Here is a 68,124-nt window from a genome sequence, read left to right on the forward strand (position 1 = left end):
TACTACTAAACTAGTAGCGAGTCAGTCCACTTTTTTTGCTCCACATACAGGAAACGATCACTCTCATATTGTACACTTAAATAAATGGTTTTGTTTTCATGAGTCTGTTAAAATGTGTTTATTAAAATACTTTTACTATTCTGACCTCATTAAATGTATAATATTTAATATTAAGCATGAGCTCTTTGTTATACTGTTATATATCCATTCTTCTGAAGAAAACACCGGGTCGATCTCAGACATTTGACATATGTTTGCACGTGCAGTTTAATTATTTAGTTTTCCTTGCGAGTGTGACGTGTAGGCTGAAGGGTATGAGCCACCATGTTTCATCAGACGCACTGAGAAAGATCACATTGCATACAGAAAACACTTCTCTGGAGCTATTTCAAACTGTTCATTACAATGTGTTATAACCATCCAATTTCCTGTTTGGACCAGACATTATCGTCTTAACCACGCATGAACAGCAATAGTATATTTAAACAAACATCTCGAAACTCCCTTTGACACAAAGCGGTCAACACGCTCCAACTGATGTATTTTGGTCTACTTGGCCTTCAGTGAAGTAAACTTAAACTGCCTGAATTCAGATTGTTTTTCGGTAGCCTGGCCGTCGGTTTACAAAATGAGAAGGATGGCAGAAATGCTTTCTCTTTGTTGGCTCATGTCAAGTGTTTGTGTATACATAGCATGCGTCTGCTAAATGTGTATACAATATAAAAATACACGAATGGCTAGTTTAATCTTATAATATCTTTTGAGCCTTTTTGTGATGAATATGTGGAGCAAAGCCCCAGAGTTTCTCTGCAGGTTCCTGGATACTTCTCATTGTTTCTTCATACACGACGTGGTTCCATTCGTGGCTTCCTGTGCACTTTCACTTCAAGATTTCCTCACATCGCAACGAGTTGACCAACAACAAGCAGTGGACATTATTTCGCAGTCCGCAGCTCTAACAAACCAAAACCCAGGCTGACTTTAGACTAAATCGCTTTGTGTACATGTTTCGGATTTGTGTGTTTAGTATTTGATTCATGCAAAGTTCACTTCAAAGCGTTGGCTATAAATAAACTATTTGCTTATACCAAATAGTTGGCTTCCTGTTTTACATTCTTTGTAACGTTTTACAGCGTTCAGATTATACACGTTGCAATGATGAACAGAAAGTAATATACCTTATTCCTTAAGTTTCATCGTTGCGTGTGTAATGTCGCACACGCTCCACAGAAAGCATACATCGTAGAGACCATTCAAGTACAGGCAATAATTAATCATATGTGGGGAAATGTGCATACAGTATAGCTCAAGGTGATTTGAGGAACACAATGACTTTCCGTTTTAATGATTATACTTGAATAATGTTAAGGATCTGCAGTGCGGGTGCAAGTTCACCTTTCAGAATTGATTAAAAACTGCTACTTGCCTTTTTACATGCTAATACTATTGTGTGTCTTTATAAATTGTTTTGTTTCACAATAAATGATTCTGAATGTTGTCCAAATACTTTCTCATTAGAGGATATAGTGGTGTGTGTGTGTGTGTGTGTGAAGCTCACAAACATCCAGAGTGCGTGTCGTCGGCGTTCCGACACATTTTTTATTTGTGAACATTTTGAAAACTGCGTGGCGTTAGATGCTCTAATGCTCATTAAGTAGCGTGGACATATTGCCCTGTAACGCAAGACTCAAGGTTTAGGAAGATACCCTTGAAGATTATTTTGATGCAGATTGACATTTTCAGAAGATTTACTTTCCACCCACAGTTTGCCTAAAGCTTCCGGTTGTAAATTATGTGACCTTCAAGAATCACATTATTGTCTTAATGGCCCAGCTTCATCCATTCCCAATGACTTATCACATTTTACATACAAGTTCAGCCTCAAACACCTTTCTGTTTTCAAACTCATTTCTAGAAATACATCCTCATCAATAGTTCCACAAAGATCCGTTTCCTCAAAGCATTATGTTCACAATATACTTCTCGGTATGTGTGTTGGCTTCGGCTTGGCCTGCACAGTCCGAAATGCACAAAGTTTGAAGCGCTTTATTCTGTGACTGAAGAAGTGAGATGATTAATGATGAACGTGTGTGTCTTTTGTTTTGCTGTCTGGACGGAGGAGCGACCGCCTCTTAACTTGAACTTGGACTTCCAACAAGACCTGTCTGAGTATTTATTTCCTCTGCTTTCTGGCCGGTTTACCAACCAGACAGCAACACAATGTATATATAAGAATAAAGTCCTGCAGGACTTATTGACCATTAAAACTATTCTAAACGCATTCAGATATGACAGGCTGGCCCACAATATGGCGAGACATGACTTCATAATGTTTGAATAATATTCTCATGAATACACGTATCTTAATGTAACTCCTGTCACAAAGTGGAATAAAACATTGTCTATTGTCCACGCTCATTTAGTGACTGTGCGTCACAGATGCATATCATCTCATGGCACCGTGCGTTTACAACTCTATCTTTAAAACATTCTAAACTGGTAGTCTGTGTACATTGTAATTACATGTAAACGCCCTTGCAGAAGCTTATCTATTTATATGATTGCGTTTATTATACAGCTTCTTTTTTTTTTTTAAATCTCCAAATGTTGAGGTTTAAATGCTCTACAATACACCGTCGTCCTATTATTGACTTAACGGGGTTTTGTTTTCACAAAAAGTGTGAAAACTACACATTGCGTTGCAAAAATGACGAGTAAAGATATCTTCCCCTCACATTGGTCAAATCTTGCGCACTGAACCACGAACATTTTAAATAAAGTGCTTTAAAGCCTCTGTGTAGTATTTTGTAAACCCATGTGCTCTGTCCTCTGGGCGCGGCTCACACGGCCTGCTGTATTGTGTTACGCCACAGCCATCTTCAGTCGACTTGCTCTGGGTGAGGTGAAACGAGTCAAATCCCAGGTAAGTTAGCCCTACACTGTGGTATATGGTCTTTTCACGCTTGACTTTCCATCAGCCCCCACAACAAATTGAGTATTGTATATTATCAGTGGTAAATAAAAAGATGAATTTACCTCGTAGTGATTATCATACAGAAACCATCCACCGACATGAACAGAAATGTAATGGATTTCATAAAAGCCCTTAAGGCCTCTTAGACTGCACTGCACGTCTGCGTCAAGTCCGTGTCACATTAAAGAAGGTGTTGGTCTGTGAAGTGACTGTAAGGGGGGTTACTCCCCCCACGTCTCTGTATGGACTAAACTCAACACCAGTGTGTCTCCCAGTCACTGTACGTCGTTTCACAAATACTTTAAGCTAATTTCCAATGACACCAGTTCATACTGTTGTCATATATCTTTGTGTATTTGGCTTTTACTTGAAGGCTACCGCTCCGTATAGTTTATGTCGATGCAAGTCATGTTGCATGCGTGTCAGACCTGCATTTTAAAATGCTCTCATGCATATGCAGCAAGGTCCTGTGAGAAATCCGTCCAGGAATGTGCGAGCTGAAATATTCCCTCTATTTACGCATGTTAACGGTTGTTCGTGCACGTGTCTCTTATTGTTTAGCCAGTCTATTACGTTTGTCACGCACTGCACTGACCTAGTTTAGTATTTTCTTGACAGTTGCAAGTCTTCCGGTGCTCGGACTCCTGGCACAGAAGTCCAGGGGTCCTGGCTCGTACGATTATGAACGTTTCTGATCGTAAATGAAAGCCAGGCTGAATTGTGATGCTGTTTTAGTTTTGTAGGAGCCTTTTCATACACAGTGGTCTGCTCTGCTCACCTTGCAGCCCGCTAAACAATCACACACTTTATCACACTAACGCATGCGTCAATGGATATGCACAGCGGTAACATAAAGCACTATGATTTGCTAAAAAGATGCGAACATTCGCCATTTTATTGTAAACTGATGGATTAACATAACCGTTAATGCAAAATGCTTGTAAGGCGCCAGACCAGGAGCTCGTGAGACACAACGTGCAACTTCTAGTTCCAAATGAGAATCAGTCTTTATTTACTATGAGATGTGTCTTTGAACTACAGTCCATTTGTTTTGTCCATTCAGATAGTTCAGACACTAAATGTGTCCAACGTGTATTCCAATGAGTTTGACATCTTCAAATCATCATTTTGAAAATGCACTCGGACTATTGGCCTTTAGCCTATAGTGCGGATCTGTTTGTATATTTAGGTGGACCTTATCCACTGTTTAGAGAATTCACCAGTTGGTTAACTTTGAGTATTTAAAATGCCTTTTTAATTTGTTTTTTTTAATCTCAAAGCTACTCCTGAAGCTGGTTGAAAAGTCGTAAACATAAACGCAACCTGATTTCAGCATGCATGGCGCAGACATGCAAGCTTTCAACACATTCTTGGATCTTCAAAGACTTCATTTTTTTTATCCCCAGGGATTTGCAGCATTCTCAAGACCGGTGAGATAATATTTAACTGGTAATAATATTGCTTTCTTTTTTATCTTTGAACCTATTGATACATATATGAAAGAAACATAAAGTGGTTTTGATGGAGGGACTGCACTGCAAACATGTGGCCAAATAGGTTTCCCTGAAATCAAGACCAAAGAAAACGGACAATTGATAATTTCACTTGTTTCCATCAGAAGTTATGTGATTGAGGGATGTATACCATACGATTTAAAAATAAGTGGGATGATGGAGCACTATAACATTATTGTACTGCAGTATCACAATAATGTCCCACACAAACGGTATGTAAGTATATTCTGCGTAGATGTGATCCATTGGCTCAGTCATGTGCACGTGCAGTCAGTTTCTGGGAGCGGAAACTGCAGGTATAGGCGTTGGTGTGGGGATGGATGCGCTCCCCTCCCCCACACACATCCGCATCAGTCGGACGGGGACTGTCTGGAAGGACATGATGTCTGGTTGTCAAGATATTTACAGCAGCACATTATGGCTGGTTGTCAAGATATTGATAGTCGTTTCAATTAACAATTCCAGAAAATAAGTGAAACTGCAGCAAGGAAGAATACCTGGCAGGATGTTTTAATAATATTTCATATTTTTCAAAGTGGCAAAGATTTTGTGAAAAGAGGCGGTATTTGAAGCGAAGTTCCACTATAACTTGTGTACAGAGTAAAAACCAGACACCACCTTGGAGTTTTAAACACTTACAAATGCACTAAAACTGACAGGTTTTTATTTTGCATTAATGGCAAATTCTATGTTTTTTCAATGATGCATAATTACAGTTTTAGCATTTTAGCTTACGGTATTGGAATTTAGTTTAATTTGGAGAATTCGGTTGAATAATACTGACGGCCACACGACTATACCATATTTGTCCTTATGCCCAATGGAATTGTTATACAATCTGACTAAATTTAAATTTAAATCAAGCTAATTAATTCGGTTTTAATACCAATTTAAGATTTAAAGACACAGGCCATATTCTCCGTCGCATACAGTTTAGGGGAGATTAGGGGCGAGAAATATAAACTTTCACATGAATTGTCTGTCTTGAATAGTGCTAACGTATTTAGCCACCAATGTGCACATTATTTTAAGTATCATATTGATATGTAGCTTAGGAGCTACCATTACATTTAAAACAGCCCTGCAATGGTAAAAGTTATGTTCGTCCTTTAAGAATCCACCTGTCTACAACCTGCCCACTGTTGTAGAAAGATATAAAACACAAGTTGGTAGTTAAAGTATGATATCTGATAGAATACATTGTAAATATCTGTTTTGCATGTTGTATATTAGACACGCTAAAGTATCCTCGCTGGCATGTGGTTTAGGATTGGGCCGCTGTGTCTTCCTGCAATGCACGTTTTGTGTGGTGTAGATACGCCATGCGGTGTAATATTTTAATATTAAGGTAATCATTTATTTGCTGAAAATATATCTGTGTAATATTGGTTACTTCTTTCAAAAGCTAAACATACTTTATAAAGGATGTAGTTGTCCCAAGATATATGTAAACTTTTATACTTCAAGCTCTTTTCAATTTTAATGATTAATTATGAGGATATCAAATACTTTTGTTCGTCTTTCAGCCTCAGTTTTGCAGAACAACGGATGCAGGCTTGGTGTGGGAATCTGGGTTATTGCAACATAAAGTAACTTCATCAATTTGTATTTTTTTCTTCTGAAATAAACAGCTTCAGCTGTCCCCGAGAATGTGCTCCTGTTTGACTAACGCTGCAACAACCGAGGATCCCACGGAGGAAAATATTTACTATAGCCCACAAATATGTGTAATGTCGAATTTAGGCTGAGAGAAAACAACATGAACCTATCTTAAAGTAACATGCACGTCATTCATAAACTAAAGAGGACGTACTTTTTTGAAGTCTGAGCTTTCATGGAAAAGTTAGTTTGGAAGGAGCCGGTTTCCTGCAGTGCAAAAGCTGTCAAATTCCTGATCCTTGAAAAAACTAAACAAAACAACCACGAGGGATTATTTGGAGCTCTCTCTCTCTCTCGCTCTCTTCACACACAGCAGATATTTTCGAGTAAGGGTCTCTAAATAACAACTAGTTTGCATGCATACTCTAGTGTGAAGTTCATTCTTGCCTGTCTAGACTCTGATTACGACCCTGTTTGTCTGCGTTTTTTTACCTTGACCTTGGACTTCCGTGCAGCTGCCGTTCGGATGAGCCCTTCCTTCGTAGTTGTAATTTCCTTGAGACAAAAGAACTATAGTCTCTGTCTGAGGAAGGACAGAGGTCTATAGCTTCCTCACTATACAGATACTCAATAGTGGCCTGATTATCCCCAAGGCAATTTAGCAGTGCAAAAATGTTGATAAGCTTTAGGCCCCCTTCCAAGGGCAGATTGTAGCTTGCTTTGAGTGACTCATGGGTTAGGCATCACAAAAAAGTATTTTATGGACACTTGGTGGGCCTATCCCATCGGTAATATTTGAGCCTTAAAATTACAGTCACATTTTAAATATTTACCCAGTTGTATTTTAAAGAATCGAAGAAGAATATATCATAATCTCAACTGTTGTGATTACGTGGCCTGGTGACAAGAATAACACAATTACGTTTTGGATTTAGAAGAAAGCGTGAGCCTGTGACCGGTTCTTTAAATCGAATAAAATAGTTGCGGAAGAATTCCAGGGGGAAAATAGGGCCGCATTTCTTTGGTGGCTTGTTGAATAATGTCTGTATACAAAGTCCTGAAAGCGGCCCATTGTTGTTGTTTCTACCTGGAAGTGTCAGCATCCACTTGTGTATATGTATGTGTTATGAATAAATAGTATAACAGAAACATCACACGGAGTCGTTGATTGGTAATGTAAGTGGTCACGTTATGGCTGAACAATATTGTAGGTCTGATGGAGTACTCTGCGACAGAACATATATATTTACCCCAAACATACACTGAACCAGGTGTGGCTATAGACGCTAAAGGCGGCTATCATTCAATGTGGTTCACTTCTGTAAGTATATCTTCAAAAGAAACACACTAAGTATATGAAAGGTCATTTGCAATGACGGCATCTTACCTGGCATAGCGTTCACTTGGTCCTGTGGCTGTTAATGCCGAGGTGCAATGGCACTCATTAACACATTCAATACTATAACTTCTAGTTCTACTAAACACAAAACAAGCGCACCCTGAAGACACCAAATATATATTTAAACCGGACTGATTCATAAAAAATAAACACGTCATCTGCTATATTTAGGCTCCAATACAAACCTCTCAAATTTAACATTAATAGTATACACAATTAGTATACCCTGCTGCAACATGTCCACGACTACACTCCCAGATTCTCATCTCAGCATGTTGTGAGGTGAGCCAGTTGAATGCGGCTTTAACGGAAATGTGTGTTGAAAGGAGTCTTGATGAAGACACATTTGATCTGATAGCTCTGTGTTTGCTTATGCATACTACTTTGTAACAATAGACATTACATTTTCTGCAGATGAGATTGAATAGTGTTCTATTTATTATTAGAACATGTAATAATGTAAACATCAACCGGAACATAGTGTTCACCAAGTGTGTGCACCAAAACGCCAGGAAGCAAGTTGAAAGATTATGTACAAGTATTTAATCAAAAGTGCCTTTATTTTATATTTTGACATGTATCATATGCTATCTGTCTTTAAATCGGCCAAATTTCACAGGTTATTTCCATTTGCCCGATTCTTGAAAGTATCAAAACTCCCCTTTAAGGCTGTGGCTCTCAGTGATTTAAACCAATGGCATGACTCGGTATTATGCAGGAAAAAACGGTGACATGTGAAGCGGTGGGTCTTTAAAGGGCTGCTCTGCCCGACTCTCAAGCCCGATCTCGTAGGACTTGTTAGCATATCACGTGCCCGATTCTTAATGAAGTGGACACACGAGAGTCTCGTGTGCGCATGCGCGTGGTGTAAAATGTACTTGGAAATGAGGTGTCCGTCCTGGAGTAGTCGACTTTTAAAAAGCATCGGCAGCCCCTGATATGACGACTTCGCTGGTTCTGCATCCACGCTGGGCGGACACCTTGATGTACGTTTATGAAAAAAGCCCGAATGAAAACAACCAGAATAAAAGCCAAACAATGGAGGGACTGAGCGGTAATTGCCCTGCGACCCACTGCCGGGACCTGATGTCGCACCCCGCGCTGGGACGACATTCTGGCACCATAGCGACCCACCAGGGCTCCGTCTACTCGGATATTTCCTCTCCCGACACCGGCCGGCAGTGTCCCGCTCCTCAAACATCGTCCAGTGCATCTTTGAGCTACGGTTATCCTTTTGGAAACCCATATTACGGCTGCAGATTATCTCATTCGCACAACGTGAACTTGCAGCAGAAGCCTTGCTCGTACCATCCCGCAGAGAAATATGCCGAGCCCAGCACTGCGCTGCCCGCGGAGGAACTGTCTACCAGGGCGAAAGAGTTTGCCTTCTACCCGAGTTTCGCCAGTTCATATCAGGCTGTCCCTGGATATCTGGACATGTCTGTGGTGCCCAGTATCAGTGCCCATCCCGAACCGAGGCACGACGCCTTGATCCCCATGGAAGGCTACCAGCACTGGGCTCTCTCCAATGGCTGGGATGGGCAGGTGTACTGCTCCAAAGATCAAACGCAGTCCACTCACCTCTGGAAATCACCTTTTCCAGGTATGTGGAAATTAATAGTTTTTTTTTTTAATGTTTTCTCCGGGTTTTAATTCATAGTTCAGCGGCTTGTATATGCTTTTAATACATGTGTAATTACACTAAGAAAGGTATTTTCATATAGTTCACATGTGTTTGTGTTAAAGAGCTATTATCAGTTTACCAAGAAGTCCAGGGCAACTAAATGTGCTGAATAAACATAACTGTCAAGCTTATGTCAGCTATCGTATACATCCTGGGCTCTGTTAGTATAGCCAGTCATTCTTCAGTTTAACATGAAGCAAATCATCATGAATTTTCCTATGTATGCGTACAAATCTGAATTGTGAGTTCAATGATATTTTCATTTGCATGGGGCCCTTTACTGGTTACTATACATTAAGAAACGGAACATTTGCTTTCGACAGCTATTTTTGTTCCCCCGCAGGAAGTCATGTGATGAATATAGTTTCAGTTACGAATAGGACGGAGCACAAGTTCACACCTTTGCTCCCGGTTTGACAACATAGTGACTTAGCTACTGTGTTTGGATGGTCCCAATTCAGCTTAGCTCCCTACGATGTGTCCACATCTCCTGCATATATAGGATTAATTTCACCAACGTTTGAGTGGCATACAGAACTCAGCATTTTACAAATGATTCACAACCACTGATCTGTTGACATTACATAATCCAGGCTCGCCTTTTACTTTACTTATTGTCATACATGCAAGATATCTGATAATGGACACATGCAGGGGCCCGGCCAATATGCAGTTTACAGTGTGTTTACTGGCTGCTTCTTTTACCACAAGGGGTTATTATATGCGAACGACCTCAGACCTCGACTGGATGTCTCACACGAAATTTCCTCCTTTTATATTGAAAATACCAAAGGATTAAACCATGCAAGCACGGGCACGTAGTCAAATGCGCACGCACACATGGACAAAAACACAAGAGCTCGTTGTCGTTGTCTTTCTGTCTCGCTCCGAACATACACACATACAGTATACACTCTCACAGTCATGCAACACTAGTTTGATTTAAATAATGTAAAAGTGAACTCCACTCAGATATCCTCAATTTACTTTTGGCAATATTTAAGGATATTGACGAAATCTAGAACTACCATCTCTATCTTATACACTGTGTAGAAATATCCACAACCCCTAACTATAACATGGCATGGGTGTAATAAGCTTCATGTCTCACAGCTTGCCACTATTTCTCAAGGTAATGTCATACTTGCCCTGTCATGTTTCTCATTGGCTGTCTTGCACTCAGGTCTTGACGAAAAGGTGTAATCCCAGATCTTATTTTACCTGAACAAGTCAGGTAGCCACTGTCAAAAAGTTGAGTGAAGCTTTTAAAAAGGAGCTGGAAAATGTCTTATTTTCAAGTTTTATTAATTAATAAACCTAAATTACGTGCATCATGTGTAACGTTGTGATTGCAAAACTGAACGTTTTCAATTACTATCTCTTTATCTCCAGATGAGGATTTCTTTGAGTTGCGAGATTGTGATATCTATTTTGTAACCAGGCTCTGACCGACGTATTGCCATATTGAGACTTATTTTACTTTATAGGCCTACTTACACACTCTGACCCAGAAGTGCATTTAAACGTATACGAGAGAGTTATCCAAGATACTAAAAAGGTGTGTTGCGTATAGTTGTATAGATACTCAATCACAAGATTAAGTATCAACATGTAGTCTGATTGGAAATTATGGATCACTTATTGAAAACAAAGCACAATTGTAGTAGCAGGTAGTAACTATCCATTTACTGAAACCAAGGATGACCCAACACTGTGTTGCGTTCCTACATGTCAGGTGTTGTAGCTACACCTGAGACCCCCCCCCCCCCCCCCCCCCCCCCCCCCCCCGCGCGCTCCCCACAGGACCTGATTGCGGTGTTTTTGCGCATATAGCCTAATATTTTTCTGACATCTCTTTTTCCTACAGATGTTGTGCCATTGCAGCCTGAGGTAAGCAGTTACCGACGTGGGCGCAAAAAACGTGTCCCTTACACAAAGCTGCAGCTGAAGGAGCTGGAGAAAGAGTATGCAGCCAGCAAGTTCATCACCAAAGACAAGAGAAGGCGCATCTCGGCCGGTACCAACCTCTCAGAGCGTCAAGTCACCATCTGGTTCCAAAACCGGCGAGTGAAGGAGAAGAAATTTGTCTGTAAATCGAAGAGCAGTCATATGCACACCACTTGATGAGAGCAGCGACCTCCTTGAAACTGCAACTCATAACTTCCAAAACATCCTGCCATGTATTTACCTCTTGCATTGAAAATCGTGGCGGAAGAACATTTTGTCTGTTGGTGTTTTTTTTTGCTCCTTCATCCCCATCGACCATACCACCACATCCCCTGTTTTCAAGTTGGAGACAATGCTCTAAAAACTGTGAAAATATTGAAAATTCACTTCACATTTGTTTTATGATTGTACATATATAAATATATAATATTTAAAACGGTATCTGTATTTCAAAGACAAGTTGTGTGTCTGTCTTTTTTCTTTTCTTTTCTGTTGTTCAAGCCAAATCGCAAAAGGACCGATGTGAAAATGACATTTCAATGACTTCTACAACGGGCAGATCAAAACAGAGGACACTTGTTTGATGCCATTTTAGAAAGATAATCGCCACATGGACATGATTTGTGGCTAATGACACGTTGACCTTGAGACTTCTTCAACAAAAATCTCACAAAGAGGACTTTCGAAAGAAAGAAAATGTTTGTTTTTAAAAAATTCCTTCTGAATAACAAAAGCTATATTCCTGTGTGGGAAATGTTCTCTTACGACAGGGGTAAACCAAGGCTCCTATAGGTTGTTAATCTGTATAGTGCAATGCATTTTTATTTAATTCATATTATCTAGTATGGCGGAACTGTAAGGTGGAATATCCCAAGACCTGTATGTTTTCCTTTGTCAGTGAAGGATTCTGTCATGCAACTGGAATGATTGTAAACCATTAAAATTCAGTGAGTATTACACATAAAGGCACACTCGTTTTATTTTATTTTTGTCTTTGTTAGCATTGCAGCTGATCACACGCCTTGTACGAAGCCTGTTATTTCTACTTTCGTGCAGTATGTGAACTGTATTGTGGTGTTGAATTACGTACATGGTAACGTGTTTCATAAATAAATGATTATGAAAATGCCGACATATTTTAGTCAAGTATACTTGCAGTATTTCCTTCCGTTTCAACTTGGTGTTATCAAACAGCAGAAGCTCTACCCGCTGTGAACCCATAGCGGCAGCAGCGGATGGGCGCGTGACGATTTGATGTTCCAGAGTGCTTGATTAAGACTTATTGGACATCCTGGAGTCTTGTTAGTGGCACGAGGAGATAATACAGCAATTGTTGTTTGGTACGCATCAAGACGCGTTTTTTCAGTTGTATCGGTTGAGAAAAAAACACATTTTGGGGTGAGAGGAACCAGATATTTCCAAATCAACCAACCGCATTTCTGATCAAACTGAATATTCAAGATGTTTTACTTATTGGCAGAAGTGCGATTTCAGAATCTTAGCAAACAGGCCGAACCCCTCGAAACAGCGATGTCTTCAGCACCTTTCACAGAAATGCACTGGGTGATCCCAGCATATTATTTTCAGACCTTTTCATATTCCACAGGTACACATAGTATACCTGTGGAATATGTATATCAAGTATACCTATACTTGCTGGCCTAATAATAAAGGAACATTATTACCTGCACCCTGGAGTTAAAAAGCACGTTTCCTGCCCTGTGACCGTCCGGTGTCCAAAACTGGTGTTACACTTTTAAGCTATATGAAGAATACATGCGTAAATTAAAACCTGCAAACCATTTGCTCGTGTAAATGTACTTTTACAGCACATGCAAAACGATTTGCGAGGAAGTATATTTTATTTTGACCTGCTAGAACGCACTGTTTCAGTATCAAAAGGTGAGTTTAGCAACTAACTGAAGGATGCATTGATACATTTGAACTCCCTATTTAATCTTAACACGTATTATAGATACTTATACACGGACGCGTAGTGCTATCAGTCCGAAGTTGCATTGCAGATCTATAGTTTTATTTATGGATTATATATATATTTATAGATTGTGTATGTATGAATGCGGAACGTTTTCATGTGCGGCCTGAGCATGTTGATACAAAATAATAAGTTAAGCTACTTCAGAAATGAAAGTTTACAATATGTCAAAAAATTACATGATTGACAAAATGATTGGTCTGAGAATAATAAACGTTCACGGAGGTTTACTTTAAGGTACTTTATTGTAGTCTATTTCAAATCTATAATTTCAGTGTTGAATCTAAATAAACATAATGGCAGACTGGTTCATGTTAGACATAAATGCCAATAAATACCTCTGTTTGTTTTTTTTGTCGTCAACATAATTCACCTCTGATCCCTAAATAGTTTAATGTTTGTCTAATGTTGAAGCTATTGACGAAAACATGATGTCAACATGCTAGGGTTTTCATCATTTAGTTTATCAATATAGGCGTGTCCTTAGCTGGCATGGTCACTTTTTCCAGTGCTTCAGGTATTTTGAGTTTGTTGATTACAATCCAAGCCGTCAGACTTCAACTTTTTTTTTTTTTTTGCTTCCTGAGTTTTCAAACCTTGTGGAAAGTTCTGGGTCTCCTTATTTACCCTTGACCATGACTATGCAGTCACTTTGACCTTGACATCGCAGCAGATTGTGAATAATAAATAGGGGGCTGGACACCAATGCTGGCGGTTTGTTTGTAGGCAAACAAGGTGTTATACCCCTGTCTAGACAGCCGGGCTTAATGGCATGCCATAAATACATAAAAAAGGGGAAGTGTAGCGATATCTTCTGACCTGCATTTCTGACCATCACTCGGAGCTTTGCATTAACATTTGGGCTCTGTTCCTCTGCGTTTTGCAAATGTCCTATTGCTCTGCTGCAAGCACTCTGGTACCACCAATGGTTTCATGCAGTCTTCACGAGGTGTGTATTATTGACCACGAAGGACAGGTATTTTGACGTCTCACACCAACACCAGTAATCCGCAGCAAGCAGCCATACTGTCTACACAGCGGGAGGAAACGATAATACGACGTCGCCCACGCTATACGATTAAAGGTATGGCCGTTTTCTTCCTACTAGAATAGGCGGACTTTGTATTATAATAGTTTAGCACACAACAAACATTGAACAGTCAAAACTAACTTCCACAGACATAATGCATATACGATTTGTACTTTTTCAAATTATTATTTTCTTCAAAGTAAAGTGCATGATGAAGTTCAGAGAAAAATAGGCCTTATATGCATACATTTTAACTCTGTATTTAACAACATTATAGCCGTTATTATAATTATGTCCAAATTATAGCAATGTATTTACACGTCTCAAACTAAATAATTTAACAAAACTTGCAGAATATGCTAATTATTTGTAGGTGCAATTCAAACGGCACATTTTTTTTATGTACATGAATATCTCATTTTAATTACAATTTTACTTTTAGACAATCCATGTCACAATGAAGAAATGCAGAACTACCCATATTGGTCTATTTAAAATAGTTTGTTATACAATTGCAGAAGAAAATCTGCAACTATGTTCTCTTAGCCAAACACTGCAATATATAGTTTGTTTTTTGTACTTAAAATAATGAAGTAGCATACACGCCCGAGATTAACACTACACAACAAAACCCAGGTTAAACTCACGAAACCAGACATAATCCTTTCATATAATAATTAAGTAAACACAACTAATTTTAGCACCCTCATCCAATTGGTTTTACCTTTAAAACATCAAATGTATTGGAAAAGTGGCTTTAATTTTGGTTGTGTGTGTGCGTGTGTGTGTGTGTGTGTGCGTGTGTGTCCGAGACGTCAAGGCTGCAGGCCGCTTTCAACAGGACACATGAGACAGGGGGCTGATAACCTCTGGTGGTGACCAGAGGAAAATATCAGGAAGTGCTGCAACAGTCTCTAATTCACCGATATTTAAATTCAGTTCATTTTTTATTATTGTTTTGTCATTACTCATTTGGTTTAGTGTTTGGCTCTGTGCTTCTTCTTTTTTTACAATATTTATGACATTTTGATGCAAAAAGTGCAAGAAGTTACAGCAGCAGCCACGCTTGTTTTAATCATTGTACGCTGTTACCTTTAGGTATTGTTTAATTTTACATTTATACAATTAATGCCTTGCTTTGTGTTTTGATGGCTCTACAGTTTGAATATATCCGATAATGTGGAAATCCCATATCGAAGAAGTATAAAAAAAGAAAGCAGAACCAGGATTTTGACCTTCAGTTTTCTTTTATTTATGTAGGCCTTTTTCTTTTCCTTCGATGTCTTCGCTGGGATAAATGTCAATAATAATATATTTTACAAATTACAAATTTGTCTTGTTTGACAGTCACATACATATGTGTTGAAGCGTTTGAAAATGATATCCCTTCTGAAATATGCTGTGTTTGGTTTAAAAATTCATAATTTGTTGATCATCAATACACAGTCGATGAACATTTGATCTACCTGATTACAGATCACAGCACGCACACACACACACACACACACTCACACACACACACACACACACACACGCATACAAACACTCCCAGACACACGCACACACACACACGTACACACACACACACACACACACACACTCACACACACACACACACACACACACACACACACACACACACACACAGTGAAGTAAACACTAACATTTAAAATTAATTGAACGGAAAGTCTAATAAAACTATATGAAATGGAATATTTGAGCAAATACCTTGCACATTATAACAAATAACAAAATGACCGTGAAGTTCAAACATGACGCAATGGCTTTATTATAAATGTTTTTTTGTTTAATTTGCATTTCTGTACATAGGAAGTATGCATACTGAATTACTACGTATTACATTTTATTTAAGATTTTGAAAACTAATTAAAAACATATATCATTTATTATCCTTAACAAATATGTTAAAGTAATCTAATTCATATTTGTTCCTAAGCTATATCATAGAGTATGGCAGCCACATGAAATACCGTCTGTTGTAAACAAACGCAAAAGATCAGCCAGACCTTTCAACTTACACGTTACACTTTGAGGGTTCTTAAGGCTTCCCTTGGTGGTTTGTTTTCCTTAAAGGAAGCTTTAAAAGGGCTGCAAGGCTATAACTGTGGCAACCTGCCTGCAGAGAATCAAAGAGGGAAAAGGGGAAGAAAAGCCCTTTGTTCAGGCTATTGCCCTGTCTGGACAGGACCCGTGGATCAGGAGGGTCATTTCAATATCGAGCAGACAGTGTACTAGGCAGTGACCTTGACAGTCCAATGTTTGGTTCTTCTTTAACAGCTCATTTTCCTAAATGAAAGCAGTAGGCCTAGCTCACGCTCACGTATGACATCACCGCTAGCTGAGCTAAAGATGCACTGAATAGATGATCAGTTGTTTGAATGTGAAATTCGGATTTGTGGGAGCACTGGATCGGAGGCGTGGAGAGACGAGGAGGCGCAACACATGGCCTCTTTCTCCGAGGTAAAGTGGCGATTTAAGCCTATATACGTTACTCACTTATACTGGATGGCCGTCCGGGCCATTTTGTTGTAAACATCACACTGTATTGCGTTTGGTTGCTGTTATAATAACACGCGAAGTGATCGCACGACTCAACATTGCTTCCACCGAGGCACAAGATATGAAATTGGATTGGTGTAGTGCTGCATTGCGAGACTCACTAACTAGATGCAAGACTAGGTGCAATGAGTTCAAGGGACAGAAAGAAACCGCAAAGGATCCCTGTGAGCTTCTCCAGTTCAAACATTTGATATTTGTCTTTCTATTTAAGGCTGGGAGGCCTGGTTCCTTTGGGTTAGATAGGAGACCCAGTCACAGGTGATGGATACAGCGATCAAATATCGGCTGACTCGCAAATCGTTTCCAAACCAATGTTTAAATGTATGCTCTCACATAACACTTCATTGGCATATTTGTAGCACGCAACCAGCGCCAGTCAGCACGCACGTGCAGGCTGATGCAAGCCTGCACACTTGTGTTAACCCAAAAGTCATTATATGTATTATTAATTCATAACATCTGGTAAAATGTTGTTTTTTACTAGTTGGACTCTTATCCATCATTTTGAAGGCGAATGATGGGTTGCTTTTTAAACTAGAGGATCATCTTGGAATACATTCACATTATGTTTATGACTCGGGCTGTCAGTCCTCACTTCAAGCTGTCACATCCTAAAATGCGGTTTATTCTATTTTATTGATTCAAATGGATACTTTAATTCTTTTAAATGGAGCATTTGAGTTCAATATCAAGTTCAACCCACCGTGACTGTGTCGTGAACTTGAGTGGATTGACGGCGAGGTATGCCTGCTTCGAGCTTGGTTATATTACGTGTCATTGATGAGTCAAACTTGTTGTCTCTGACGTAGTCAGTCTATTTTTTTTATTGCCATAATTGAGATGTAAGAAACTCCCCAGGATGAAAACTTTTGAGATCCATAAATTGATTGGAAGGGCATGCCCTTCCTTAAATCTAGTCGAGAGGAGGAACGGTGGTGAATGACGGATTTATCTTTCAGTAGATGAGGAGTCTGTAGACCCTGGAGAGGAATGCAAAAGGCAGGGGTCAGTCATGAGAATACCTCTGATAGTTGGGCGGTGTGATGAACAAAGACCATATTATAAAGTATTGTGCCAGCTGAAGACTGCAATCATTTGCACATCATGGGGAAGTTTTCTGCAGAAAACGTGTCGTGTGATGGAGTCTGTGAAATGTTTTTTGTTAGTAAAAATAGGCCTTTTTTTTGTCAGAACAGAGGCAAAACTATAATGCTATTATTTATCCTATATTTGTTCAGTATCTGCAGAGCTGCATCCACAAATCAACTAATTAGTGAGATATAAAGAGTCTCTGCTGATTGAATCAGTTGAGTGCCCTCTGATATCTTGTAAAATTCATATTAAAGAATTGTGAGAGGTATAACAATCCCACCAGAGTTTGTCTGTGAACGTTTATTGGAGGTATCTGTTAAAGTTGTTCATGTGAGGTGTACTAGGGGATATTATGTGAAATATACCCTCTTAAAGTAACCTTGTAGAATATCGTTCTATTTTACACGGCCAGTGGCTTCAACCTGCTGACCCCGTTACTGTAAATATGAGTAGAGTGCGGCAATGAGCATCAGTCTTTTCTTAAAACAAGCTTGTAAAATTGGGACATCACCGCTTTATATGACGTGGAATTCAACCCTCATTTGCTAGAAAACAAGATGTCATATGCACCCTATCCTTCAAGAAAAATTGTTTTCATAAGAAATAGCATTTAAAAAACCTTTGCCATCTTATAAAGATATTAAACGAGGCCACGGACAGTTCCATGAGTGTAAAAGGAGAAGCAGACTGTGCTCCTTTTGGACTCAGCGGGACTCAATTGAAGAAAAACAAGATTCTTAATAAATAATAAAATATTTTTATTGTGTTTTTAAAAAGCATATACACCTCTGTAATACAGAAGTTAATGTTTTGTTTTGTCTGAGATGGACCGAGTGGGTGGTACCATGTGTAGCAGAAGTTAGCCTGGACACGTGGTTTGGATATGACCAATCAGGCGACCCTCCAGGTTTAACTACGTTAAATGTCAGATTGCAATAAACTAGAAGCTGTTGGTCGGGCCCGCGGAAATGGGCGAGCATAATCTCCTTAATCCAGGGTTTGTGGGACCTTTGGTAAACATCCACACAGGAGACACATTTTATTTTCCGAATTTTAGAGCCTCAGGGGGACAACTGGCGGGGCTACCGTCGCTCTCCTACCCGAGAAGGGACAATGTTTGCTCCCTTCCGTGGAATCCTTCGGAGCCGTGCAATGGATACTCTCAATCCTACTTTAGCAGCCCGGTGTCTATTAACCCTTCTTTCAGTCGCTCGTGTGAAATTAGCAGACCAGAAGAGGGTAAATGTTATTATAGCAACGGGAACAGGGAGACCTGTTCAGGTGGCAGCAGCCTCAAACGAGAGGATAGGGCGAGAGACACATTATCATTAACTGAGCACGGGATGCACAGTGGGATTGGCAGCACAGCCGCCTTCTCCAAATATGATTATGGGATCGAACAGCTCACGCAAGACCCGCCATCCTGTCAGTCAATGGAGTCCGACTCCAGCTCCTCTCTGCTCAACGAGGGCAGCAAGCCTCCATCCAGCGACACACAGACCCTGGTGTCACCGGGCAGCCATTCAAGCAACATAGCCATAGGCGGAGGTGGGTGCTATTTTTTTCTCTCAATTTAACAATTATTTGAAACGCACGTTCACATTATTTATATGAGACTTGCACATAGCGTGCACATGCGGTATTACACCGTAGTTAGAGCTCGTTATCTTGATGCACAACTTGCAGTTTAGATTAGCCTGCAGGATAGTTGCGTGGTGTGCAAACGCCGCTAGGGGTTGCCCTAAAATGCCTCACGCGCCATGTGGTTGTGTACAGTTACAGATAACCTCACCAAGCTATAATGCCCACCAGCTTTGGAATAAATGATCAGCCCCTTCATTGCGTGTCCTCCACCCAAAACTGTGATCCAGGCACAGTAATGGTAATTGTATTGTTGCACATTGTATATATTTAAACAAATTAGCGTAGTGATTTAAAGAGGATAGACGCTTTGGATGATTGCATTGAAAAGAGAGAGTTTTCTTTTTAATGACTCGTAAACAGAATTAATATCTGTCGCTGTGTACTCAAGAGTCATTTAATATGCTCTGAAACTCGCAAATAAGTAGGGGTATTTTCAAGCACGGCTTAATTATCACGTTAATGCTACTTTAACTGCAACAATAAAACTGGCTGTGACATAAGCCGCTGTACATTGGTGGTCTCTAGGGAGGATTGTAAAATACTAAATTAAAACGTACGATCCAAAATTGCACAACATTGTGCAGGTTCTGGTGGTTCTGAAATTGTGTTTGAGATCAGATATGTCCCGGGACAGACCAAAACAAATCCAGTGTGGCTGTGTGGAGGAAATGAAGGCTCAGGGGCGCCAGTTCTCTGAATCCTAATATTCATCTGCAAAACAAAGTAATCCTCTAGATTACTTAAACGTTTGGTATATACATCTATGGGTATTACTTTATTATAATGTAATTTGACTTTGTGTGATTGCTTTCCAGCTTACTGCTCAAATGAAAGCAAAATGCACTTATCCCTCTGTATGCACAGTAGGGCAATTACTCAAGCTCCCCTTGGACAACCGACGCCCCTATAGGCTCCTCATAACCTTGGAGGTGACCGTGATTTTGCAACTGTGTTGACTAATCCGGTGTTGCCCCCCCACCCCCTCCTCCTCCCTCTCCTCCAGGTGCCCCGTGGTACCCGATGCACACTCGGACCAGAAAGAAGCGTAAACCGTATTCCAAACTTCAGCTGGCTGAGCTGGAAGGTGAATTTATGCTGAATGAGTTCATCACCAGGCAGCGGCGGAGGGAGCTCTCCGACCGTCTGAACCTCAGCGACCAACAAGTGAAGATCTGGTTCCAGAACCGCAGGATGAAGAAGAAGAGACTCATGCTGAGGGAGCAAGCCATGGCCTACTTTTAGAGATGCAGCAGAAGGTGAATCGATAGGCAATAAAAGCCAATCCTTCGCTCCCGTAGGTCATATTTCAATGCATGCACTCATCTATCCCTCTTTTACATTGCAGGGCGATTATCATATTTTCTGATATTATTTTAGTTTCTCAAAGGTGCCGGCAACACAAGCCCAAAACATGTCATTCAAACCTTCACGTATATAATTGCACCACAAACAGCGAGGATGTGTTGTTCTGTGTTGTCATACCTATTTTAGTTTTTCTGATTTGAGATATGCCTTCGTGGCAATAGCTGACACAAAATGACGTCATCTTTTTTTGTTCCACTTTGAGTCAGGGAAATTGACGAGAAAGCGGGGCCACATGGTAAAATAAAATACTAATAATAAATAGGTAGAAAGCTCGTCTTGTCGCATGTGCTCAATACTTTCTCTGGCGGTGGGGACTGATGAAGAAGAATCCCCCTCCCGGTTGCTCAATACTTCCACAGTCTTAATTGGTCGGGGCAGAGGAGCAGCATCTTTATCTCCTTCCCATAGTTTCGCCACGCTTTGTGGCACGTTCACGGTCACGGGCAGGAAGTCTGGGTGTCTGCATAAGGAGATGAGGAATACAATATTCCTCCTTATCCATTTCCCAACCGCAACCTTATCCATAGTGATGTCTTTATGACTGCGCAATGAAAAACATAGGATTGTCATAACTTCGTTCATGTGCTAACATATTTCCTAAAGTATTTTTTCTTACTTGTATTACATTTCAACATATCTTAACAACAGGCACATCATACTGCATGGGTTGCATTTCTTTAGTTGAGTGAGATCACCGTTTGAATAGAGTTTTAAACAGCTATTAATTAAGTTAAAGTCCAGATTGTGCCCGCGTGCATTCAACTATGAACTTGCCAGAATCTGTATTGGAAATATTCGCCAGAACAACATTTTTAGGCCAACTTGGTTAAACAAGGGAACTGCCTACAGTTTTGACAGAGGATGGGGGGTTCGTTTTAGGCCTGTAAATTAATTTCTCAAACTTGACAATAAATAAATAAGTAGAAACTTAGATATGTTAATCATCGGCTTATGTGTGCGCTCCTATAATTCAGGGCGAATAAAGTGCATCATGTCATGTAAAACGAGTAAGCTAGCAGTGAAATGTATTTGCAGCATGTTATTGATGTAAAATAGCTAAAAGTCATGTTCTGCGGGCCATTTCTTCTGCAGGGGACTTTTTTAATACATGTTTTTCTGAACAAATCAAAAGTGAATACAACCTTGAACATTTTGACACACACGTCTATAAAGAATGTATTATTATTATTAATATTATTATTAGACTATTAGGATGGAAAGACTGAAGGCTTATTAGGCCTACTAAATGTACTTGCTCTTTGCAACATGCTCAATGTTGTCCCTTTCCATACCTTGTACTCGTGTATAACTTTGTAAAATGAAATGACATGTTACTTTTTGCATCCAGCTTGAGGATCCCTTATCGCTATGTAATAGTGCGTTATGTTATTGCTCGTCTTGTACTATATCGCATTCCATATAGCCTATTTGTGGTTGTAAGAGTTGGAAATGTGGGCCTATTATATCATACTGCCATTAATGGACATAATAAATGGTATGCAATACGTTTTACCATACGTGACATTTAAATAAACTATGTTTCAGTGTGATAGTTGTTTGTTATCGTTCTTTTATTTTGTCCCTTATGGCATTCCCTCCTTTGCGCTTGTAAGAATTGCTACGTTGTCTTGTAAAAGTAATACTGATATGAATGTATGCGTACGGTCTTCAATAAACATAATATTGAAACTTTATTGGTGTAACCTCACTCTGTCATTAGGTTGCCTCTCTGAATGTTCTGCTTTAAAATCTGCTCTTCTGAGTGCTAACTGGTGGGATTATTTTAATAGACGTGACCTGTAACACAGTTTAAAAAGTGCATGTGTCCAGCGCAGTGAAATGAACATTAATGTGACATTTGGAAGTATTTGAGAGGGTGTTTTGTTGTCACGCAGCTGTACATGCTGTGGACTTTAATCAATGCGAGCCCACACAGGTGGGCATTGTTTTATTATGACCGCTCAGATATACAAAGGTATACGGCTATCGGTAGCTATAATAGATGTCCATGCCAAATGGCGGCCAGGTGCATACATTATGCTAAACCACCATCTCGCATTGAATTATATTTATATTTTCTTCCTGCAACAACTATATTAGTTTTAATAAATAAGCACCAAATACAAATATATATATTTCCCCTTGAGGTTCGACCTAAAGAGTGTCACTGGTATGCTTCAAGCCTATAACGACGCAGACAACCCCGCTGCAGCTCAGTAAAGCAGCGTTACACCCCAGTATTACACAGTCAAGCCTCTTGGACTGGCTGTGCATCATGCATCTTCTGGTTTACAATCGGGTTTTAAACACGTTATAATTTCATATCAAAACCTATATGGGCATCGAAAACATGCGCACAGGTCCAAAGGGCTCTCACAAACTGATACACTTATATTTGAAACCATCAACGCTCTCCCTTCTGGCATGACGTGTAACGCGATGCAGGGTCGTGCATTGTTTTCCTATCAGAGTGGAGCTATAGCATTAATGCTTCTGTTGTTGTGCTGTCTCGATGTTGAGATCACATTTAGCCTTTTCAGTGAAGTGTGAACGGCCTTTCTGAGTTAGTAGGTCCATGATCACAACATGAATGCACACAGGACGGGAGCTAATTACCGCTTGGTGCTGTACTGGCGTGAACATTTATCAATTATGATATATTTAAGCTATGGTGCAACTACCAAAGTATTCTTTGCTTTGAGCTGATTTAGTTTCACTAACTCTTTCATCACAAAAGCTGCTCTATGAGTAGAGAAGCCTCTGGTATGTTCCCCGTTTACCTTGCTTCAAACCTGCACCTTTTCCAAACACCTTATTGTGTATTCATCAGCTCAGTGCATAATATAGCCGTGTGCTTAGTGTTCATTTAAAGAATGAATATATACTGTAATATCCTCCATGAGAGGAATGGGCCGTTTGGACAAACTGCGATCCGATTGTGCACAATGCGTCAGTTTGCAGGTATATGAAAAATAATTATAAATTGCTGCTTGCATCTTTACATATTATGAATAATAATATGCTAAATATATAAAACGAGACTTGATAGAACTATTGAAATATATAACATCCACTAGTTTTATGTATTGGAAAAACTCATCTCAATGTACATTTACGCATCTAAGCTCGTTTGAAGAATCATATCAAATGAATGGCCATCTAGAAGTTAAACATGGATATCAGAGTAAATACGAGCATATTATGCGATGGATTACTTATCTCCTTATAATTCTAAAAATACAGGCAGAATGTTTTGATATGCACCATTTACGAACCGACTATAAGACCCAGTGGCCGTGTTTGTTTGAATCAAAGGAACACACATTAGTTGTGAAGTAGTATCAGGCTGATGCATAAACAGCAAATGCACCAAGTATTTGCTGTGATATGATAATAACCAAGACTGTGAAATAATACAGACATTGTGTGTATTGAATTTCATCACCCAGAGGACATCATTCATAACAACTCCAATGTGTGTAGCTAATCAAACGCGCTGTTGCCCATTAAAGGAGATAACCCAGTGTCTTATGTGTGTTGCATTGTTAAATGGGTTAGAAAAAGAATAATTAATGCAAAATGCACCATCACGCTCCTGTGCGTCCTGCTTTATTTGTAAAATAAATATTTGAGGTCAGTTATGTAAAAAACATTGTTCGTACTCTTGAAATGTATACATCAACATTTGTAATAACTTAATATTGCGCAACTATTTATTTATAGGGCTATTGGCCTTTGTGCTATAGAAAATGTCCAAAACAATCGAGATGGAAAAGGGTTAAGGATACATATTCACCATAATCCATAATGTTAACGTTCAGTTAACTGAGGGAAGTGTACGCTTCAAGTCAAAGCAGTGAACGTGTCCATGATTTGTACAAATGTGTTGTGTTCATCGAGACCAGGCAACATTGAGCACAGCGTGATTCGTGTTTGCCAAGATTAAATGATGCAAACGGTTGTTTGTGCTTTTACAGGCTAGTTGGGTGATTCCTGTAAAACGGTGGGATTATTTGGACTGTATAACATGGCAGTCTGGTGCCAAACGGATGAACATGTGATCTAGTTTTAACTTGAACTTCACACCAGACTTATCTGCATGGTGTTAGAAGTGACTTTCTTGGGTGTCCTATTTACTCAAATATATTCTTTATTTTGCTTTTGCTTATGACACTAACATTATATTGTGCTGGAAACTTTTATAATGGCTTCCACGTCGGACACACCACTGAACATTGGACTGCGCCTGTATACCTACAATCCCTGCTTCTCAGCAGCTAAACGAGATCACTGCATTAGAGCTAGTATTATTTTCACTTTTTTTTGCCTTGACTATATGTAATGAGTAATTAATGTAATACCGGATGGAGGAGCGAATTAACACCAAACCTGAGAAGAAACCATTTCGGAGAAGCTCAACATATTTGTGTTGTAAAACAGGACGACATTTCAGTCACCATTGCAGGTCTTTTACAATAGGTCTTTCACTGCTCTTGCGCACTTTTGACTTTGAGACTGGCTAAATCTGTTTATGGCGGCCTGTCTCCGTGTCCCAAAGGTCAGTGAGCTTCACAGTGCCCTTCGCAGAGAACTTGTGTGGCATGTGGTCTACGTCCCCCGCCACCCCTCTGCCGTTTATGGTACGGAGCTGGCTAGAGAAATAGAAAGCAATGTTATTCCTGCTAAAGTATGCGTGTGTGCGTGCGTGCGTGGACGTGCAGGAGTGTGGGGAGAGCGTGTGTGTGTTTGGAAGGAGTGTTAATGTGATAGAGAAAAGAGAGACTCGGCAGACTGCTTAACATGAAACATCCGCGTCGTTGTGTCTCCTTTCAGAACGGTCATATTGATTTTGACGTTATTTTAAATGAGTTCTCTATAAGCTCCATTTTTTTTACTGAAATGGACTATCTTATACATTTATTTTTTAATACCATCGCCCGTCAAACAAACCCTTAATACGGGATGCCAGTGTTTCATTGCCGTATTGGAAGAGCCGGAATCCTCTTAGATCAGTTGTCCCCGATGGAATGAAACATCTTAGAATTGATTTGAAATTGATTGAGGTTGCGAAAGCAAATCAGAAGGGTTTTATTTTACTGTTCTTGTTAACTTATTGTGAAATCATTGCCATTCTTCGTTTTGTATTTCTGAAATGGTGTGACAAAATAGTCGGTATGTGTACGGCATTCGTCAGCGCCTGAATCATTATTTTATCACAAATATTTATTGGATTCTCAGTTTGCAGTTTGCAATTTTTTTCCGTCTTAAATATATATGTAGATTTCTCTCTGTGTGCCTGCCTGGGGCATTCTTCTTAAATGAGTAGTATTTTGGAGGTGGGCTGTCCTCTCCCGTCCGACGCTGAAGGTCAAGTATGCAGCACAGAGCTGTTCAACCGGCGGAGCCTGCTTGAAGCTCCAATTTAATACAAGATGGGAAATTCTATGTCACCTGTTCAAGTTTGTCCCGGATCGGTTCAGTGCCTTTTTTTCTTCTTCTCGTAACAACACACATTTGTCAACGCAGTGCTGTGTGTGCAGGCCTGGTTCTGAAGAAAAGCTTGAAAACCCTGCAGCTCACACGGCAACAATACTAATGCCCGATATTTGAGGGTTTAGCGTACAGCTCGCAGCTTCTATTTGAGGTCCACGTCACGCCATGCAGACCGAACCCAGTGTGATCCCCGTTGCGAAAAGAACCAAACAGTGCGTGCTGCGCCACAATTGAAATAAATACAGGTTGAATTCGCAAATACATTTCACTGACTCTCCACCTGCATGAACAATAACAATATGTCAGATTTCTTTTGACAAGACGTTGGTTACAACAGAAAAGATTTGACAAAATAATGAAAACAATGCCATCAAGTAAAACGCTAATGTTTGGAAACGCGTCTCTGTGTTATTACTGCTCATACAAAAGTTACATCAAGATATGACTCAACTTAGATCGTGTTAGTATTTTGTACACAACCTGCAAGTCTAGAAAAGCACCATTAAAACCACTGCGTAATGGTTCGCTGGTGGTGCGTAATTTCGTTCCACCTTGTGCTTAATTTCCGAAACCTGTCAAAAAACGTTTAATTAGGATAGTTAGTCAACCAGACTTATTTTCAAACACTGGACATATTATCCCTGCTGTTATTTTTAAAATGGGTTTCTGGTATTTACGAAGATTGACTGGATCTTCATAGACTAAGAATATCTTTTTGAAAATGTCAGCATGTGACAGGCCATAGCCTCAAGTATATTCTGCTTATAAATGGTCTTTATGATGACTTTTGTAGACTAGTATTAATCGCGAAACTAAGAGCTTCTCAAGAAGAATATCAGACACTATAGCTTATTTGTTCTGACTTTATTTATAATTTGTTTAAAGATGGATACAATTCTGTGTTTATTGTCCCGCTGCTTAAAGGACTTTTAGGTTAATCTAAATAACACATATGGAGCTGAAGCCCGCAGTCACTATTGGCCGATTTCTTGAGATCATTTAATACTTCTAATAAAAAAGTTAACACATTGTTGTGAAAGCTTTATGTCCTAGTGGTTGGAAGAGAAATACACTCTGGAGATTGCTCTAAATGTAACAGCAACACACATCTTTATCTTGTAAGCTATTGTTGCCACCACAAACGCTTCATGCGAGGTGCATTCACTGAGAGCTCAGTAAAAACAAAACAAGGCTCTTTAGTGTTGCTTGAAACTGTTCGCAGCTCATACAGACAAGTTTAACTGCCCGACTTACATCCAATTAAACTTATCTAGGCCATGAGGGGACAGTAATATGATTACACAGGCTTCCCACGTTTAGCCTTGACTTCAGCTAGCTGTGCAGCAGTGTCTTAGTGAACTGCTCCCATTGTGCGTGTTGTGTTTGTCTGTGCTTAGTTTTGTATCACATGGCACAGGATTTATCGACGCGGTGCCAAAACGCTACAATATTTAGGAGCGCCATTTTTGAACGGAGATTCCTTCTTAACAAAAGGGTGACACCTCAGTTAACCATTGCAATGACGGTGCTAGCTAGCAATACATAGCTTAAATTCCACAGACACTGTCGTAAAGTTAGTGCTCCAACAGTGATATTTAAGAAAAGAATGCCAACTGTTTACAGCACCTTCTCTTTGGTGCTCTCAGCAGAACATGTTGACTAACTTAGAGTATAGTTGGGACATCCATTTACAGTATTGTTTTTCATTGTGTGAGTCATTAGAATAAGTATAGGACTTAACTCAGGAAATCACCCCTTTGCGTGCAAACTGCATACTTGGCATGATCGTTTGGTGCAACCAAATTAATCTTTCCTGGGTCCTACTGCGAGCGGAATATCCGCATCAGTCATCCAGGGAAATTAATACATTATAAACCTTATTTTTTGACCTGAGAATAGCAGTGTTTAAACCTTCGGAAGGCGGATATTGCCAAGTGATGGACGTTGACTGGTCACATGTTGTCACTTTGTGACACACACTGCGACTTTAACGCAGCCAGGAGTAATATTTTTTATCCTTAATTCCGCTTGTGTAATGTGTGGTCTTTAAACTAATCTTTCGCATTTTTCAGTCGTCTTGATTATCAGCCCGTTTGAATTGCATTTGTGCATCACTTATTCATATACCCTTACATTACTTATTCATACCGCGCTAATACGCGTCAATGAAATGATCATGAAGAGGAAATGATTTGACCAAATAGCTTTGGACTGTCTGCCTGCTGATGGAAAAGATTGTAATGTACATTTATTTTTATGGGACATTTGTTATTCTACAATTGATATAATGATCAGATTAATGTCTATACATTTTAAATATCGTACTTCAGATCCTTTAGTGTCGGCCAATCAGTATTGCGGGTTTCCAGTTTGTAGGAATTCAACTTCAGATTCAAGCCATGGGTTTTATCTTGTATCCGCTTTTTAATTACTCAGTGTACTATCTCTTATACATTTAGCATAAGCAATGACATTTTGATTTGCGAATTAATATTGGTGTCCACAGGCCATGATGTTTATTCAAAATTCAAATATTTCCATAGCTGCAGTTGTTCATCCCACCGATGACACCAGTAGCTGTTTATCACAGGGCACAAATACACGGTTATATACTTGTTCTGCTACTGTGTCACATTCAAACTATTTTATTTGGATTTGCCTTAATGCATTGTTAATCTTTACAAAAATGATTTTTTGTTTTTAAACAGAAGAGACATTTATTAGTGTTCCACATTGCTGCATTGCTGAACTGGACACACAAACCAAGTTGCAAAAAATGCATTTTTGTGTTCGGTGTGAAAATTCAGCTCACCGGCGTTTTTTAAGTTGCAGAATATCTAGTTGCTGAAATCCAAATTCCTCTCATTCTCAAGTTTTATGGTTTTCTATAGAACAAAGGGATTTAGCGTTACTACAGCCATTCGGAGTTTTATGGTGGACGTAGAGAGGATTTTAGTGGTCAAATTCAAGTGCTGTGTCTGGACAGCTGTCTGCTTTCTTTGTACTTGGATGCAGGATGCATCATGTGAGTCCACCTTTTGTCTATGAGGGTAGTAAACAAGCTAATGCCAATGCCACCGCCACCTTTGTCACAAATACGCCTGCAATGGCATCTTATTTCCAATTCTGAGGTCTGATGATGTTGCTTGTTCTGCCCCTACTTGCTGATGGAAATCACCAAAGACTCACACTTTGTTTTCCATCATCTTTAACCAACGCAGGTGTCCTATAAGTGAATGTATTAAAACGGTCGAGTTATTGGACTATTGGATAATAATTCTAAATTATATTGCATTATTTAGGAAGTAGCCTGTGATCATAAACACGGGGCCATCATATTAATTGCCCCTTGTGATAGTATCAGTTAGTCTATAAAGATTCGAAGACGGCCCTCAACAGTATAATTAAAAGTTTACAATGACGCAGGAAAGAATAGGCAGGCTCCAAACCACTTGTTTATTACAATTTTTTTTTTCTTCCACCAAAAAAAACAACAGTCACGAGGACATGTTTTTTTCTGTTTAACAGTTATGCCCACAGAGAAATGTCGAACATAAAATGACCACAGCAGCTTGGAACATCAGCTGGGACTTATTTTATTTTGGAGGGGAACCTCGGGTATTTTCATACTCTCAGGTCAAGACGACGAATTGTTGCTTTGCTTTGAAAAGTAGCGTTAAAAACATTTAACTTGATCGAGTAGTGAGTCCAATGAGACCATATATCTCAAAATATCAAATTGAATATTTCTATTTGCGGTGATTTTCTGTTTTTGTGTGTGCTCGATAACCGGTAAAACAGTTTTTCCGAGTCTGCGTTTCTGTCATCAGGGCACATTTCTCCAGGGGAGGAGATGCAATGTCCCCGGGCGTCATAGAGCACTGCATGCACTCCAGTAACTTGGGCCTTGAATTGCAGTTGTCCTCCATGGACTCTGATCCAAAGTCAAAGGGAATAATGAGAGTGGGCCGATTACTTAAGCTTGCACAGTCAACGCTAGACTTGCTTTTACAACACTATTATAGTCGTACACCACCAGGAGAGCAACGTTTTTCCTTTCGTGAAAACCTAAATATAATGGATGACGAATTGATATGTTGCACAATTTCTGCGGATCATATCTGTGCCTGTTTAATAATCCTGTGGGCAGCAGACTATTTTAGCAACTGTTAAAGAATAAAATGAGCTCTTATGAAAAGATCTCCTGCATAATCGCATATCACAGTGTGAAATGTCCTGGGGAATCTGAGAGATTTCTAGAAGAACACAAGTAATTGTATGTGATGTGTTAAACTTGTTGTAACTAGTGAATACGATGACGAGACTCGTTGGCTTGCTTTAGAACATCCCTACACCTCAAGTGGGCACTGACAGCGTCTGACCGATACCACTTTCTTAATCCAGATTGTGTATGTTTGTAACAGTGGCATTCATAATATTTCCTCAATCTATGATTACAATATTAAAATGACCAGTAGTTCAATCGTTTTTTATGATATACAGTCATTCTTATTTAATTATATTATGGACAATACATAATAATAATATTTTAATAAGTGTATCAATAGAAATCTAGCCTGTTAAATCCAATAACACATATGCAATGCAATGCATGTATCTGATTGTACTCTGCAGTGTGTGCAATGCCGGGTTAAGGAGCTGTAGCTGTGTAGCTAGCCTACCACCAGCCCATAAACATAAACACACACAGCACATATCTCTCTAATTGTCATAAGCCAGCAAGCAGGAATCTGTTACTGGTTTTCTTAGTGCGCCTGTGGTGTTTGAAAATTATTCGTTTGAACCTTCTCGATCTTACCCAGAGCCAACCACTCCTACACATCCAACTCTTCCAAATTGATATATGACAATATCTACTTTCGATCACGTGTCTGCGGGGCGACTTAGAGGGATTGCGCGTCATCTCGCCTTCCCAAATTTCCCCCTTCTACTGCAGCTCGTATCCAAAACATCTATCTATAGTTCGGAGTACGAGAGAGAGAGAAAGATGTTTAACTCGGTGAATCTGGGCAACTTCTGCTCCCAGACGCGCAAAGACCGGACATCCGAGTTTGGGGACAGGACAGGCTGCGCGTCCAACATCTACCTCCCCAGCTGCACCTACTACGTCCCCGAGTTTTCTGCGGTCTCCTCGTTTCTTCCACAGGCCCCGTCCCGGCAAATCAGCTACCCTTATTCCACAAATCTGTCTCAAGTACAGCCGGTACGGGAAGTTTCATACGGCTTGGACCCTGCTAGTAAATGGCACCACAGAAGCAATTATGCATCGTGCTACTCGGGAGAGGATCTGGTGCATAGGGACTGTCTTCCACCATCCACCATGACGGAAATGCTTATGAAGAACGAGAGTGTGTACAGCCACCACCATCACCATCACACCCATCCCGTCTCCAATCACCCCTCCACAGGTTTTTACTCCGGCGTGGGGAAAAACAGCGTCCTTCCGCAAGGTTTCGACCGCTTTTTCGAGACTGCATACTGCAGCAGCACGGACAATCAGTCAGACAGTTGTTTACAAAAGAGCGAGGGAGGAAAGGTGGAAAGCGACTCCCAGGAGCAGCAGCAGCAGCCCATAGCCTCCGTACCCGGAGCTCCGGAGCAGGAAAAAGACCCAGAAGATGAAGGGGAACATACAAATTCAGGCTCATGCACTTCTTCCTCCGCAACAACCAAGGACGGCACCGCCAGCAAGAGCAGCCACTCGAGTAGGTATACTGAAGCTGTAAAATGGGGGAAGGTTAAGGGGACTAGCCCGGTGTTTTGTCGGTCAGATTTTATGTGGAGTTTTATAAGCATTCAAAGGATTTTATTATAACCCTACAAAGCTCTTTCTTGCAACGAGAAGATTTTTTACGATGGGAAAGCGCTTTGAAAAAAAAAAGAGGATGTTATACACAGACGCCTCTATGGTGAGAGTCTGTGAAATGTTTAAGAGAGAGAGCTATTGTGACAAATGTTAACTTTGATCATGAACTTGCGTTGGGCATTTTAAAGGATTTTCTCGTCGGGCTGTCGAGAGTAAAAACCAATTGGGCAGAACATTGCTTTTGGCGTCTTGTGAATTTTCTTTTAGCACCGGGGTTGCCCGCAAAAGACATGCTGCACACAGTATTACACACTTTACGGTTAAATGCGTTCCTATCTATCTAGATATCAAGATGTCTAGGTTATAGATATCTATCCATCCAATGACAGACTAGAACCGTGTCCTCCATTAACAAGTAGGCAGTACATTAATCAGTGCTTTGCATCGTCCATAATCTATATGAGAAGAAGACATATATATATTTATATATATGTCTACAATTTATGCTATTTCCTCAGTAGCCACTGAATAGGGAAGTCTAAATCCTTTTCCTCACCTCTCTATTATTAATCAAGCTGGCATTGCTGATAACTTGAATTGCCAGCATTAAGTAGTGATGTTTGATTTAAAGTGCCTACATTGAAGGAATCGCAGCACACATGCCCCATTGGTGTTTAGCCTCATGTGCATTGCTTTAACTCAGCCAGGCTGCAGATACAAGCTAACTGAGGCTACCCCTGTTCCTCGCAGAAAACAATAAAAAAATCTATTTCCCCAGTCACCTGTTTGATAAGAAGTTATAGGCCTCAGAGGTCTGCATCGGCCGGTGCACCAGACATGAGCGATGCATTTCAACTCACTGCCAACAGATTGTGTAAATTGTTAGTTTAGCTCCAGAGGAATGTGACGCACATAATGTGGTTAGATACTTTTGTTGTTGTATATTTATAACAGATAAACACGTACTTAGAGTCAGTAAGTTGATATTATTTCCTCCACGTGATTCGGATATTTAACACGTTTTATAGATGGATTAACTGATAGCCTCGGCCACTTTGCTTGATGAATGTTGATTCAAATGTTATCATTACTAATGGGAGTGAAACTAAATTCTTAGCATCTGGTCCTATTGTCACCTCAGCACTGAGCTTTTGTTGTCTCTTTTTTTATAGATATTATTATTAATGCCATACATGTGACGTTGTTTCTATTTCCCGTGAAACTTAATGTATTTTCTTTTTTTTTCTCCAGCCACTCCTCGCACACGGAAGAAGAGGTGCCCATATTCCAAGTTTCAGATTCGGGAGCTGGAGCGGGAATTCTTCTTTAACGTTTACATCAACAAAGAGAAAAGGCTTCAGCTTTCGCGAATGTTAAACCTCACCGACCGCCAGGTTAAAATTTGGTTTCAGAATAGAAGAATGAAAGAGAAGAAGCTGAGCAGAGATCGCCTCCAGTACTTCTCTGGGAACCCCCTATTGTGAGCAGGAGCAGAAAGTGTCACCATCTTGGTCAGTGACATTAAGGCCTACTCTTATCTCATTGAATTGTAATAGTGGGCATAAGCATTTCCTAAAGAAGCCCATGTCGCCAACGGTGGACAGTGGGAATAATAGGCCTGCATGGGATAATGTCGCCATTTTCTTATTGCCCCACGGGCGTCGGTGAATTTCTTGCTGGTCCCCAGTAAGGCCTACATGGTTAGAATAATCATTTATACCTATGCTGTTCTTGAATATGTCTCTCTATTTATCACACGTCTCCATTGTGTGTATTCTATTGTTCATATAGACATATTTGTTGTTAAAATAGGCTATCAAATGTAACAAACCATTTGAATCCTTATTGCGCAGACAACGTATAGCTCTTTCCCGTCCCTCTGGTCTATGTATATAGTATATCATGATCTAATTATTTCTCGACCAGAGCATGAACAAAGTAAGGCAAATCTCTATGTTTCGCCATTGAGAACTGTGACGTCCAATCTCTTAAAAGTATACCCCCTTTAGTAGCCTATGCAATGTGCATTCGTGACTGTAAATAATATGTTGAATTTCCTTTACCCTCTTCCTGCTGCTATCTTTCAGTACACTGCCCATACAACTTAAACAGCTTTAACGCCAACTCTCGTTAAATTATTTGCTTACAACATTGGTGCTTTGGATTCCAGAGAGTATATGAACAGATTGTTGGCCTGTGTATCGTTAATATAATACATATGAAATAAACACAAACCTATAAAGGCAAAACTCAACGACTTTGTGCTTTTTCTGCCACCGTTATCACAATTACCATATCTGATATGCATCTATTATTGACAGATGCAATGTGTTCTGCTTTAGCTGGAAATAGCAACTGCTTATACATGTGTGTGTGTAGAACTGTTGGCTTATCACATGAGCACACGCGTTTAACTGGTTAATATCCAGTTCAGGCTGAAACACACGTGGTGGATTTGGTAGCGGTTGTGAAACTGAGGAATAGTGTCAGCGGGCCTCCTACACTTGTCAGATTTTCGGCTATTTTAAGGTCACACACATTTTAAGGATCATGTTTAAACTTTAGCAAGCCTGTTAAACGAAGATAGAGCCCAGATCTTAGAAATGTAGAGAAAGAGAGTGGAATGATAACCTCTTTTAGTGCCCACTAAATGGAATCGCACTCTTGTAGTCTAGACACATGCCATAAAGACAGAGGCACTAAATGGTTATTTTTTTCTCTTAATTGCACCGTCTGTTCGGGGGAATGGCGTTCACTTCCGCAGTAAATAGTAAACAAGCAAGACTGGATGTCCGAAAGGGGCGAACCAAAGTTGCCAAGAGGTTTCGACATGAACTCGGTCTGTAACGTCAAACCGAACCCCAATCCCCTCTGCACACACCGACATGTCCACCTCTCTACTAATCTGAATACCCTGTTGGAAAACCTCAGAAAATCAAGAGATTTTTTAGAGATTTTAGTAAGTACTTTTAGCTTATTATTTTTTAAAGATCAGGCCTGCGAACGATTTTGTGTAATTCTAATGTTTAGCTCAGATTCAGCCGAGCATTTTAATGAATAGTCTATTTGTCTGAGCTGACCCCAAACCTCCGCCTATTTCAACACATCAGTTATTAATACATTATATTTGACTAATGAGCCACATGAGTTATAGTAAGAGATAGCTAGGGGAAAATAAATTATAATTGGCATTCTCTTTTTTTCTAAATGTGTGTGTGTGTGTGTGTGTGTGTGTGTGTGTGTGTGTGTGTGTTTGTTGAGCGTAAGCCTGTACGTGTATTTTGAATGTGTGTTCCCGAACATATGTGCATGATGATTGCACGTGTGCATTAACTACAATTTATAATTAAATGTAGTCTTTGAACTTCAATAATGTCAAGGCCTTCACCTTTAACCCGGTGCAATAAAGTGGAATCAAGGAGACACTTTAGCCCGGAAATGTGTGTAGCGGCGGAATAGGCCAATGAGAGTGAGTGGGAACAGAAAATGGAATGTGTAAAGAGACCAACTTTGACCCCTCGCATTAAACTACAGCAGGTAACTTTGCCAGCTTTAGCACGCCCAGTAAATACACTTTATTGTCCTTGTTAAATGTATACATGTTCACGCATGAGAAGTTTAAAACCCTGTTGGTATAAACCGTAGACCTATATTTGTATTCTCTCAAGTAAAACAAATAACATGTTGGTGTGTGGCTGTCGCAGTGTGCCTGTCGTAATGGGTGGTTCAGTAAGTGCCCACATGACGGTGTGTGCGTGTGTGTGTTGAGTTGAGTCAGTCCAGCCGTTGGTTCCTGACTTTAGATGGGACTCCTGCTCAGACTGCTGGGCATGGTTAAAGTGATTTTACAGTGCAGTTTAGTGCTAGGTTCTGTATTTACTCCTGAGTGGCTGTCTGGTTACTTTGGGGATTAGGGTTAGGCTTTTAGTCCGGAATATATTATTTTAATAGAAAGAAAGAAAGAGAACGAAAAACGCCGAGGTTGTCTTGGCATGATTTCCACTTTGTGTATTATCAACCTGGCAGTTATTTTTCTTTACAGGAATTGGGATCAGGCTCAATCTGCATGTGTCAGTGTAATATCTGACCAAAGAAAGGCGACACACACTCGCGGAGATCAAGGCTATAGGAGCCCCTCTCTTGCCACACCCACCAACCTTGGCCCTGGGACGGTGACGTGTGTAATTTGTAGGTTTCCAACACGCAACGTCACTAACTGAGAGAGGAGCGCTGCAGAGGCTTCTGCAGATGTTGTCTATCAACCACACGGGGGCCAGGAGTCTCCCGGCCTGCACACTATTTTGTTTCCTCAACGAGATCTTGAAAACGTTTCCTGAGATGGATGCCTCGGTGACATAAGAGTCGTATTATTAGTCCTAGATATTAGGCTGCATCCTCTTTGTGATCTGCTGTGTGACACAAGTACAGTCCACTGTGCTGGAATGCATCTCCTGCCATGTGTCAGCCTGGCTTGGGTGTTGTGGCGAAGGAAAATGGCGGTGTGTTTTATGTAGATGAGGCAAGTCAGGAAGGAGAACATATAGACTATAGTGCCATAACAATGTATAAGATAAATTGATTAATTCAGCTCCATAAAATCTGAGGAATTGTTTTTAAGAATCTCATTTTTCGATGCTGTAAACGATCAATAGCACTTGGTTTTATTTTTGGAATAAAACAAGGCTATACACAATTACTATTTGCTTCTGAGTCCAGGGGAGAATGTATATATTATATACATTGAAAGTTGTGAGATAATTCCCATGGGCCAACTAAAATTGTAAAGCAACATAAGGAATTACAGATGTATTTACAAATAGACATAAACAAAAAAACAATTGCCAATAATATTAAGAGCTTTGAAAATGTGTAAGCCTATAAATAAAAAGAACCTAGGGAAAACAATACAAAAACAATTATATCTCGGCAAAACCCCTGCAAAGGTCGATATTGTTTTGTACTATTTGCAAATAGTTTGTTCCGGATAGAAGGAAACTATGTATAATTAGTTTGAATAATGATGTCAATGTGCAGTATTCCTGTTTCCCATCGCATATAATCACGGGGTTATAGGCTATTGAATGATGTTATATACAGTGTACCACTCACATCTCAGCACCTTTCCTGTTCTCATGGAGCCATAAAACAGGTCGACGCTGTAAAACGAACTCCTGCTATTGCTGCAACCAAATAACTCTCAACACGCTTGAATTTACATTAGTACATTTGTGCCGTGCTATTAATTTATCGTTGCCACCAAGTTTGGTGTGACAGTTATTTATAGAAAGTTTTAAGTCAGATATAGCGGCTGGTGTGTAGCTGGAGTGGTCGTCAGTGGCAATAATGTAATAGTTCTACCGCTGTACTTTGATGGCGGTTACCACTCTGGTTTTTAATTAAGAACGTACAGGATTCTGGCACCATAAATGTGTTGTTGTGCACGGAGTGGACAGCAGCTTGCAAGAGGACACAAAGCAGAACCTCCTCACGTCCAACAGGAAAGATATTTCAAAGTGGCTGCCAGAAGCAAATTAGTTGTGTCGCCCCAGTGGCTGATTAGTCCAATAAGGAAACCAGTTACTGTGCCTTCTGTTCTGCAGCATTCAACACCATATAGCTATTTGTAATATAATAACTGCGCCTGTGTTTGAAATCAATTGGACCACAATTTAATGGCGAAAATGCTGGCTATAGACAACTATAAACACCGATCAAATAAAGTTGGAGTCAACTTCGCGTGTGTGTGTGTCCGTGCGTGCGTGCGTGTGTGTGTGTGTGCGCGTGTGTGTGTGTGCGTGTGGGTGTGTGTGTGTATTGTTTTGGGAGAACATAATTGAAAGTGTAATGCCCTCCAGCTTACATGTCGTGACAATTATTTCTAAGTGATCCTTTTGGAAAACAAGTTGCGGTAAGGTTTCCATGAGTGAATTAAACAACAAATAGCAGCAGAGAAAGTTACATGCTCAGTGAAGACTTTTCTTAATTTTTGAATCTCCGTTTTGTTATTAATTCTCATGCGATACAAATGCTGGTATAATTATACTCTTGGCTCTGTATAGCATCAAATCTGATTATTTTCTCAGAAACACTTTGCTTCTCTTACTTCTGTGAAAGGTATCACGTTGCATAACGTGGTGTGGAGCCTATTGCACAACTGCTTGTGATTATTTGCAAAGTGAATGCTCATTCAATACCGACAGTACTGTCGAATCACGTCTGTGGCATCATAATGCATATGTCCACACATTGTTTTCTGCGTCTCATTTGAAGTGAAATCACTTTTTAGAGCTCATGGCTTTTTGGTGCTGGTCTAGAGTTGGAGGCTATGTGAATGTGTCATAAAGCACTTTCTGCGTGTGTCAGCGGTGTGAGTTTGTGAGGTGGGCTAGGTGTGGCTATTAATGTGTCCCTATACATGAGGGTGTAGATTGAAGAAAGATGGAGTGTGGAAATATACCCTTAATAATCCTTTATTCCAGGTTGATCCTGCTTTGGGGTGAAAAACGTCATTCAAAGTGTAGAATGATCAGGAACATACAACTTTTACCTTAGGGAGGACAATTTATAGTTTATATTAAGAGCTTTATAAGGATTTCATGAGGCCAAGATGTTCTCCACAATCGTAAGACCATGTTATCCTTCCCCATATCCTCAATTAATAACATCACCAAACCCGAAGAGGCAAGTCTGTCATCTGTAGCCATGATTGATCCTTTTTATTTCATAAATGTGCAAATGTTGGGAATGTGTATAGTGACCACAAAGATGCCGTTTATTGGTTATTTTAAATCTTTATTTTTACATTCAGTGTATGGCGTGCAAATAAATGTCCTGTCTCATCTTGAAACATCATGTAAATACTTGCACATAATCAAAGACACGCATTTACAATGGAGCCTATCTTGCCTTTTAAAATGATTCTGAGCTGAAAACACAGACTAGAACGCACGAGCGCACCCGCATAGCTGGCGAATCGTTTCTACGAACTAAAGTGGCTCAAGGCTTCCCATCTCCATCTGCATTATGAGTATTGTTTGATAGAAATATGTTAGTTATACAATCTAAAATGCTGACAAGTAGTTATAGTTCTGGAGCAGCTCTAAACCATATAGCCTAAAGATGTTGTAGGCCTATACGCATGTTGCATTGCTGAACATTGTGTGGCCATTTTCAAATGAGCAATTCCACAACTTGAAAAAATATTATATAACTAAACAGTTTTACAAGCTTCCCGTTTTTTTAAATGTACAAAAAACCCCGATGTTTTCCAACTCCAGCGAGAGTCGGGACCTTGAGAGCGTTCGAGACCAACGCGTTTGCAGTTGGTGTGCCAACTGTGGGTTAGTGTCCTTGTGTTAGTGTCCTCATGCTCAGCCTTCTGACTGCAGCAGAGCACGCGCAGCAGGCTTGGCACGAAACAAGACGACTCACGGAACGAAGGCAACATGCTTTTTCACTTGAGTCGCACACAATACGGTATATGAGAATAAACATGTGGGCTACATTTGGTTAGAAACTAATTAACACACAAAGACACTTATTGTGACGCTTCTTGCGGACAACATTTTGAACATTTTGTCTTTATCCAGTTATAAGATATCACAATAGCGTTATGTTGACGAGTGTACCCATTTTGTGGTATTCATGTTTCTTTACATATCATTGCTGGTTTTGGCTTCAGTATATAATACTGTTGCTGACTTTTATTTGTATATACATATCAATGTTTCACCTGACCAAGACACATGTAAACAAATCATGACATCTGAATCGTTTTGAGGAGAGAAGAATTGAGCATAATCAAATATTTTTTTCCCGAAAAGAAAGTCCCACTTAATTCAAACACCAGCTCTTCAAACAAAACCGCCAAGTAAGACAGTTCATTTAAGATACCATGTCGAAAGCACCTGAAGCAACAAGAATCATCCTGAAAACAGAATTGAGTGTAACAATAGCTCAGGTATATGCAATGAATTATTTATTAGGCTGTAAGATGTTTTGCGATGAAGAGATGAAAGAAACATTATGCTTGACGTAATTCTGAAAGGGTTTCCAATTGCACCACAATATACTACATACATATATATATAATATATATGTATATATATATATATATATATATATATATATATACATTCCATCGTCAAGTTAATATTCATGTTGCTCATTTCAAGAAGAAAACTAACAGTCGTGGCTCTTTATGAGAGCCCAAGTAAATTAGACTAATTGGTCCAATAATATCCAATATTTTTGTTTTTAAGATAATTGTGGTGTGTTAAATCTTTTTTAATAAAAATGCTAATGAATAATCTGAGGTTTAACATTATATACCTGACCGGTGCATAACGGTTTCGTAATTAATGTATGAAGTGTGTTACTGTAAATCTGCATTTCGGAAGGTATTACAGAGTCTTAAGTTTAACAGGTCCAATACGCGAATGTTTTGATTGTTATGCTACTTCACAAAGTCAAGGGGTAAAACCTGTTCTGCAAATTGACGATTTTTTTATTTATTCAAAAATTCTGAACGAAGTTTGCATCTTCACATTTTAAATAACACCTGCATACAGTTTACCTTGCTAACTCGGTGGTAACAGCAAGGAAAATTGATGAAAACAAACACAAAGAACACACACAAAAGGCACTTTTTCTAATGGCCACTCCTCCACAGCGCAGGCGCCCGGACGAAAAGAAAATCACATTCGTTGACTTAATTAATTTTCTTTCAAACATCTGAAATTCTGAACTGAAACCGAATTGAAATAATAAAAAGCCACGTAAAGGCGCAATAAAAAATCCCACTGCAGCCGCCGCCCTTTGTTCCCCCTCGTGTGGGCCTGCTGTCCTAACCAGCGTTTGGTCGCTAGGTGGCGCTCTTGCTCCACCAAAAGCCCTTCAGGTTCCCCAACTTGACCGCGCTGACGTCACGTTCGTCTGGAGCATCAAGTCCACTTCCACGCCGCTATTGGTCTGAAAATCACATGACATGTCTCCCGGCATCCATAATTATGTTACTGATATTTTTGCACCCCATCCAAAAGATGTCAGCATCGTACTGTCCTTACTCTCCTGGAGAAATCCCGTAGTTCAGAGCAGTGCAACTTACCAATCGATTACTCTGTTGCCAGATGCAAAAATGGCTTGTCCGAATAATATAGCGCCCGGTAAATTCCTGATGGATTCTTTAATGGGAGGATCATCTTCCTTCAGGGGTGAGGGTTATTCCAGCAACCCCGGGATGTACATCCACACAGCTGCAGAGTACGGATACTCAGTGATGAGAAACATTGGGAAGGTAGGACCAGCTTCCCTCTCCAAAAGAGACGAGGGTCCTCCGGGCGGTGTTCCGCTCAGCGGCTTCCAGGATGCACCCTACCTGTCTGCCACATGGACCCCAGGCTCGAAAAGGGACGAACAACCTGTTGCCCAATGTTTACAACCCTGCTCGTTTCCAGCGGGCAACGTCAAAGAGGAGGCGTTTTGTTGCCTCTATCAGGATGACAGCAATAAGGGGAAGCAGACAACAGAGTCGGCCACTTACATCCGGCTTGGGGACAATAGCTGCCGGCCTGAGCGGTCCGTCACGTCCAGCGGATGTTTCCAGGTGTACAACGGAGAGAGGCCGCCGCAGGACGACCATCAGTTCCTCTCCGGCTTCTCTCTGACCCACTTGGCGACATCTGTTGAATCAGCATCAAAATCGACAATAAGTTGCAACACATCGGCGCAAGAGACAGTGAGGCTGGTTTCAAAGACAGATGAGAGTCAGAACAGGAAGAAAGAGAAGGCCAAGAGTGACAGCTGTTCAGATAACTCGGACCGGCCATTACAAGGTATACGACTACTTCACCCCCTCCTCCTCCTCCCTGGCACACACACACACACACACACACACACACACACACACACACACACACACACACACACGTACACGTTGATGGATAAAAGCATACACATCCATACACCGAAAGCTTGCACATTTCCACACGTGCCTTTATTCCCTCAGCGTGTGTGTGCACGTTGTGTTGTGTCGTGGCCCAATAATGCAGACGTCGTGTGTTTGATCGCAGTCATATGGGCTGTATGGGCATTTGACAGCCTCGCCTAGCAGGGGTTATGGTGCCTGTGGCATTTAACACCTTTCCATTAATGTGAGAATGTGAGATGGGCAGTTATCATTGAAATAAACACTCTCTCACACACGCGCACACAAATCACTACTTCACTTTCTCTCTACTCCACGGGCCATTCGCATTGTGAGAAGTAACCATTTTTATCAGCACCATTTTACGCCCCAGAATACTGGTATTTAGCAAACATACAATTCTACGGTTTTGCTCCAGAATTAAAAACATGTTATCACAATGTACTAAAAACCTCGGGGAACATTTCTCACTATTCTATGTATCATAAATACATTTACACTTTTTTTCGTCAATGCAATGACAATTAAGGATAATGAATTCCAGTTGTTCCACAACATAATTATTTAAAGTGAAAGGCCACGTCTGAGTAGCCTAATATTATACTTATTTTCCTTCATGTTAACAGTGGCAGCTTGATAACAATGAAGAGTTAGTTTTTTTCCGTTTGACAAAACCACGAAATGATTAGTAAATTAACAGTTTAAACGTATTTTTAATGAACTGTAAAGTTCTGTTTATTGTTTAAAATACACACACCACATAGTACAATATATTATTATTGTTGATAATTTAATGCTCCAAATAAATTATTGTTAGCTACAATTGATGACATTCAGCCGTTTGTCTTTAGCTCTTATTTCAAATTAGTTTCAGTTTTCTGCGTTATTTATGGGGTTAGCTTCATACATGACGACCAACAAGCTCGTTTTATTTTATTTTAATTTAATTAGAGGATATAGACATGCTTGTGTGTGTGTGCGTGAGTGTGTGTGTGTGTGTGTGTGTGTGTGTGTGTGCGTGAGTGTGTGTGCGTGTGTGAGTGCGTGTGTGTGTGTGTGTGTGCGCGCGCGCGCGTGTGTGAGTGCTCGCGCCCTGTTAATCCCATATTACTGAATTAAATGTTTTGGGTAATGATTAAATGTGGGCCTGACTGTTCACATTAGGGTAATTATTACTGTAACCTGCATTGTGTGAGTGTGTGTGTGTGTGTGTGTCTGTCTCGCTGTCTGTCTGTCTGTCTCTATGTGTGTGTTTGTGCGTGTGTCTGTGTTTGTGTGTGTGTGTGTGTGTGTGTGTGTTGGTGTGTGTGTGCGTGTGTTTCGGTGTGTGTGTGTGTGTTTGCGTGCACTTAAGAGAGGCGTTATTCCCTAGAGTGTGCAACCTAATCAAGAAATTAACTGAATGTGCAGCAGTGTGATTGTCCCTGCAATCACTGAGATGCCGTCTTTCTTTGTCTTCATTTATTAATTATTTTTTTTTAAATGGTATGATGCTACAGAGACTTCCTTTTGTTTTTGGATCCACCTCCAAATACATGATTTGGCTCCGATGTACAAAGGTAATAACATTTTATGGGAGTCTGAGGTCCAACGCAGACAAAAGAACTGCTTACAACCCCTAGTTTGATTGGATCTAATTATAGCTACACTACACAACATCAATTTGCCTATAAGAACATGCGGTCAAAGGCATGCAGGATGTTCAGCGTTCAAGTGAACCACGGAGAGTCCACGCGCAGGTAAATCTGTTTTTCCTAAACTACTCTGTGTGATCCAGATGAACGCTATATGCACGTGAAATATGGGCGTGTACAGCATTGAGTGTATGGTTATAAAGCTGCATATATGATCACTGCACAAAATGGATCCGGATCTTGCCACAGTTACTTATTGTCTCTCTCTTGCTCCGCTAGATGATTTATCCGCGGAAAAGACTGCGGGAAGCTGGTTAAAAGCCAAAAGTGGAAGGAAGAAGCGCTGTCCATACACAAAGCACCAGACGCTGGAGCTGGAGAAGGAGTTCTTGTTCAACATGTATCTGTCTCGGGAGCGCCGCCTGGAGATCAGTCGGAGTATCAACCTGACCGACAGACAGGTCAAGATCTGGTTCCAAAATAGACGCATGAAGCTCAAGAAGCTCAACAGGGAGAGCCGAGGAAGGGAGCACAGTGCAGTATATAACTATTCCTGAGGATATTTCTACCTGCACATACGTTCACATCCACACATGCACTCATACACATGCACATACACGCACCCACGCACATGCAGAAACATAGACAGATAGACAGACATGCACGTGTAATCTTATAATGCATTGAATGATCATTTCTCACATTTCTCTTTGTGCACGCCACACAGATTCACATACACACACGTCGTGCCTTCCAATATAAAACGCTGCTATACCTGCAGACTTTAGTTCCCGGTGAACACTTGCAGGAGCATCGGGACATTGAGATGCTATTACCTTGGAATTATAATTATAATCTAACAGGAAGCAAAGAAAAGGAGGAGGCAATATCAAGCGGTCTATAAATAACTGGTGGCATGAAAGCAGTTTCACTTTGCTGAGCTAGAGTGGATGTTTGACCACTTTTCCAGCTTTTTCGTTGGAGTCTGTTGCATTGGCATATTCGTACAGTGTAATGTGCATGCACATGACCATATCATCGCACACGCTTCCAAAACAGTAAAAGGAAGGTAAATGGAAAGGTATCACCAACTTTGTCCTTCCTCTGGCTTAGTGGTGCAAATGGGGAGGGAGAGACACTGCGGATGAGAGAAGTAGATCATGGCCGTTTTAATAGAAGTGAGAGACCATAACGTTGATTTAAATATTATCCAGGTGACCACAGTAAGTCAAGGTCATAAAATTCTAATGTCAGGTTCGCCCTGAAAAGCGTTGGGGGTGGATTTTATGATCTGCAAATATAATGTGCTGCAGCAGTAAAGATGCGTTTAAAGGTGTGTGTGGAGGAGGGCTAATCCATAGCAGAGACTGCAATGTGCAGGGTCCAGCCGAGGCGCTGGGCTGGAAGGAGCAGCCGCCTCCACCCGGGATAATGGAGCTTCATGGAAGCAGGAGATAAGAAAGATGGTGGATAAAAGGGACCGCGGCGGCTGCAGGAACAATAATAACAACAGGCTTCACCTCAAACACGTGGATAACTGGACGCACCGGGAAGGCGACTGCAGGAAGCGAGTGAAGGTAGGACTCACATTTTACGTAATATGTTTATTTCCTGTTTTGGAAAGTGTGCAGCATCTGTCAGGGGGCGCTTGCTTGACAGCTCTTGTGGCACGCATGGTGCACGTCCTCATACGTCGATAGTTTCTAAGTTGTGGATCAGTCAGCGGTTCGCTGATTTCTGTTTGCTTTGACACCATAATCAAAATGCTGGTTGCTGATTATCTTCCATTTTGTTTGTGATTACTGACTTGTTTTCTTAAGTTTTGCTTATTTGGAACGGTTGAATGCATTGTGTTGTGCTGTGCTGCTACAATGCCATTCATGAAATTTGAACAATATCGTATTAAGGCTGACACCTTCTTTTTTTCTTTTATTTTTTTCTCAGGAGCATTTAAAGCCATGTCGGGCTACATTGTTTACAGGCAGTTATTAGAAAGTAGCTTAATTTCAGCACTAGACCATGTTGTGTTTTATTGTGTTGGTACTCGCCTTTTCTCTTTGTGCTGAATAGTGTTACTCCTCTCTGGCATGCATAGTCCTTTCCATGGATTTTAACCGCTTTTGCGCGAAGCTGAAGGTGGTTTAGGTAGTTTCATGTTGTTGGGGTTGGCTTCCTGGCTCGGCAACAAGGAACTGCCTTGATTACGTCAGTTCGTCTTCATCAAGGGCACAATTTCCGCTGAATTACCCCCTATAGTCACACAGGTCCCCGCAAATGGCATTGTAAATGAACTGAGCTGCGATACCTTGAACAGAGACGTTTTCTTTCTTTGCTGTTATTTTGTGGTGGGCTGTAAAACCTTCTGAGGCTCTCATGAGGAGAATAGGTTGTAAACAACGTGGGGTAAAGTTTTAGACTGTGTTATACTGCATGTGTCATCACTGACTGTCTGCTTAGGTTTAGTGGTTTCAGCTGCTTTATGATCATCTAAATCCAGACGGATGGATGGATAGATGTCACATATTTGACTCATTCATTTATCTGACAAATGAAGCGCCGTCTATAACAGGGAATGGATGCGTATTGACATGTCTATGATCTTATTTGAGGAAAGGAAGTATTGTTCTTGTAAATGCTAAGACCCGGCTTCTTGAAATTGTTCCGTGCCATAACAATCTCCAATTTGCTTCAAAGTTTTATATCGAGAGGTGTCCTTACATTAAAATATACATATGGTCTAAATTAATTCTTACCTTGAAAGTGTTTTCCTCAGACTTTAACACACATAAGAGCACTTTAGCAATCATTCCATTAAAGGCAACTTTAAATAACGTCACTCATCCATGTCATACTCTTATCCTTGATTTGTTAGTTTACAGTTCGGATAACTTAAACTTCAATAGCAGCGAAATATTTGACTTATTGCTGGCACATAACATAATTAGTTAGTAATGATAGCACGCCAGTGAGTCACTAAACTTCACAGGGATAAGCCTAACTGTATTGATTTCTTATCCAGTAACTCATTTGATTATTGATTTGTAAGTGCGAATAATATAGACAGGCCTTTGAGAAAAATAAGTCTTCAAGAAAGAAATGATCCAAGAGGAAGGCAATAACTTATTTATGGAAGAGTCAGCAGTCGCCAGTGTTTATCTAGTCACTACTTCCCCTTGTTTTCTCAGCCCCCCTTCCTTTGGCGGTAGTGCAACTAGAGACAGTCTGGAATCCAAAGTCATTTTCATTCAGCTCAGTGAATGAGTGTCTCCCTTGGAATGCATCACTGACAAAGACTTTACAGCGCTGGAAACAGCCCCGAGAGCTGCACAGATTCACCCTAAAACCATATACACATAAAGTCATTTATTTCACTTTGTAGTGGCGCGCAGGAACTGAAGGCTTTAGTCAGATTTCTTGAAACACCTCAAGAAGTGTTACTGGCATGATCAGACAGGAACCAAATATGCTCAAGGCTTTCCTTTTGATTTTTTCTGACGTATATTTTTAACTTTTCGTGTGAGAGATATTATGCAAATCATCTCCTCTGGCTTTATTTATAACGCGTTGTTCAAGATAAAGTTAGTAGACATTCAATTCAGAAATCGAGGGACTTCTTTTAATTGAAAATTGTCAGCAGTTTTATTATTTGCAATATTGTTGATAATATAAAACTCCGTTTTATATATAATTAAGTAGGAACATGTTGTATCCGCATTGCGTTATTTGAAACTGTGAATGCACATACAGAAACAACTTAGGCAACAGAAATATCACAAATTGTGTTTTTTCTTTATTTTATTTCATCAAAGGATCGGGATATTTATTCCATATGAATTACTTCGCATTTTTAACCAAAACAATATGGGCGAGAATACAAAATGTAGGTTATCTGTGCGCCAGGCCTATAGTCGATATACTGATGTGCAATATGTCACAGAACGTGGTATGTTGAAAACGGAGGGATTTTATCACGGATTTTTAACAATACTTATGGGACAGTATTAAAGAAGATTGTATAATGAAGAGGCGTGTTTGAATCAAACTATTTGCAGCGCGGTTATATTTCCAATAAGACCATGTCCACTGCACAGTGTCGGTAATACGGATCATGCTGTGGCCTTTCTGATCACAGTAACTTTTGGCTGTTACTATCTTCTGTTCAGTATATGGGTCGTTGTGAATATAATATAACGTGCACTTGGACATTTCCTTATGCAGATTTTAAGGCACATAATATGGTCCAAATGTTGCCAAGTTACACCGCTGTATGGGACCCAGTTTGATCTGAGGGTTCATGGGCAACGGTACTTGTGTGCTGTGACGGAAACACAATTTTGTATATGTTCTTTATTGAGAAAACATAATGTACCTTTGTACATTCTTTACTGTAGCCAGCGCACGTGACCGTGCGTGACTGATAAAAGAAAGCTCGTGTTTCAACTCACAGCTTAAATCGTTCGTTTGTTATTCATTCAGAATGGACACAAACTTTATAAAAGTGAAAACATTGACAATGAAGATGGAATATAATTAATTATCTCTTGATAATCAGCCTGTGGAGCTCTGTGGTTTTATCTGTTCGATGATTTTAATAATACAAACACAGAGTAATCTGCAGCCTGTCATGAAGATTCAGGAAGATGTTGTTTACCTGGCGGACAGATTCATGATCTTAATTGAAGCGTCCCCGTTCAATAGACTATTCTCTTTCTCTGCATTTTTACCCGAGAACTACATTCAGGCGAAGCCAACCCTTAACTAGAGAGATCTGTAGTTGTGGGATTAAAGGCGTAGGTCCTTAAACACTTGCTTTTCGACCCTTTCAAATGAATATGAAGCCTCACTGCACTGCGGCGGCGTGATGCACCCGTCTGTAAGGTTTTTGTTTGTTAGCGTTTTGTTTGTTAGCGTCCACTCAACGTATATATATATGTGTATATATATATACACATATATATACATATATATATATATAGAGAGAGAGAGAGAGAGAGAGTTTGTATGTATATATATATATATATATATATATATATATATATATATATATATATATATATATATATATAACGTTTAGATATATAGCTGTGACCATGCGAACTCTAGCCCAAGAGGCCTATCTTCTGAGTTTTCTGATGCATATTATTTCAATGAATATAGAAAACGGAATCGTGTGGCTGCTGTCAGAGACAGTTTTATATGTTGCGGAATGATAGCATCACTTCCAAGCATCGTTAGCATCATTAAGCTGTTATAAACGTATGAATTCATTCGCACGAAATATAGGAGAAACCCAGTACATCCCTTAAGATGAAAACACAAAATATGTTCCATATCATCGCCGTGTGTTGTAAGTAAAACATTCAGAGGCAAATGTGTGATTTTGGAATAGTCTATATGAATAAAATAGACTCGACAAACATAAAGACCATAAAAGCAATACAACATGTATCTCCTTCTTATCGTGTATTGTTGCTTTACTGATCACTGTATACTCTTTATTTTCATTGATGGTTATACTGGATCATCAAAACAAAATTGACGAAACACAAATTCTTGTTTTTGTTTACCAAAGTAAGCTATGTTTTCAAAACGTTGATGAATAGGTGTAAGGTTGTAAATACGAAAAGGTTAGGCGATGCAACAAAGATGCATTTGGTAGACGGTATTATATTAATCTTTAATTGTCTATCGGCAACTTGTGTTCAGGAAGAACAACAGCACAGACAGAAATGCCTGAAATAAGAAACAACAACAAAGGGATATTTCATGATGCAATCCTTTTTATTGTAGCAAAACAAACATGGATTAGAGACATTGTTAAAGAAATCTTCACGTGTCATTAATGGACCCACACTATAGCGCACACCGCACACACACAGATACACGTACACACAATCAAGTGAAAACCCAATGCAATACAATACAAGGGATTATTCATTGGATTACTCTGGACACAGATACGAGTTATATCATGTGTTTATATGACCATATGTTATTGTAATAATGGGCAACTAAGCACTTTTTCATTCTGCTTTAATGGCAGCAGAAGAATATGTGGAATTATACCTTAAACCCCCAGAAAACTGTAAGACAATTTCATTTAAGATACTGTAAATATACCAAACGGCTGCATTTCTGTGTGTAAATGTGACTGGTCCCAGACCTGCGCATTCAGCGCTCACCAGGACGCCGTTTGGCGGGATCCGGGTTCAGGTCTGGCGTCTGGCCTTTTACATTTCATGGTTGAATCTGAACTCAGCAGCTAAGACAAATCATCGCACTTCCCAACGCGTACTGGTTACAGTTGTATGCCATGGAGTCCAACTATTGAGTATTAATCGCTACATTTCCAAGCGTAAAAAATAATTTGACTAAATTGTAGTATAGTCTAGACTAATGAGTGACGTCATTTTATCCTTGTTGCTTGGCGATGACAAAGCCAACACTCGTTTTAAAATCCCAACACTTTACAGTTTCATTTCTATTTATGGCACGCATAGTTATCACACGTAATAAGAAACATAATAATAATAATTTATTTTAAAATGGGGGCTCTGGTTAAACTCGAGTTGTTCATAGTTAAACATTTGTATTTGTGGAACACAGTGTACCCATTGAGTTCATTCCAGCAGAGTAATGCGGTTTGTACTATAATTTCCCTTTTGCAGGTCTAAACATTCTTATATTTAGCTCCCTCGTGTTAAAGTTTGTAATAGTTCAATTCCTTTTTCCTTCATCTCACTGGTCCACTCGGTGAAAGAAAAATTTAAAAAATCATATTTCAAACATCAAAACATCAATTACGCACATCATTATACATGTCACACAACATATATAGTCCACAACACATCAAAAACATCCATGCATTCACATATCATTAAAAGTCATCACGATTACACGCATCACCTTTTCTCAAAAATACACAATGCACTCCTGCACCAAAGTCCCAAATGGTGCAGCTTTAAAGATTTACTATTGCACCAATCGGCCGCATCCAGTCTGCATATGTGCATTCAACTTTCAGCATTCATGTCACAGTTAGTCTAATTTGTGTTCACCGGCGACTTTTTCGGTTACACTAGTATTGCATTATTCGCTGTAACAACACAGACGAGTTCAGCCTTGTTTCGCAGCCTGCTAACTGACACATATATCGCAAGCAAACGGTAAGCTTGTGCCATGAGATGCAACTGTGACATGATCCCTGTAATGAAATCTTTCATTTGGTTAGCCCTTTAACGAACCTGTTCTGCCCTCTGCAGTCTTCTCCTTCTTGTCTTCAGGCTTTCTGTTTAATAGAAATTGTTGCACGTGCATAAAGTGGTGGTGGTTTTATGTTGAGCGAGAACCTCGGCTGCAGTCTTATTAACGACACGTTTATGAACAATCAAATGGTCCTCGTTAAAATTTATAGATGAGCATAAAAACATGGACGGCCACTAGCCGAATATAACCCGCTGCAGTGGGCTGCTTGTCAAGAATCCGAATCCCCTCCTCTCTTATCTCCGCGGATGCAAGAGGATATGGTTGATCTGTTGCGTCCTCGTTAAAACGGTGCAAACTTAATTGTTGTTGTATCCTGCATCCCCTATTTCGAGTCACTCTCTAGTCTGACCTATTTGTATCTACTGTGGTGGCTTCTCTTTCTATCAACAAATAAACAGACATCTTCAGGAAGTTATAAACCCTTCACAGTATCAAGCGTGCTGCTGCTGCTTTGATAAAGATAAAAGACGTCAACGATTCAACACAAACACTTTAATGCTGCAATACTACCCATTGCAATAACACGGGGCTACGGATTCCGCCAGACAGAGATTGATTACACCATCAAATAGTGCCCTGCTCGGTTTTTAGACCTAATGTGCGCAGGTCTGTACTGCGACTAAAAGAAAGATCCACCATTACGAAGGCGCGTTTTCTGGATAAAGAATTATTTTTGCGGAAGTTACCTCTAATACGTCCCAGAGAAAGATCAAAAGAGCTCATTCTTTGATCCGATTTTTGTGCATTGAGATCCCAGGATAAGTGGCGCATTGATCCACTGTACAATTTTTGTGGGGGTAAATATAATCACGTGTCGTTGAGTCAGCCAATAGCAGCCAAGGAAGCGTTGAGAAATAATTACCTGCCTTGATTGTTCTATGGCTAGATAAAAAAGTACACATACACTCCATATAATAATCGGATGCATGTAAAAGAGTCAGGGAGGCTTCGACATGTCGACCACGGGTCCCATAAGTAATTATTATGTGGACTCCTTGATCAACCATGAAAACGAGGATGTCCTTGCAGCTCGGTTCTCGGCTCCCGGTTCGCACCCAGTCGGCCCTCGTCCGACGTCCCTAGTACCGGAGTGTGCTGACTATCCTTCCTGCAGCTTCGCACCCAAGCCACCCGTCTTCTCCACCACATGGACCCCTGTCCACTCCCAGTCATCAGTGGTTTACCATCCATACAGTCACCAACCTCACTTAGGCACAGACTCGAGGTATATGCGGTCATGGCTGGAGCCGATATCAGGCGCCGTGCCTTTCCATGGCTATCCGGGGAACAGCAGGCACTATGGGCTGAAGACCGACGCCTTCCAGGAGCACAGAGCCGCGGAGTGCCTCGGCTCCAGCGGACGGACCTACACGGATTATCTGTACTGCTCATCCAGTGACATGCGAGACAAGACGCAGCAGAATATCTCCTCTCCCGAGTCGGAGCTCCTGGCTACAGGGAAACATAAAGACGAGAAGCCGGAGCTAGATCCGAGTAAGTTCAACAGTCTTTTACAACCGGGTGGGAGTTTTCTTTTGGGATTGTGTAAAACTGCTTTGGCTTTGAGGCATTTTAACCTCCTGTATAAAGTGATAGTATAAACTGTTTCGTCCTCCCATTTCTGATCAGCCAGAATCGCCTCTGCTGAGAGGAAAGCTGGAACTATAAAAGGCAAACGCTACTAGGCTAATATTGGGGCTATAAAACCAGACGGGGTTGTAAACATGGACTCAAAACTACAGGAAGACGTTGAATTTGGAAATATGTTGCATCATGTTAAAACAAGCAATGAGCTTCTTTTTTGTAAGCGAATAACTTAAACCGACATATGAAATGATCATATTCATCAGTAAACGCTTTATGGTGCATTTTTACGACCATATTCTGACCCGGTGCCATTACACACGGCACATGCAGCCCTATAAACCGACTTTCATTCCCTTTTTCCCCTTTTCTTATGCTGGCCCTTCTAATGAGGAAAAGCCACATTTAGGCTCTATTGGATCCCTATGTGGTAATGGACAATATTCACACACATAATAATGAGAGGATGATGTGCATATAGTTACATATGGAAAGTTGCTCTGCACTCTGGGTCCAAAACCAATTCACATGACTCTTTGAGACAACTTGAGGAATGCAGGGACATACTGGAGGACTTTCACCACGGACCTGTAAAGGCTTGAACCACGGGCCATTTTATGGGCCAATAAAGTGAATAAGCGCATTGAGTATTTTACGACGGTGTTACTCACAAGTCAAGGGGACAAGGAAGCAAATCAGTGTAGGGTTGGATAGTCTGAGGCTGAGGATCTTTCCTCAAAATGTTTACTTTCAGTGTAGCTTGGGCACCAAACTTGTTTATGCGTTGACCTTGTTTTAAATTGTATGAGCCCATATAATAGCTGTAAATCCAGAGGCACATTTTCTAAATGCTTAACACTAATGTGGTAGTTATTAGCCATTATTTCATTTTGAAGGAGCGGTTGCCCTTATATTGTCTGTATTATTATTATTATTATGCTTTGTATTTGCAGATAACCCTGTGGCAAATTGGATACACGCTCGCTCCACGAGGAAGAAGCGATGTCCGTACACAAAGTACCAGACTCTCGAATTGGAAAAGGAGTTTTTGTTCAATATGTACCTCACTAGGGACCGCCGGTTCGAGGTCGCGAGGGTCCTGAATCTGACCGAGAGGCAGGTCAAAATCTGGTTTCAGAACCGGCGAATGAAGATGAAGAAAATGAACAAAGAAAAGACCGACAGGAAAGAACAATAATGTGGACTGCAGTCACACAACAACCATAATAACCACCATGCAAAAGGACAGCACGGATGTACCCAAACACACGATGATTCCCCTCTCTTCCTCTTCATATTTATCACTTTGTTGGATTTTGTATTAACCTAACTTTGAGACTGTTTGATGCTGACTACGTTATTTTCCAGTGCACATTTAAGTGTCCACCATATAAGAAAATAGGAGACAAAGACATTGTGATTTCACTCCGAAACACCTAAATGTTTTTTCTTGTAAGAGAAATTAAACAAGTGCAGTTTGGACAAGTTAAAACTGTCTGAAGAAAGAGAATACTTGAATTCTTTTGAATTTCACAAACCCATAATTTATTATGTGAATGTTTCCTTTCATGTTTATTTCTTTTGTATACGTTGTTGTGCAGGTGCAGTATTTTGTACAGAAACAGAACATCTGCTATCGGACTTGTCTGTCTTGTATTTTTGTGATAGTTGTTGATGTATTTGTGCATCTCTTTTTTCGATTGTAACCTACCAGTTTAACTGTAGACTGTAGATATAGATCTCTGCAAATATAAACATACTCACTAAGTGCTTGTATGCTGTATTCATTGTGACTCAGCGTGGATCTCATGTTTTTGTGCAAACGCGTAGGCACACGTGGCTGCAGGGCCTAATAAACAACAACAGCTTAAATGTAACTCTTTTAAAAACGGCAGGAGAGGGGAGTTACCAAAACATCATTGGTTACATGTTGCAAACAGATGGAGATTTGCTGAATAATTATTACTCTGTATAATAATGAACTGTTGTTTTGCTGAGCATTCCATACAGATGAGGCCTAAATGAGCTCTGCCACCGCAAATAATGGCGAGGTCGAAAACTTATTTGCAGCCCAGCTAGCAAGACCACATTGTTTTAATTTACTTTTGCATTGCTTTAAATTGGTGTCTTATTTTGCCTATTTGAAGCCTCACCCACGTACATCTAGAGTTGTGCATATGGTGTGCACACTCACCTAAATAAACACCCCAGAGCCCGTATTTTATACCAAGAACGGTATATGCACCGTTTGTTTGTATGCAAATCATTCATTCTGGTGTGTTGTTTACGGGTTTACTAATATGGGTGGTGTGAAGCAATATAGTGCACTTATATTGTACACAAAACATTAAGGCATGTGCATTATTTGTTGCTCCATTTATCTTGAAAAGTACCCAAGAGTTGTGCAGTTGTAACATTTCCGAGAACGCATTCGTTTCTAAATATGAACCACTGCTATGAAGTATTTTTTCTAAATGATTAACTTCTAAATCATTTTATAGTTTGGTAGTTTTCTACGTTGGCAACGCCCACCGTCGACCAGAGAATCTGAGACTAAATTTAAACATTTCAAAGGTGAGAAACAATTTCGCAAGTCTCGCATTTGTTTCCTGGGAGAGGCCTAAATTGCCTTTTTGTGGTGGCAAACAATACGGACAGGATGCTGTAATTTCAAAGCCTAATCCAGTGCATTTCCGCTCAGCTCGGACAGAAATGCCAGTTTTACAGCCCCTGTTGGAGCTCGGCTGTTTGTCTCAAATGCAGACGAACAAAGCAAACTCGACTAACTGGCTAGACGTCTGGGCTAAATTACTTTATGGTTTTAATGGACGGTGGTGGTGGACTCCTTCAAAGGAGAGTCTTGCGCACTGTTCAGGGGAATTTTGCCTGATGCCCCCCCTCCCCCCGCGCACTTCATCACACGAGTGGTCTATTAGCCTACATTTAGATGGGAAAACGTCAATAGTTATTGTGCATACACATGAGTGCTGCGGAGCGTTATTTCTTATAAAGAGCAGGTAGCGTTCATGACTGGAAACAGAAACACAACAATGCCGAGCCTGCTGTAAAACAGAGGCGACTGGAGGGATGCACTTACAGATGTGGTGGTCAACGGCTTTCTTTCCCTCTGCTTTATTTAAGGAATAAGACGTGATACATACACAGTTTGGACAAATAGGAAGACCCGTTCTGTCTACATCACAGTTGTTTCTGATTGGTGGATTCGTTCAGGTTTAGGGACACATGTGAACACTAGATGACGCTGTTGGTCCATGATTCGAGAAGAGTGTGTGTGTTGAAGGGCTTCTTTACAGCTCTGTGGCTTGGCTGAAAATAAAGAGTAACCTATCGATGACAAAATGACAGATATGGTCACCCACAGCATTTTGTGTAATCGGCCGCAGAAGCAGTACTCCGGAATGCAGCGAACTGGTTGTTGTGTTGAGAACCGAATGTTGGCATTAACGTGTTTTCTTCTATTTTCTATTTTTTATTTACTCGTTATATTTTTATTTTCGTCTGTCTGGTAAACGTACATTTGTATTTTAGTTTGTGTCATTCTTTGGATTAAAGCAACTCCAATATCCTTACATTTATAATCAGATGAATATTTTTTGAATATATATTTTTTGTTTATACCCACTGTGTTCCCATTAAAAATACGATAATTTCTCTCACACAGGTTTAAGTTTTGAAAAAGACCAAAACATCTGCATTGAGATGGGATAATACAGCATAATGTATTTGGATTTTCTGTCCGGGTTTTATATTTTGTTTTTTGGGTTTTGTTCATCGTGATAATAACAATAACTCAATTAAAATAGGCTACCTAAGTATAACAACTAAATATGAGCAATAACGTAATAGATGAATAACCAGAATCAATATTTAAATATGTATATACTTTAATAACAATTGCATCAGCAACAACAATACTAAAAATAGCAACACTGGAACAGAAACAACAACATTGTGTACTACTCACATCACACAGTAACATGGTAATAATGATAAGTATAATAATAATAATACATAATGATAATAATAATACATAATGATAACAATAATTATAATAATAATAATAATACATAATGATAATACAATACAATACACACCCATTGCCAGAACGTGTTGCCAGTGTGTTAAAAAAACAGCTACCTTCTCTTTTATGTCCTTAATGTGTCGGTTGTGACGTCTGCGTCAGCAGCTCAAAGTCCCCAAGAAGTGTGCAACAATGATTGGCAATCTGCATATTTATAGAGTGTGAAAGGTCTATAAATTCGCTTACTGCGACTTTCATATTTTACGATGATCTGTATAAAACGTCAGTAACCTCACAAAAACACACTGGTGTATTTGGATAGAGAGACCGTGCAACTATTGGGCTGCGAAACATCCGATGTAAAATTTTATGAACTCCTCCACGTGGGAGATTTACTGCTTATCCTCGTCGGTTTTACAGGGTCAGTAAGTGGCACCCAGTATATTCACAGGTCGTGTTTATATTTGCGTGTGTCGGTATTTTACTGCGCATAGTGCAAGTGTGTCTCCCTGGCCTTCACTCGATTACACGAGGAAGATGTTTTGTCTTATTTTCATACATTCTTTTTTAATGTAATGTCATAGCTTCAATATTGTATCGCTTTTGTATTTCTAGTGTGGTTTCACGTAGCATTTCCGGTTGCCTGAACTTCGCAAATGGTATATGTTGACCTCCTGGAGCCCATAAAAGCAAACTATTTTCTAGAAATGAGTGTTCAAGCTTCAGTAGAGCCTGACAGGGTAAACGGCAACTCATAACAGCTTTATCCGCTTTTAAAGAGGTAGCTTTATCCGCTTTATATACCTCATAACCCCCATGCAAAGACAACAAGCTGAACTATAAAGTATGTGGAAATGTACAATGTGTCATATTCTTTAAAGTCCACGACTCCAGTGACCAGCTTATAACAAAGCTTTTTTGCGATAAACATAACATTGATCATATTTAAAGCCTCTTGGGTTGTTGGTTATGATTAGTGCAGATCCTCTCAAGGTGGATATACGTAGGGCCCACGTCTGACCGGTCGTAGGAAGATGAAGGGGTGGGGGGTGGAGAAGGGTGGGGGCGCTGGTGGGGGTGGTTCGGTGGGAAGCTAAAAAAAAAAAAAAAAAAAAAAAAAAAAGGAAGAAAAGAGCAGCGTCTGTGACTGTGCCGGTGGAGCAAGCCAGCTTTAACCTTAGCAAACGCACATCCAAAGCACATGCCATGAGCCGGGTTTGATCCTGCGAAACCTGGAAAAAAACACTCACGACTCGAGAGAAATCCGATGAGAGGAACAGCTCGGAGAGAGTGAGCTGCCGTAGATTGTCCAAAGGGGCAGCGTTTCTCCCAGTTCCGGTTTGTCTGCCTGTGCGCGCTGTGCGAGTTGGGACCCTAAACAAAAGGCTGCCATCATCCTAAAGGATATATTCTACAGCGGGAGAGCCCATCTGCTTGATGCTAACTAAACATGAGCTCCTATTTTGTTAACCCTCTTTTTTCTAAGTACAAAGGCAGTGAGTCACTGGAGCCAACTTACTACGACTGCAGGTTTCCACAAAGCGTTGCCCGCAGCCACACGCTGGTTTACGGACCCGGAGCAGCCGCACCGGGCTTTCAGCACCCGTCCCATCATGTGCAGGACTTTTTCCACCACGGGACCACGGGGATCTCCAACCCCGGATACCAGCAAAACCCCTGCGCTTTGGCTTGCCACGGAGACGCTACGAAATTTTATGGATATGAAGCCCTTCCGAGGCAAACGCTTTATGGTACCCAGCAAGACGCAAGCCTAGCGCAATACCCAGACTGTAAATCGTCGAGCAGCTCTAACCCCGGAGACGGACAAGGCCACTTAAATCAAAACTCCTCTCCCAGTCTTATGTTTCCTTGGATGAGACCCCACGGTCAGAATCATACAATTATTTCCTATTCTTTCTATGTTACCTTGTGCGCGCGGGTGTGAGTCTCTGTGTATGTGTGTGTGTGCGTGTGTGTGTGTGTGTGTGTTTCTGTATGCACGTGTCTGCGTGTGTGTATGTGTGCACGTGTGCTAAATATGCCCGAGTATACACGAGTGTGTCTCTTAACTATAAAAACGAATTAAGTCGGGGAACATGATGGGGCAGATACAACCTGCACTGCAGGCAGCTGCTACTCTGCAGCACATGTCCATACAGGGCAGAATTTTTGCTTTCAAAAGTGTTTTTAAACACCGATTTGTTGATTACAGCTCATGACAGCAGCTCTTTGAAGTCAATTATCGTTGTCATAAGATATTTCACAAACTGAACGCACTAGGTGGAGGGAGGGATATGTCATAGTTTAAAATATGATGGTGCCACACACACTCCAGTAGCGTGCAGTGTGAAAGGAGGGTTAGCTGGAACACAGCATGCCCCGATTATCCAGAATTCGTATTTTAAGGGTCTGGGGGTAATTTGAACCACAGGCCCAATGTGGCTCAGATTCATACAGGAATACTCGCAAGGGCTTTGTAGCTATAACCTCCATTCATGGACCATTATGTTCAGGATATCAGGCTACATTAACTCCACACAGGTGTGAGTTTCATTTTTGATCTGACCATGAGAGATTCATCAATAGTCTGTGCCCTTCTGTTGTTACAGCGCAGTTTAATCTCACCTCTGTTCTTACATACTTTCCCCCCTCTTCATGATTTGCCTCATGTGTGTGCCACTCAGTGTGTGTGGGAGTGTGTGTGATTGAAAATCAGAACCAGGCTCGTATAGGCTCTGCTGGTCGTGAGGAAAATCATACTTTTCCCCTCTGCTTCTACATGTAGTTAAAGTATACAAATACTAATATAAAATACAATATGTATATGTGTGTAAGGATCCTGCATGACACTGATGATACTTTAGGACACGTTTGCCTTAATGTGCATACATATGAATTATTTTCTATATAAATGTATACATATAGTATCTTTTCACACTCACCCAGTACCTCTTTAGTGTAGTGGGTGTACAAGTCCCATCTCCTGCAGACATATCTGTAAATGGTGCACACATAACAAAGATAATTACTTTAAGAAATTCCACACATTATATAAACTATACTGCATATATGTGTAGACTAATAGATTTACCAATCTCAAACTTCAGATTTGGACTTTTCCTGCTCATTATGAGTAAATGTGAAAAGGGATGGAAGCTAAATGAAGGAGCTGGGTGATTAGTATTCATGCTGTGGGGAAAGAAGCAAATGCTGAATTAATTATAAGTCATCGCAATGATTTTCTTTTTTTTTTATGGGGGACCGTGGTCAGTCCAGCTAACCTCTGGCTTTATTTCATTCAAGCCCCAGGAAGACGGAATGGGAGGCAAACCTACAGTCGTTACCAAACTCTTGAACTGGAGAAGGAGTTTCTCTTCAACCCTTACCTGACCCGCAAGAGAAGGATCGAGGTGTCCCACGCCCTGAGCCTCACCGAGCGGCAGGTGAAGATTTGGTTTCAGAACAGGAGGATGAAATGGAAAAAAGAGAACAACAAAGACAAGTTTCCGGGTCAGAGAGGAGAGGCTGAAGCCGAGGCCGAGGCCGAGGCCGAGGAAGAAGGAAACGAGGACGGTGAAGTGGAAGAAGCGGAAGAGAAAGATGCGGAAGAAAAAGAGGAGACTAAGGAGTGATTTTATGGTCCTTTTTATGGTTATATGGCTGAAAAAGAGAAAAAAAAGAGAGGTCCCATAAACAGAGGAAGAGTCACACGGAGGCAGAGAGCGTCAACTTTATGACCATCCTTTCATTTTGTCAAGAGGGAACAGGAATCCCTCTCATATCACAAATAGACAAAATTCTCCCGTCTGACCATTATCCTAACATGATTTGCATTTGTATTTTTCTGTAGAAGCTACACACGTTTGTAGCATACTTTCTTTGATAGAACAGTCGCCCTTGCAAAAAACTAAAAACGCATGTTAGATGGAAAATGGCATAGCTTATGTTTTACAAATTTGCTTTTAATAATAACTCAAAAGCAGAGCCAAATAAGATCAAAACATGACCAACGCCGACCTGTGTTGTAAATAGATTATAGCCTACATGTAAAAGAACATGGACGTCATTTCAGTGTAGGCCCATAACTTAGTAGTAAGTGTTCAAAACATCATCGCAGAAGTTACATTGGCTAACGGCCTGTGTATAAACCACAAGTTTTATTATTCTAATTGTTACTGTTACTGTTTTACTCGTTTTCATGTGAATGGCCGAGACAAAGATAGCCATTAGCTCCTCAGACATCTTTTTCTAGGATTACCAGGGAAATGCAATCGTTTGAAATCCTTTGATGCTACCTAAACCTGGGGGAATTGCAATAGAGATTTCTGAATATAGAGATTTCATATGGTTTTAATTTGAAAAGTGTTCTATATCATCCTTATATTATTAAGTTATGTATGTAGCATTTACCCAATTACAATATACACTTGTTGAAGACAATTTGTGAGTCTTGGGAAGACAATAAGCTCAAAGCCAAGCAAACAATTTTGAGATTGTACCACGGCACTACCTAAACTCAGAGCCTTGCCTTTGCTGAATTTATATTCCTCACTTGTGGCATCGCTCTGATTCGATTGCAAGCTATTTCCCCAACAACTAAAACTGCCTATAACGCACATTTACTGTGTATGATATTACCTGCTACAATTACAAGGATTTTAAAGTAAGGGAATTTTTATTTTAATGTGCTGGTGACATAGCGTAGTTGTTTTGCACTGAATATAATCTTTATGTACGTCTTGTTATATATTGATGTTAACAATATGCTCGTTTCCTGGTGTTTCTCTTGTGAAAGACGGAATTGTGTGTCCCCGCCATTGTTGATGTAAAATCACAAATAAACAAGATGGCTCACAATCAATTCTGTTTTTTATTGATTTTACAGCCTCGGTTACTGAAATGACTTCCTCTCATCCTCCCTTCCTCCCTTGGACAAATATAAGTATAATATGTATGAGTCTCATACATATACGCGTGGAGTGAAAAAAGATGTGAAGACACATCCACTCAAATATGCAGTTTAGTACATATTCTGTTACCTTTTTGCACCTTTTCTGCTTTTCCCTCAAACGAATTCCACACTTCTGGATGCTGTAGAGACTTGGTTTTCATATACAGAAGTAATCTGATACAAACAATCACATAATTCAATGAAGAAATGGCTAAACGTGCAACAGTGTTCACACTTTGATGATGCGCTCAACGCATTTACTGCATGGCGGCGGCACGAGGGAAGAATAGTTGCGAGCATATTGAACAGCTACCTGACTAAAGTTTGCTTAATTTAACCTTTCCAACTCATTCGATTAAAAAAACGCCAGAAGTGCGTTTGCAGACGGATGCCTCCACCTTTGAAGGGAAAGATTGCGAGTCCCATTCACAGCGTGCGTACTCTCCAAAGCCTGAGTCGTGTTTGATTCATCCTCTTAATAAGAAACTTCCTCTCTTCAGGGAGGACACCAAGCTTTCCTTAATGAATCTTGGGACGAATAATGGCTGTTTGAGATGATATGAACAAACATCTGGCGTGGTGTTAATAATCAGACTAAATAATGGCAAAGCATGAGGGAGGCTTTATCTGTCTATAGCATGCATGCAAGGTGTTGTGTGGAACCTGGTGTCCAGACAAACCTCCGGAAAGCCTCCGCGCGTGGAAATGAAAGCGGATAAGAGGCCAAGTGCAGGTAACACCTTGTGTCTTCTCTCCCGTCCAGCTGCTGATCCTTTTATGATGACGGTTTAGAATGAATGAAGTTAAACAGCAGTCAAGTTAAAATCAGAGTATCATTGAAGCAGTGCAGGCACTTCAATATGTCTAAAACGGGGCCGCAATGTAGGTCACTTGAAGGGCTGTTACAATAAATACAATAGCCAACTCGCTCAATTATATTAATTTTAACCTGACCCTTCTCTTTTAAAATCAAGTAATTTGATCTCCTCTTCCATCTACGGGTTGCAAGAGAATTTATCACGGATTTCACTGAAAAACGAGCTGTATTTTTCATTTGAATGGATACAACTTATATTTATTTTTACATCTTGAATGTATTATTAGAACATCTCTCGACTAATGTACAATGCCGCCTCTCTGTGTGGTTTGTTCAGTGTCATGCAGCTAAATTATTCAGAACTCGTGGCTCGCCTGTCTGCTTTTTATCCGCTCAGCTAGACTATTGGAATAAACTGAAGTGATCCAACCCATCTTTATGAGACACTGTGAATGCAAATACTTTGTAAAGTAAATAGTTAACTGTAAGGTGCGAGTGCTTATTTAGTTATACTTATATCTCTAATTCAAAATGTTTAATTATGTTGTATCTTGAAGGTATTCAGATATATGAGATTTGGAAAATCAAGGCCTGAACTGAATATGTTTTAGAGACAAATATACACAAAATAAACAGAGTTGCACTTTTTTTTATTAGATGTTTCCTCAAAGATTTTTTTTTAGTACAACCGACTTACAGATGAGCATATAGGAGCATCATTTATTCTGTGCACTTGTTAAATTAATATTGGCTAACGAATGGAATCAAAACGAATTCACAACTTTGCATGCAGGCTTTTCGATTGCGTTTTAACCGAGATAAAAGGCAGATTGCTTGCAAACGGCTTTTTATACTTAATTACATCACTTTTCCTCTATAAATCCAAGCTGATACAAGGAAATAGGGACTTGGAGATCGTCAGTTTAGGGGTTCCCCTCAATTGTGTCTTGCATTTTTCTAAATGAAACAATGTCCATTCAGGATGTTTCTTTTTCTATTTGCTTGCGTGTAGTCTTTAGAAAATTCCGGATGTGTCTTCAAGTCTCAACTATTCTGCTCCACGGATGGGCCCATTGTGCGCGTGTACTTTTACCACAGGGTTGACATAACCAATAAAGTTTAGTGTACTGCTGTAAACTTTATTGGCGGTGTAAAGGCACGGCTCGGATGGGTCTGCATCTTTTGTCTGTCTGTGCGGAGGCTCAGTTTGGAGATCACGGCCTGCAAGGACAAGATGCACCACTCTTCGAAGTATGTAACTCACGTTTTTTTTAGTCATTTCGTGTAGGGAATTCATTTATTTCGTTGCTAATATTAAAAGCCACAATTGTCTTGTAAAAAAAGCGAGAGGCATTGTTCAAGTGAATTTTATGAGATACAACCTGTGTGTGGGGCTCAAATGACGTTATGTCTTCTCTATTGTTCTCCTCTTCTACCATCTCACTCTCTTTTCGATGTATTTCAATGCAATATATTTGTTGAAGATACAGACATTTGCTTGTAAACCCAGTGGTTGCCTGGCGTGCTCCTTATTTCTAAGATATACAAATGAATGACCGTATTTTCAAATGCGCAATGTTTTCCTTCTCTGCGTGTCATCGGTTCTGTCTAAAGTTTGAAGAAGCTTTACAGTGGATATTGGTTGCTTATCAGGTTGGATAGCTGCTGTTAAGTGCGTCATGTGTTGTGTTCTTGGCAAGCTCCATGCACCTTTTCTGCTTTTCAAGTTTAAATTAGGACAATACCTGCAGCCACTTAGTTCAATTTGACATAATCTCCATATTACTTGCACCTGGAGCCTCTAGTTGATGTTTGATGTTAACACTGGAACATGATATCTGCTTGCTCTCATATTATCCATCCCGAGAATTAGTCAGAGAGAGGCCCTAATATGGAAGTGTTTAGCTAATTGAAGTTTAATTAGACCTCTCTCTTGCCATGTCTCTCTGCGCCTCTCTGTCTCCCCTCCCTCTATTTCACCCTCACACTTTTATTTCCTATTTTGCGTTGGCTTGGGTACATCATGGCATACAGCTTGTCCACCAGGGGAACTGTCATATTATTTTTGACGCACGTCTATTTGGTAACAAATGGGAAATCCCAGCATCGCACTCCAAATCGTGTGTCCATTTTTGGCTGTGTGCAATCGAAAAAAGGAAAGCGGAAAAGATGGGTGCAAACATTCCTGGTTGTTAAAGGAAGAAATTTACAGCTGAGTAATAAAAGTTTACGACTGAATCCTCCCTGCGATTGGCTGTGGCGAGCCACGTGGCACACGCTCTATGAACATGAACTTTATGCTGTTGTCTATTCTCTGGTCCTTCCTTGTATCAGCAGCAGACTACGCTGGGCGTAGAAACGTCTTTTTCTTTAATCTAATTAAAAAAAATACTGCACAGACATGTTGGCTCGTGCTTCGTGTGATATTCATCCGATCTCCGACTCCCTGACACAGACATCTTCGGGACAGTCGCCGCCTCTACCAGCCGCTGCGTTTATCCCCCCGGAGGCAATAAAACCGCGACTGGGAAGGGAAAAGGAGTCAGCCAGCCTGCTAGAAAAGACTTTTCTCGGCAAGCAGACAGCCTGCCGCACGAGCTCCTTATCGCCGGGGTGAGAAGACGGTACGCGGGAGATGTGCGCTGTGTTGATATTTCCCTCTCGCCATCGTGACCCCTCAGCTGCTATGTTGGACCACAAGGAAGCTACAAACTACGGAGAGCCTGCTGGGGTAAGATTACAGACCTGTCTATCAATCCTTATTCATGTTTTTTATGCTGTGTTTGACAATCGGCCCGTGGTTTGCTGGGTTGAAATGATGCGATCGAGTGAGTGTGAGTTGACTATTCTGTCGCTGTGACCTGACCTGTAGCCTGAGAGGCTGCTGATGCCCAGAGCGACTGGCATTGCACCTCCCTGGCTGGTGTAGTAGCACCTGCGTGTGTACCACTGACGCTTTGGCCTACATTAGCGGAGCATTTTAGAGATGCTGTGCCAATGTGTTGCAATAAATTGCGTACTGATAGTAAACTTTGTCATCACTCACAGGCCCTACTGACCAGGCAGTGACAAATTACATTCAGGTGCTCTAATTATTTCGTGCTTACTTGCTGTCACTTGTTATATTCAGCCTCTGCCACGGGCCTGAATATCATGTGCAATTTCCCGCACGGACGCACGCGCGCACGCACACACCCACACCACACGTGCACGCGCGCACACACTTGCCACAGTATGTACACGCTGACACACCGTGTAAATCGCGGCAGTGCCCCCTAGTGATCAGAAGTGTTGCATGGAAGTGGGCGGGTGTGGAGGCTTGTTGTTTATGGCTGCTGGTTCTCAGCGGCGGTTCACTGCGGATGTCAGCTGACCCAGCTGATACACGGTTGCCAGCAAGTAACCGCACGTGTGTTTCTGAGGGTCTGATTTGTTGTTTTCACATCGGACAATGAGGAATTTGTCTGTTTTATTGTTTTCTACATGATGTAATAAGATGGTGATTTGTTACGAGACAGTGGGACATAATCACTGACGATATTATGATGAGAAGCACGAGATTTTATTCACACCATCAGCAAGAAATCATCACAAATATCCACATTATCATCAAAACCACCTGTAATAACAACACTTTATCAGGGCTACCGTTATACTTGAACTGCGTGTAGTAGATCATAGCAATGGTGCCCAATTGTGATGAAATACACTCCAAAATACAAAATCTACCCAGATTAATTTCAAGGTATTCTCAGTATGTGGATCAGGATGAAACCATCTTCACGTGTGTGTGAAAACAAAAACGTGTCACACAAATATAAAAATGGTTAATGATCGACCCTGCAATTCAAAACTAAATATATTACCCATAAAGTGATTTAATGTGTTTCTGTCCCCTGCTGAAGCTCAACGGTCTTTGCGTTTCAATCTTGTCAAACGCAATTATTGGCAAAGCTTCGCTCTGGAAGCCTTCAAAGTCGTACAACCTACTGTTACACACGTTGGTTTTTCCCTTATGAAACATTGGTCTTTCAATGGTTCGTGTCCGCTGCTGCCCAATGCGTTGCCTGCAGAAAGAAGGAGAGGAAAAAAGGGAGGGAGGGAGAGAGAGAGAGAGAGAGAGAGAGAGAGAGAGAGAGAGAGAGAGAGTCCATTTAATCCATGACGTTTGGGTTGTTGGGTAAATCTTGATTTAAAATAAGAGGGGAAACCACATCTATTGTTTTGCCTTGCAGTGTTTTTAGAAGCAAAGATAGGTTCACATAAAACTCCATGAAGTCATGAATCTGTCCGCATCACCACATTTAGAACCTCACTTACAAATCCCGACAGGGCAAAAATTTTGCCTACTAATGGTCATAATTTATGATGTGTGGATCAACATGCGCTCATTGGGCAACAGCTTCCTGAGTGCTTAACGAGCATAAAGTCGAACACTTCCGGACATTAATTGGGCTAGCCAGCGATGGTAAAGTGCTTATAGAGGGCTTTACATTGTTAGTATGTGAATTACTCCTTATTAGTAAGGTTAAAAGCGGGGGAGAAGAAAAAGGCATCAGGGGCAGACCAGACTTTGCCTCCCTCGCTGTGTTTTTAATCATGGCTGATCATGTAGAAATTTTACAGGTCCCGTATTGCTAATTGTGAGTGATGTTGTGCCGTTGGATATTGATGTAAAAGAATGCAAAAGAGAAGTTGTAGGTTCAAGGATGTGGATAGGCCCTGTTGTATTGGGAACAGGCTGTTAAAGTTAGGCCTTCAGCAGAAGAGACAATTATAGTGCACATTTAAAACCGATACAACATGAGAGTTACTAACCCTATAACCCCGACAAATAACATAATAATATTATAAATAATCAGAAGAAGCCCTGTTGCTCATTATCTATTACCATTAGCCGTACCCTTCATTGCGCATTCACCTTAGATAACTACTAACTACAAATCAAGAGCATAGTATTCATGAATTAATTATGAATGCAAATTAATAATTTCCATGGTCGGTATAAGACAAGGCTGAGCATTTATCATTTGTGTCTGAGCCTTTTGGTCCTTTCGTTCATCTGCAGTTATAATATCCTTTAAAAGATCGTGAAAACGTGGACCAAACGGCTTCTTTCCTTGCTGCATCAAAAGCCGTGCACGTGGTTTGCCTCACGGGCCGCAATAAAACACTAAAACACGAGGGAAAGAATGACCTTTCTAATTCTGCACACTGGCACAACCTCTGCTGCATTCCTGCCTCTCCAGTCCACACATTGGCTTTAGTGTTCAGCCTTTATTTACAACCTCAACTTTATGGAGCAGCGTGGGCTTTTTTTGTGTTGCGGGTGGCTGTGAATAACAATGAAGGAAGATCTGGGTTTCAATACCCAAATAATTTGAAAAAAGATTTTGTTTAAATAAATATTTTTCAAAGTTCGTTTAATTTTTGAAAAAAATAGAGTTCAATTATAACAACAGCATGGAGACAGTAAGATAAGTTGTTGATGCAACAAAGACCTTCGCAAATCCATGCACATGCTGTTTCTGACACCGTGAGCATGACAGAGTAACGTTGACTGACAATCACGAAATTATTCGCATTTGTGATTTTTGGGACTCCTTTTGATGAAATCGAAATTTAATTTAGCTTTTAAAGTGGTAAATACACATTATATGTTTACGTATTTTTTACGTTTGATAACATTGGTGTGGATTAAACACACATGGATAGCTGAATTGGAACTCCCAGTATTTCAACTATATATATATATATATAT

At 40.3% G+C, this 68,124-nt stretch overlaps 6 protein-coding genes across 6 annotated transcripts; all 6 read left to right on the forward strand.

The window, feature by feature from the left end:
* Positions 1 to 8,425: 8,425 nt before the first annotated feature.
* Positions 8,426 to 11,542, forward strand: hoxc13a (homeobox C13a). The gene is made up of 2 exons (XM_034537344.1): positions 8,426 to 9,089; positions 11,038 to 11,542. Exons 1-2 carry the CDS (start codon positions 8,426 to 8,428, stop codon positions 11,292 to 11,294), a joined length of 921 nt encoding a protein of 306 aa, XP_034393235.1. The 3' UTR covers positions 11,295 to 11,542.
* A 7,241-nt stretch (positions 11,543 to 18,783) lies between these two features.
* Positions 18,784 to 20,701, forward strand: hoxc12a (homeobox C12a). Its single transcript, XM_034537492.1, has 2 exons — positions 18,784 to 19,363; positions 20,463 to 20,701. Exons 1-2 carry the CDS (start codon positions 18,784 to 18,786, stop codon positions 20,699 to 20,701), a joined length of 819 nt encoding a protein of 272 aa, XP_034393383.1.
* Positions 20,702 to 31,181: 10,480 nt separating this feature from the next.
* hoxc11a (homeobox C11a) lies at positions 31,182 to 33,628 on the forward strand. The gene is made up of 2 exons (XM_034537381.1): positions 31,182 to 32,043; positions 33,396 to 33,628. Exons 1-2 carry the CDS (start codon positions 31,182 to 31,184, stop codon positions 33,626 to 33,628), a joined length of 1,095 nt encoding a protein of 364 aa, XP_034393272.1.
* Positions 33,629 to 41,280: 7,652 nt separating this feature from the next.
* On the forward strand, positions 41,281 to 44,260 carry hoxc10a (homeobox C10a). Its single transcript, XM_034537383.1, has 2 exons — positions 41,281 to 41,977; positions 43,983 to 44,260. Exons 1-2 carry the CDS (start codon positions 41,281 to 41,283, stop codon positions 44,258 to 44,260), a joined length of 975 nt encoding a protein of 324 aa, XP_034393274.1.
* A 7,662-nt stretch (positions 44,261 to 51,922) lies between these two features.
* Positions 51,923 to 53,924, forward strand: hoxc9a (homeobox C9a). The gene is made up of 2 exons (XM_034537384.1): positions 51,923 to 52,463; positions 53,507 to 53,924. Exons 1-2 carry the CDS (start codon positions 51,923 to 51,925, stop codon positions 53,749 to 53,751), a joined length of 786 nt encoding a protein of 261 aa, XP_034393275.1. The 3' UTR covers positions 53,752 to 53,924.
* Positions 53,925 to 58,045: 4,121 nt separating this feature from the next.
* hoxc8a (homeobox C8a) lies at positions 58,046 to 60,227 on the forward strand. The gene is made up of 2 exons (XM_034537385.1): positions 58,046 to 58,481; positions 59,899 to 60,227. Exons 1-2 carry the CDS (start codon positions 58,046 to 58,048, stop codon positions 60,225 to 60,227), a joined length of 765 nt encoding a protein of 254 aa, XP_034393276.1.
* Positions 60,228 to 68,124: the final 7,897 nt, after the last annotated feature.

This window comes from Cyclopterus lumpus, chromosome 7 (assembly GCF_009769545.1).
Source record: "Cyclopterus lumpus isolate fCycLum1 chromosome 7, fCycLum1.pri, whole genome shotgun sequence".
NCBI lineage: Eukaryota > Metazoa > Chordata > Actinopteri > Perciformes > Cyclopteridae > Cyclopterus > Cyclopterus lumpus.

What these genes read in the sequence shown, in the direction of transcription:
- hoxc12a (XM_034537492.1), top strand. Translation starts at nt 18,784, where the DNA reads ATGGGCGAGCATAATCTCCTTAATCCAGGGTTTGTGGGACCTTTGGTA. An exon ending in CAACATAGCCATAGGCGGAG is followed by an intron (nt 19,364 to 20,462) that starts GTGGGTGCTATT and finishes CCTCTCCTCCAG; the next exon opens with GTGCCCCGTGGTACCCGATG.
- hoxc13a (XM_034537344.1), top strand. Translation starts at nt 8,426, where the DNA reads ATGACGACTTCGCTGGTTCTGCATCCACGCTGGGCGGACACCTTGATG. An exon ending in CTGGAAATCACCTTTTCCAG is followed by an intron (nt 9,090 to 11,037) that starts GTATGTGGAAAT and finishes TTTTTCCTACAG; the next exon opens with ATGTTGTGCCATTGCAGCCT.
- hoxc11a (XM_034537381.1), top strand. Translation starts at nt 31,182, where the DNA reads ATGACAATATCTACTTTCGATCACGTGTCTGCGGGGCGACTTAGAGGG. An exon ending in CAGCAAGAGCAGCCACTCGA is followed by an intron (nt 32,044 to 33,395) that starts GTAGGTATACTG and finishes TTTTTTCTCCAG; the next exon opens with CCACTCCTCGCACACGGAAG.
- hoxc10a (XM_034537383.1), top strand. Translation starts at nt 41,281, where the DNA reads ATGGCTTGTCCGAATAATATAGCGCCCGGTAAATTCCTGATGGATTCT. An exon ending in CTCGGACCGGCCATTACAAG is followed by an intron (nt 41,978 to 43,982) that starts GTATACGACTAC and finishes TTGCTCCGCTAG; the next exon opens with ATGATTTATCCGCGGAAAAG.
- hoxc9a (XM_034537384.1), top strand. Translation starts at nt 51,923, where the DNA reads ATGTCGACCACGGGTCCCATAAGTAATTATTATGTGGACTCCTTGATC. An exon ending in GAAGCCGGAGCTAGATCCGA is followed by an intron (nt 52,464 to 53,506) that starts GTAAGTTCAACA and finishes TTGTATTTGCAG; the next exon opens with ATAACCCTGTGGCAAATTGG.
- hoxc8a (XM_034537385.1), top strand. Translation starts at nt 58,046, where the DNA reads ATGAGCTCCTATTTTGTTAACCCTCTTTTTTCTAAGTACAAAGGCAGT. An exon ending in TCCTTGGATGAGACCCCACG is followed by an intron (nt 58,482 to 59,898) that starts GTCAGAATCATA and finishes ATTTCATTCAAG; the next exon opens with CCCCAGGAAGACGGAATGGG.